The following is a 69,358-nucleotide window of genomic DNA, read 5'->3' as shown; positions in this document are numbered from 1 at the left end:
CTCTGGGATTTATCAAGGCATCACTCTGGACAAACAAACAAAATCTCATGCCATACTCAAGGTTCCATGTACTTACGGTGTTCAATTAAGCTGTCTACATAAGTTATATTAGGAAATGCACTAGTCAAAATATAAATTTTGTACCAAATAAACATTTTTTGCTTTAGTCTCACACATAAGTTGAAATTGTAAAATATTAATTACCACCTATTTTCAACACCCTGCAGTACTGACATTCCTTAGTTCTTCCTCATGCAAAAACATTTTTTTAGTTTGTATATTCAGTCACTATCATTATACACTCTAGGCATTCCTAGATTATACCATCTCAATTTTTATCATCTATCTTTCTTTCTGATTTCATTTGTGCCCCCAGCCCTCCTCTCTCTATCATTCTCACATTCAGCTTCATCCAGTGTTTTAACATAATTGTATTACAGTTAGGTAGTATTGTGCTATCCATTTCTCAGTTTTTACAATCAGTCCTATTGCACAATCTGTATCCCTTCAGCTCCAATTATCCAATACCTTATCGTATTTTTATCTCCTGATGAACTCTGTTACCCATGAAATTCTCCAAGTTTATTCATTAATGTCAGTTCATATCAGTGAGACCATACAATATTTGTCCTTTTGTTTCTAGCTAATCTCACTCAGCATAATGTCCTTAAGTTCCGTCCATGTTGTTACATATTTCATAACTTTATTCTGTCTTACAACTGCATAATATTCCATCGTATGTACAGTTTCTTTAGCCACTCATCTGTTGATGGACATTTGGCTGTTACCATCTCTTTGCAATTGTAAATAATGCTGCTATAAACATTGGTGTGCAAATGTCCGTTTCTGTCCTTGCCATCATGTCCTCTGAGTAGATACCTAACAATGGTATTGCTGGGTTATATGGCAATTCTATATTTAGCTTCCTGAGGAACCGCCAAACTACCTTCCACAGTGGTTGTACCATTTGACATTCCCACCAACAGTGGATAAGTGTGCCTCTTTCTCCACATCCTCTCCAGCACTTGTTGTTTTCTGTTTTATTGATAATGGCCATTCTGGTGGGTGTGAGATGATATCTCATTGTGGTTTTGATTTGCATTTCTCTAATGGCCAGGGACATTGAGCATCTCTTCATGTGCCTTTTGGCCATTTGTATTTCCTCTTCTGAGAAGTGTCTGTTAAAGTCTTTTTCCCAGTTTGTAATTGGGTTGGCTGTCTTTTTGCTGTTGAGTTGAACAATCTCTTTATAAATTCTGGATACTAGACCTTTATCTGATGTGTCATTTCCAGATATTGTCTCCCATTGTGTAGGCTGTCTTTTTACTTTCTTGACAAAGTTCTTTGATGCGCAAAAGTGTTTAATTCTGAGGAGTTCCCATTTCTTTCTTTCTTTCTTCAATGCTCTTGCTTTGGGTGTAAGGTCTAGAAAACCACCTCCAAGTATAAGATTTATAGGATAATTCCCTACATTTTCTTCTCACAGTTTTTATGGTCTTAGATCTAATGTTTAGGTCTTTGATCCATTTTTAGTTAATTTTTGTATAGTGTGTGAGATATGAATCCTCTTTCATTCTTTTGCATATGGATATCCAGTTCTCTAGGCACCATTTTATTGAAGAGACTGTTCTGTCCCAGGTGAGTTGGCTTGACTGCCTTATCAAAGATCTATTGTCCACAGATGAGATGGTCTATATCTGATCACTCTATTTGATTTCAATGGTCAGTATATCTATCTTTGTGACAGTACCATGCTGTTTTGACCACTATAGCTTCATAATATGCCTTAAAGTCAGGTAGCGTGAGACCTCTGATTTTATTTTTCTAACTCAGGATACTTTTAGCTATTCGGGGCACCCTCCCCTTCCGGATAAATTTGGTTATTGTTTTTTCTATTTCTGAAAAGTAAGTTTTTTTGGAGTTTTAATTGGTATTGCATTGAATCTGTAAATCAATTTGGATGGAATTGACATCTTAACTATATTTAGTCTTCCAATCCATGAACATGGTATGCCCTTCCATCTATTTAGGTCTTCTGTGAATTCTTTTAACAATTTCTTGTAGTTTTCTTTGTATAGGTCTTTTGTCTCTTCAGTTAAATTTATTCCTAAATATTTTATTCTTTTGGTTGCAGTTGTAAATGGAATTCTTTCTTGATTTCCCCCTCAGATTGTTCATTACTAGTGTATAGAAACACTACAGATTTTTGAGTGTTGATCTTGCATCCTGCCACTTTGCTGTACTCATTTATTAGCTCTAGTAGTTTTGCTGTGGATTTTTCAGGGGTTTTGACATATAGTATCACATCATCTGCAAACAGTAAGAGTTTTACTTCTTCCTTTCCAATTTTGCTGCCTTGTATTTCTTTTTCTTGTCTAATTGCTCTGGCTAGAACTTCCAACACAATGTTGAATAACAGTGGTGATAGTAGACATCCTTGTCTTGTTCCTGATCTTAGGGGGAAAGTTTTCAGTTTTTCCCCATTGAGGATGATGTTAGCTGTTGGTTTTTCATATATTCCCTTTATCATGTTGAGGAAATTCCCTTCTATTCCTACCCTTTGAAGTGTTTTCAACAGGAAAGGATGTTGAATTTTGTCAAATGCCTTTTCTGCATCAATCGAGATGATCATGTGGTTCTTCTGCTTTGATTTGTTGATATGGTGTATTAGATTAACTGATTTTCTTATGTTGAACTATCCATGCATACCTGGGATGAATCCTACTTGGTCATGGTGTATAATTCTTTTAACGTGCTGCTGGGTTTGATTTGCAAGAATTTTGTTGAGGATTTTTGCATCTATATTCATTAGAGAGATTGGTCTGTAGATTTTTTTTGTAATATCTTTGTCTGGCTTTGGTATGAGGGTGATGTTGGCTTCGTAGAATGAGTTAGGTAGCTTTCCCTCCTCTTCAAATTTTTTTAAGAGTTTGAGCAGGATTGGTACTTATTCTTTCTGGAATGTTTGGTAGAATTCACATATGAAGCCTTCTGGTCCTGGACTTTTATTTTTGGGGAGCTTCTTTTTTTTTTTTTTTTTCACATGGGCAGGCACCGGGTTCGAACCCGGGTCCTCCGGCATGGCTGGCAAGCATTCTTGCCTGCTGAGCCACCGTGGCCCGCCCTTGGGGAGGTTCTTAATGACTGATTCAATTTCTTTACTTGTGGTTGGTTGGTTAAGTTCGTCTATTTCTTCTTGAGTCAATGTTTGTTGTTTATGTCTTCCTAGAAAGTTGTCCATTTCATCTACATTGTCAAATTTATTAGCATAAAGTTGTTCATAGTATCCTCTCATTACTTCCTTCATTTCTGCGGGGTTGGTGGTTCTGTCTTCTCTTCTATTTCTGATTTTATTTATTTGAATCCTCTCTCTTCTTCTTTTTGTCAACCTCACTAACGGTCCATCAATCTTATTGATTGTCTCATAGAACCAACTTCTGGTTTTGTTGATTTTCTCAATTGTTTTCATGCTCTCAATTTCATTTATTTCTACTCTAATATTCATTATTTCTTTCCTTTTGCTTGCTTTGGGGTTAGTTTGCTGTTCTTTCTCTACTTCTTCCAAGTGGACAGTTAATTCCTCGATTTTTGCCCTTTCTTCTTTTTTGACATAGGCATTTAGAGCAATAAATTTACCTCTTAGGAAGATGGCAGCTTAGTAAGGTACATGCGTCTTAGTTCCTCCTCCAGAGCAACTACTAGGTGAACAGAAACAGTGCAGAACAGCTCCCGGGGCCACAGCAGGGAATGGACACACAGCGTACCCCAGTCTGGACTGGCTAGAATGACTGCAAGTCTCTGCTGCAGTGAGATCCCCGAGCAGCGTGCGATTCCCCGAGCAGCGGCAGCTGGCGGCCAGAGCACCTCCCTCCCTCCTTCCCGGGCCGGCTGAGAGTCTCGGAGAGGCAAGTTTCCCAAACCGCAGCGGCCAGCGCCCCTCTTTTGCGGGCGGCTTCCTGGACCGGCTACGAGTCTCGGATCAGAGGGCTACCCAAGCCGCGGTGGCTGGCAACCAGCGCCCCTCCACCGCGGGCGGCTTCCTGGTCCGGTGGCGAGTTCCCCAGGCCACGGCGGCAAGCGACCGGTGCCCCTCCCCCACGGGCGGCTTCCTGGTCCGGTGGCGAATTCCCCAGGCTGCTGCGGCCGGCGACTGACACCCCTCCAGGGAGAGGAGGGAATTTCTGACAGTGGCAGGGACTGGGTCCAACCAAACACCAATAGGGGAATTAATAAAGGAGCCACAGGGTCCCCTCAAGCCACGGCGGCTGAGGCCCCCGCCACGCGTGGCCCCCCGGACCAACTGAGAGAATTGGATTGGAAATCTCCAGGCCGTGGAGAACAGTGACTGGGGGGATCCCTTCCAAACACGTGAGACAAACGTGTGCCACGAGCGCCACCGGGCAGGATAAGAAAAACAGAACCCAGAGATTTCACAGAAAAATCTTACAACCTTGTTGGGTCCGACACCCAGGGAAATCTGACTAAATGCCCAGATGCCAGCAGAAGATAACGGTCCATGCTCAGAATATTGAGAATATGGCCCAGTCAAAGGAACAAACCAATAGTTCAAATGAGATACAGGAGCTGAGACAACTAATGCTGAATATACGAACAGAAATGGAAAACCTCTTCAAAAATGAAATCGATAAATTGAGGGAGGACATGAAGAAGACATGGGCTGAACAAAAAGAAGAAATAGAAAAACTGAAAAAACAAATCACAGAACTTATGGAAGTGAAGGATAAAGTAGAAAAGATGGAAAAAACAATGGATACATACAATGATAGATTTAAAGAGACAGAAGATAGAATTAGTGATTTGGAGGATGGAACATCTGAATTCCAAAAAGAAACAGAAACTATAGGGAAAAGAATGGAAAAACTTGAGCAGGGGATCAGGGAACTGAATGACAATATGAAGTGCACAAATATACGTGTTGTGGGTGTCCCAGAAGGAGAAGAGAAGGGAAAAGGAGGAGAAAAACTAATGGAAGAAATTATCACTGAAAATTTCCCAACTCTTATGAAAGTCCTAAAATTACAGATCCAAGAAGTGCAGCGCACCCCAAAGAGATTAGACCCAAATAGGCGTTCTCCAAGACACTTACTAGTTAGAATGTCAGAGGTCAAAGAGAAAGAGAGGATCTTGAAAGCAGCAAGAGAAAAACAATCCATCACATACAAGGGAAACCCAATAAGACTATGTGTAGATTTCTCAGCAGAAACCATGGAAGCTAGGAGACAGTGGGATGATATATTTAAATTACTAAAAGAGAAAAACTGCCAACTAAGACTCCTATATCCAGCAAAATTGTCCTTCAAAAATGAGGGAGAAATTAAAACATTCTCAGACAAAAAGTCACTGAGAGAATTTGTGACCAAGAGACCAGCTCTGCAAGAAATACTAAAGGGAGCACTAGAGTCAGATACAAAAAGACAGAAGAGAGAGGTATGGAGAAGAGTGTAGAAAGAAGGAAAATCAGATATGATATATATAATACAAAAGCCAAAATGTTAGAGGAAAATATTATCCAAACAGTAATAACTCTAAATGTCAATGGACTGAATTCCCCAATTAAAAGACATAGACTGGCAGAATGGATTAAAAAACAGGATCCTTCTATATGCTGTCTACAGGAAACACATCTTAGACCCAAAGATAAACATAGGTTGAAAGTGAAAGGTTGGGAAAAGATATTTCATGCAAATAACAACCAGAAAAGAGCAGGAGTGGCTATACTAATATCCAACAAATTAGACTTCAAATGTAAAACAGTTAAAAGAGACAAAGAATGACACTATATACTAATAAAAGGAACAATTAAACAAGAAGACATAACAATCATAAATATTTATGCACCAAACCAGAATGCCCCAAAATAGGTGAGGAATACACTGCAAACACTGAAAATGGAAATAGACTCATATACCATAATAGTTGGAGACTTCAATTCACCACTCTCATCAATGGACAGAACATCTAGACAGAGGATCAATAAAGAAATAGAGAATCTGAATATTACTATAAATGAGCTAGACTTAACAGACATTTATAGGACATTACATCCCACAACAGCAGGATACACCTTTTTCTCAAGTGCTCATGGATCATTCTCAAAGATAGACCATATGCTGGGTCACAAAGCAAGTCTTAACAAATTTAAAAAGATTGAAATCATACACAACACTTTCTCGGATCATAAAGGAATGAAGTTGGAAATCAATAATAGGTGGAGTGCCAGAAAATTCACAAATACATGGAGGCTCAACAACACACTCTTAAACAACGAGTGGGTCAAAGAAGAAATTGCAAGAGAAATTAGCAAATACCTCGAGGCAAATGAAAATGAAAACACAACATATCAAAACTTATGGGACGCAGCAAAGGCAGTGCTAAGAGGGAAATTTATTACCCTAAATGCCTATATCAGAAAAGAAGAAAAGGCAAAAATGCAGGAATTAACTGTCCACTTGGAAGAACTGGAGAAAGAACAGCAAACTAACCCCAAAGCAAGCAAAAGGAAAGAAATAACAAAGATTAGAGCAGAAATAAATGAAATTGAAAACAATAGAGAAAATCAATAAGACCAGAAGTTGGTTCTATGAGAAAATCAATGAGATTGATGGGCCCTTAGCAAGATTGACAAAAAGAAGAAGAGAGAGGATGCAAATAAATAAGATCAGAAATGGAAGAGGAGACATAACTACTGACCTCACAGAAATAAAGGAGGTAATAACAGGATACTATGAACAACTTTACGCTAATAAATACAACAACTTAGATGAAATGGACAGGTTCCTGGAAAGACATGAACAACCAACTTTGACTCAAGAAGACATAGATGACCTCAACAAACCAATCAGAAGTAAAGAAATTGAATTAGTCATTCAAAAGCTTCCTAAAAAGAAAAGTCCAGGACCAGACGGCTTCACATCTGAATTCTATCAAACATTCCAGAAAGAATTAGTACCAACTCTCCTCAAACTCTTCAAAAAAATCGAAGCGGAGGGAAAACTACCTAATTCATTCTATGAAGCCAACATCACCCTCATACCAAAACCAGGCAAAGATATTACAAAAAAAGAAAACTACAGGCCAATCTCTCTAATGAATATAGATGCAAAAATCCTCAATAAAATTCTAGCAAATCGTATCCAACAACACATTAAAAGAATTATACATCATGACCAAGTAGGATTCATCCCAGGTATGCAAGGATGGTTCAACATAAGAAAATCAATTAATGTAATACACCACATCAACAAATCAAAGCAGAAAATCACATGATCATTTCAATTGATGCAGAGAAGGCATTTGACAAGATTCAACATCCTTTCCTGTTGAAAACACTTCAAAAGATAGGAATACAAGGGAACTTCCTTAAAATGATAGAGGGAATATATGAAAAACCCACAGCTAATATCATCCTCAATGGGGAAAAATTGAAAACTTTCCCCCTAAGATCAGGAACAAGACAAGGATGTCCACTGTCACCACTATTATTCAACATTGTGTTGGAGGTTCTAGCCAGAGCAATTAGACAAGAAAAAGAAATACAAGGCATCAAAATTGGAAAGGAAGAAGCAAAACTATCACTGTTTGCAGACGATATGATACTATACGTCGAAAACCCGGAAAAATCCACAACAAAACTACTAGAGCTAATAAATGAGTACAGCAAAGTAGCAGGTTACAAGATCAACATTCAAAAATCTGTAGCATTTCTATACACTAGTAATGAACAAGCTGAGGGGGAAATCAAGAAACGAATCCCATTTACAGTTGCAACTAAAAGAATGAAATACCTAGGAATAAATTTAACTAAAGAGACAAAAAACCTATATAAAGAAAACTACAAAAAACTGTTAAAAGAAATCACAGAAGACCTAAATAGATGGAAGGGCATACCGTGTTCATGGATTGGAAGACTAAATATAGTTAAGATGTGAATCCTACCTAAATTGATTTACAGATTCAATGCAATACCATTCAAAATCCCAACAACTTATTTTTCAGAAATAGAAAAACCAATAAGCAAATTTATCTGGAAGGGCAGGGTGCCCCGAATTGCTAAAAACATCTTGAGGGAAAAAAACGAAGCTGGAGGTCTTGCACTGCCTGACTTTAAGGCATATTATGAAGCCACAGTGGTCAAAACAGCATGGTATTGGCATAAAGATAGATATATCGACCAATGGAATTGAATAGAGTGCTCAGATATAGACCCTCTCATCTATGGACATTTGATCTTTGATAAGGCAGTCAAGCCAACTCACCTGGGACAGAACAGTCTCTTCAATAAATGGTGCCTAGAGAACTGGATATCCATATGCAAAAGAATGAAAGAAGACCCATATCTCACGCCCTGTACAAAAGTTAACTCAAAATGGATCAAAGATCTAAACATTAGGTCTAAGACCATAAAACAGTTAGAGGAAAATGTAGGGAGATATCTTATGAATCTTACAATTGGAGGCGGTTTTATGGACCTTAAACCTAAAGCAAGAGCACTGAAGAAGGAAATAAATAAATGGGAACTCCTCAAAATTAAACACTTTTGTGCATCAAAGAACTTCATCAAGAAAGTAGAAAGACAGCCTACACAATGGGAGACAATATTTGGAAATGACATATCAGATAAAGGTCTAGTATCCAGAATTTATAAAGAGATTATTCAACTCAACAACAAAAAGACAACCAACCCAATTACAAAATGGGAAAAAGACTTGAACAGACACCTCTCAGAAGAGGAAATACAAATGGCCAAAAGGCACATGAAGAGATGCTCAATGTCCCTGGCCATTAGAGAAATGCAAATCAAAACCACAATGAGATATCATCTCACACCCACCAGAATGGCCATTATCAACAGAACAGAAAATGACAAGTGCTGGAAAGGATGCGGTGAAAGAGGCACACTTATCCACTGTTGGTGGGAATGTCAAATGGTGCAACCACTGTGGAAGGCAGTTTGGCGGTTCCTCAAAAAGCTGAATATAGAATTGCCATACGACCCAGCAATACCATTGCTGGGAATCTACTCAAAGGACTTAAGGGCAAAGACACAAACGGACATTTGCACACCAATGTTTATAGCAGCGTTATTTACAATTGCAAAGAGATGGAAACAGCCAAAATGTCCATCAACAGACGAGTGGCTAAACAAACTGTGGTATATACATACGATGGAATATTATGCAGCTTTAAGACAGGATAAACTTATGAAGCATGTAATAACATGGATGGACCTAGAGAACATTATGCTGAGTGAGTCTAGCCAAAAACTAAAAGACAAATACTGTATGGTCCCAATGATGTGAATCGACATTCAAGAATAAACTTGGAATATGTCATTGGTAACAGAGTCCAGCAGGAGTTAGAAACGGTAAGATAATGGGTAATTGGAGCTGAAAGGATACAGACTGTGCAACAGGACTAGATACAAAAACTCAAAAATGGACAGCACAATAATACATAATTGTAAAGTAATCATGTTAAAACACTGAATGAAGCTGCATCCGAGCTATAGGTTTTTGTTTTGTTTTATTTTGTTTTGTTTTGTTTTTACTATTATTACTTTTATTTTTTCTCTGTATTAACATTCTATATCTTTTTCGGTTGTGTTGCTAGTTCTTCTAAATCGATGCAAATGTACTAAGAAACGATGATCATGCATCTATGTGATGATGTTAAGAATTACTGATTGCAAAAAAAAAAAAAAAATTCCCTCTTAGCACTGCCTTTGCTGCATCCCATAAATTTTCATATGTTGTGTTTTCATTTTCTTTTGCCTTGAGATATGTACTGATTTCTCTTGTAATTTCTTCCTTGACCCACTGGTTGTTGTTTAAAAGTGTGTTGTTGAACCTTCACATATTTGTGAATTTTCTAGCACTCTGCCTATTATTGATTTCCAACCTCATTCCTTTATGATCTGAGAAAGTGTTTTGTATGATTTCAGTCTTTTTAAATTGAGACTTGCTTTGTGACCCAGCATATGGTCTATCCTTGAGCATGATCCATGAGCACTTGAGAAAAAGGTGTATCCTGCTGTTGTGGGATGTAATGTTCTATAAATGCCTGTTAAGTCTAGCTCATTTATTGTACTATTCAGATTCTATGTTTCTTTATTGATCCTCTGTCTAGATGTTCTGTCTATTGATGAGAGTGGGGAATTGAAGTCTCCAACTATTACGGTAGATTTTTCAGTTCTAATTTTCTTGTTTCTTGCCCTGCCTGTATGGGCCTTCCTCCCCGCCCTTAGGAGGGTCTACTTAGGTATTATAGACCCCTGCCGGATTTTCCCAGACAAAACTGGCCTCCTGTAGGAGGAAAGAGTCACCTGCGTCATTTTTCCCTGAGGGTGAGACCCAGAAGGTTGAAGACTTTCCTGTGAAGCCTCTACGCTCTGTGTTTTTCCTATCCTGCCCAGTATGTGGCACTTGTCTGCCTGTGGGTCCCACCAGCATAAGGTGATGTGGTACCTTTAACTTTGGCAGACTCTTCCTGCTGGGGGCATGGTGGAGCAGAGGAGAGGTTGTAGGCTGGCTGTAATCACTTCAATTTTCCAAACCGTGGGGTCTGAATTCCTTGAGGGAGGGAATCCACCTGAGCTGGGCCCCACCTGTCCCTGGGGAAGGCACAGGCTCCAGACAAGCCCTCAAAGAAGCTTGTTTCTGCCTATACCTGGGGCAGTTGCAGCCTGAGAAGCCCTGCTGCTGTATCCAAAGGCAGTCGGGCCTTTGTAGAAACACAGCCACAAAAAAGAAAGAGAAAAATCCTTCTCAGAGCAGGACCTCCATTCCTCAGGTTTGCCAATCAAGAACATAAATTGGTGGGTTGCTTTATGAACCTTCAGATCCTATATGCCCTCTCCTTTCCTTCAGGGCCCAGACTCTTTCAAGTTTTATGTGCTATCTGATCCAAAAAACCTCTGTTTCTTTTTTTTCTTTTTTCTTCTTCCATCAGCCCTGCCCTCTCGGCCCTGGGGCAAAAATCAGCAACCTCTGCTTTGACCAGGTTCAGCTGAGCCCTGGGCCTATTTTTAGTAGTCAGAATTTTATGAATTAATCCCACAATTGAAGCTTAGTTGCACTCAGCCTTTGCTGCAGGAAAAGTCCCTTTCCTTTCCCCTCTGGGAAGGAGCCTGTGGGAGAGGGGCGCCGACCATCACAGCTTAGGGCACTCTCAGTTCTGGGGGTGCTCACAGCCAGTCCAGCTGGTCCAGACTGGGGCACACTGTGTGTCCGGTCACCGATGTGGCCCCAGCAGTCGCTCTGAACTATTCTGGGCCATCTAGTAACTGCTCTGGAGGATGAACCAAATCCCACACCTCGTTAAGCCACCATCTTGGCCCCAACACCGCAAGAGAGACTCCTTGAAAGCTACTACAGAGCAGAAATGTTTCACATACAATATTATCAAATATTGTATTCTCATCAAAATCAGGATGGCAAGAAAGCAGTGGGATGAAATTTCTTTAAAGTGCAGAAAGCAAAAAGAAAATGCCACCCAAAAACTTTACATCTGGCAAAATTGTCTTTAAGAAATGAAAAGATTAAGCCATTTCCATATTTTAAAAGAAGCTGAAGGAATTTGTCACACTAGACCTGCCCTACAAGCAATGTTATTAAAAGGAGTTCCTCAGAGTGAAAGAAAGGGGCACTAGACAGTGGTTGAACTGGCATAAAGAAATAAACATGTCTACTGAAGGTAACTTTAAATGCCAGTACTATTGTACTTTTGATATGCAACTACACTTTTTACTTCTTACAGGATTTAAAATGAAAATGCATGGAAGGTAATTTAAAATGCAGGATGTAATATTTTTTTACAGTAATGGATAGTGCTCCCTTTGGCAGCACATATACTAAAATTGAACAATACAGAGAAGCTTAAAATGGGCTCTGTGCAAGGATGACACGCAAATTTGTAAAGCGTTGCATATTTTTAAGATTGTGCAACTTCCTCTCTGTGTGCCCCGCCCCGCCCCCTTCCAGAATTTGCACTACAGACAAAAGCCACTTAAAACAATGAAAACAGTGTAAAGAACAGTTGAGGCAGGCAGGCTAGGCAAAAGCTTACCTGCTTTAAGTCCTACAGTGGAACAGGAGAGGGAGACACATACAACTATGCTTGTATATTCCTGGAGAGTAGAAGGGGCTGTCAAACTCCTGTAAGCAGGGGAACTCCTAAGACCACTAGCAAGCACAAGCCCAAGACAAGACATAGGTTCAGAAAAAAACAAGGAGGTCCCTGTAATTTGCATTTGCCTTGGGCTGACCTTTCTGAAAGGAGGCCAGCCTCTGAAGGAGACAGCCAGCAACCAAAGTCAATTTGCAAAGATGGCAAAAGGTGTTTTAGGCTTAGGTTTGCTTGGTTTTATTAGCTCCTGACACTCTAGAAAATCACTGTCCTATCACTAGCTGAATACAAACTGAAGAAACAGACATCTCAGGGAATAAATCCCAGAGCTAACATTAAAATATTAAAATGTATAGCAGGGTGGGCCATGGTGGCTCAGCAGGCAGAGTTCTCACTTGCCATACCTGAGACCCAGGTTCGATTCCCAGTGCCTGCCCGTGCAAAAAAAAAAAAAAAAATACAGTATGCAACAAAAGATGATGGGACATATGAAGAAACAGGAATGACAGCCCATCCAGAGGAAGAGGATGACAACCCAGGAAACATCAGCGCACACGCCCAGGCTGTAGGCACACTGGACAAAGACTTCTAAAAGTGATGAGGAGGGTTTCCACAGCAGATAGGAACTGGAAGAAGAAAAAATCAGTGACCTCAAAGAGGAGGCAGTTGAAATATAAAGGCTGAGGAGCATAAAGATAAAAGAATTAGAAAAAGCAAAAATAGCCTGAGAGAACGGCAGGCACCATCAAGCTCCCCATATATGCATATGGGGTTCCCAGAGAAGGGGGAGGAAGGGAAAAAACAGAGGTACAGGCAAAGGAATAATGACAGGAAACCTCCCCAGGGCTGCTAGAGGACAGCAATATGCACATCTAGGAAACCCAGTGTGCTGATTTGAAGGGAAGTGTGACCCCTAAGAAAAGCCATGTTTTAATATAAGTCCCATTTCATAAGGGTAGAATAATCCCTATTCAATACTGTATGTTTGAAACTGTAATCAGATCATCTCCCTGGATGATGTGATTTAGTCAAGAGTAGTTGTTAAACTGGATTAAGGGACGATATGTCTCCACCCATTTGGGTGGGTCTTGATTGGTTTATTGGAGTCCTATAAAAGAGGAAGTATTTTGGAGAATGAGAGATTCAGAGATAGCAGAGAATGCTGCAGCACCACAAAGCAGAGAGTCCACCAGCCAGTGACCTTTGGAGATGAAGAAGGAAAATGCCTCCTGGGGAGCTTCATGAAACCGGAAGCCAGAAGAGAAAGCTAGCAGATGATGCCGTGTTTGCCATGTGCCCTTCCAGCTGAGAGAGAATCCCTGACTGTGTTCGCCATGTGCCTTCTCACTTGAGAAACCCTGAACTTCATCTGCCTTCTTGAACCAAGGTGTCTTTCCCTGGATGCCTTTGATTGGACATTTCTATAGACTTGTTTTAATTGGGACATTTTCTCGGCCTTAGAACTGTAAACTAGCAACTCATTAAATTCCCCTATTTTAAAAGCCATTCTGTTTCTGGTAGATTGCATTCCAGCAGCTAGCACACTAGAACACCCAGTGAATACCAAACAGAATAAACTTGAAGGGAAATATGCCCAGATACATGTGGATCAAACTGTCGAGTGCCAAGGACAAGGAGAGAGATCTAAAAGCTTCAAGAGAAAAGCAGCATGTAATGTACAAGGGACTCCAACTAGACTGAATCTGATTTCTCATCAGAAACCATGAAGGCAAGAAGGTAGTGGGCTGAAAACTTTAAGTGCTAAAAGAAAAAACTTCCAGTTGAGAATTTTGTATCTGGCAAGACTGTTTTTCAAAAATGAGGGGGATGAGGGGGAGGCCACGGTAGCTCAGCAGGCAGAGTTCTCACCTGCCATGCTGGAGACCCAGGTTTGTTTCCTGGTGTCTGCCCATGCAAAAAAAAAAAAATGAGGGGGATGGGAATGACCCTGGCCCTGCACATGGGATCAACAAGGCCTTCCTGATAAAAGAGGAGGAAAAGAAGTATAATAATAAAGGCTTTAGTGGCCAAGAGAGATTAAATGGAATTGAGAGGCTGTTCTAGAGGCTGCTTTTATGCAAGCTTCAGCTAGACAGTGCTGATTGCCATGGTTTGCTTAACCCCAACCAGCATCATTCCTGCTGATTCTTGAGAACACCTAGGGCTTGAACTGAGACTCTATAAAGCTTTCATGCACTAGGTCTGCCTTCCTGGAACATATAATTCCCAGAGGGTTCATAGGTCAGATAAGTCCTGAAACTCAAAGGGACCAGCATCTCCAGGATTATCAATTAATCACATCCCCCTATCCTTTAGTGTGGACACCTCTTCTCAACATGAAAAAGTCAGAACGGGCATTGCCTAAAGATCCCTATAGATTGGGAGAAGGATCAAAGAAGAAGGAGAAGATATAACAGAGAAAATGGAATTTAATAAACAAGTATGGGTGCTGAATCACTACAGTGTTTTGGAGCAGCTAGAAGGAAAATCTGAGAATGGTACAAATCTAGGATCTGTTCTTTAACTACTTGTTGAAGTGTGCTTTGAAAATTATTGCCTTTTTCTTTCTTTGCTTTGTATATATGTAATATTATACAATTAAAAAAACATTTTTTAAAATAAGGGAGAAATTAAGACAGTCAAGCTAAACCAATGCTGAGGTAGTTCATAACCATGAGTTCTACCCTATATGAGCAATGCTAAAAGGATTTCTTCAGATTGAATGGAAAGGATCCTAGATAGTGTTTCAAAAAGCATAAAGAAACAAAGATCTCCAATAAAGGTAACCATATGGGTAATTATGAATGCCAGTACTATTGTATGGTATTTTTTGGTATGTAACTCCATGTGGTAGTTAGATTCAGTTGTCAGCTTGGCCAGGTGAAGGCACCTAGTTTGTTGCTGCGGACATGAGCCAATAGTACGTAAACCTCATCTGTTGCTAATTACATCTGCAGTCGGCTAGAAGGTGTGCCTGCTGCAATAAATGACGTTTGACTTCATTGGCTGGTGCTTAAGTGAGAGAGTGCAACATAGCACAGCCCAAGCAGCTCAGCATACCTCATCTCAGCACTCGCAGCTCAGCCCAGGCCTTTGGAGACACAGAAAGGAATCACCCCAGGGAAAGTTGTTGGAACACAGAGGCCTGGAGGGAAGGCCAGCAAAGATTACCCTGAGCCTTCCCACGTAAGAAAGAACCTCGGATGAACATTAACTGCCTTTCCTCTGAAGAACTAACAAAATAAATCCCCTTTTATTAAAAGCTAATCCATCTCTGATGTGTTGCATTCCGGCAACTAGCAAACTATAACAGATTTGGTACCGGAGAGTGGTGTGCTGCTGCAGTTTGCAAATACCAGGTATGTTGGAACAGTGTTTTGGATGGCTAAGGGTAAGATTTTTGAGGAACTGTGAAGAGAATGATGAAGAAGTCCTGGAGTGCTTGAAGAGACTGTTGGTGTAAATGGAACCACTGCCAGTCTGGACAAAGGGGGACACAAAAGGGACAAATTGGAGTTTGCAGAGTAAGAACCATGGAAGCTCAGGTCTGAAGCCAAGAAAACTTGGCCAGGAGAGTGGACCCACCCATATACATGGAGAGGGTGAGTTTACCCTGAAGGGTGAGGATGAGTCTCCCACCTTGTTGCAGTGGAAGAGTCATGCAGCCTCAGGCCTTGGAGGCATGCTCCTTGGGGGACTGGGGAGAGCCTGGCTGCCACCACATGGAGGGGTTGAGCGTGTGGCCCTGATGCCTGGAGAGAGTGGAGCCGAGAAAAAGGTGGCCTCCTCAGTGTTCCCCGAGGTTGATTTGGAAAGAGGCGGGCCACTGCATAGGCCCTTGGAAAAGGTGGGACTGCCACTTTCTAAAGCCGAAGGATGAATGACTTTCAGACTTTGAAATCCAATGGTGTTTGCCCTGCAGGTTTTACATCCGTGTTTCTTCCAATTTCTCCCTATGAAAATGAAAACCTGTATCCTGTGACTGTCCCTCCTTTGCATATTGGCACCAGACAACTTGTTTTGAGATTCACAGGTCCACAGCCAGAGAGAACTTTTTTTGTACCTTAATATTGTTTAAGGTGATGCAAGTAGTTGCCAAGTTGACAAGGGGTGGACATGGTAGTTAGATTCAGTTGTCAACTTGGCCAGGTGAAGGCACCTAGTTCTGTTGCTGTGGACATGAGCCAATGGTACGTGAACCTCATCGGTTGCTAATTACATCTGCAGTAGGCTAGGAGGTGTGCCTGCTGCAATGAATGACATTTGACTTCATTGGCTGGTGCTTAAATGAGAGAGCGCAACGTAGCACAGCCCAAGCAGCTCAGCATATCTCATCTCAGCACTTGCAGCTCAGCCCAGGCCTTTGGAGATGCAGAAAGGAATCAATCACCCCAGAGAAAGTTGTTGGAACCCAGAGGCCTGGAGAGAAGGCCAGCAGAGACCACCCTGTGCCTTCCCACGTAAGAAAGAACCTCAGTTGAAAGTTAGCTGCCTTTCCTCTGAAGAACTAATGAAATAAATCCCCTTTTATTAAAAATCAATCCGTCTCTGGTGTGTTGCATTCTGGCAGCTAGCAAACTAGAACATTCCACTTCCTACAGGTGCTAAAATGAACATGCATAAAATTAATGATATCTATAGTTTTAGACATACAATGTACAAAGATTTAATTTTTAACAAATACCAAAAAAAAGAGAGAAAGGATGAAGAGATACAGGAACAGTGCATATGTAACTACTGAAGTCAAGTTGCTATCAGATCAATTATGATTGTTATATATTTAGGATGGTACATTTACCCCAATGATAACCATAAGGAACATATATGAAAAACAGATCCAGAAAGAAATGAGAAGGAAATCAATATTGTATAATCCAAAAAATAAGTATGAAAGTGGCATTAATGGAAGAAATGAGAGACAAAAACAGTATATGATTTACAAAGATTAAATAGCAAAATTGCAAAAGAAAGTACTGCATTATCAGTAGTTACTTTAAATGTACATGGATTAAACTATCCAATAAAAGGCATATATTGGCACAATGATAAAAAAGCATTTTTTATATGCTGTTTATGAGATAAATAGATTGAAAGTGAAAGGATGGAAAAATGTATGCCATGCAAGTAGTAACCAAAGAGATCTGGGGTAGCTATACTAATATCAGTTAAAATAGACTTTAAGTTGAAAAAAACTGTTCCAAGGGACAAAGATGGTCATTATATACTGATAAAGAGGTCAATTCAATAAGAAGACATAACAATTATAAATATATATACACTTAAGAACAGAGCCCTAAAATACATGAAGCAAATACTGACATATTTCAAGGGAGAAACAGATAGTTCTACACTAAAAGTAGGAGATTTAATATACCACTGTCAATAATGGATAGAATAACTAGACGAAAGATAAATAAGGAAACAGAAGACTTGAATAATATGGTAAGCTAACTAGAAGTAACAGACATATATAGAATACTTCACCCAACAAGAGCACAATACATTCTCCTCTAGTGCAATAGATTGTTCTCTAGGATAGACCACATATTAGATCACAAAGTAATTCTCAATAAATTTAAAGATACTTAAATCATATAATGTACCTTCTCCAGCCATAATGGAATGAAGTTGGAAATCAATAACAGACAGAGAACAGAAAAAAATCACAAATATGTGGACATTAAACAATACAGCCTATAGAATGAAATCCTTACATTAAAAAAGAAGAAAAATCTCAAATCAATGAGTTGACCTTACACCTGGAGGGACTAAAAAAAAGTAGAGCAAACTAAACCCAAAATGAACAAAAGAAAGAAAATCACAAATATTAGAGCACAGATAAATGAAACTGACACTTAAAAAAAAAATAGAATCAGTGAAACTGAAATTTCTTTAAAGAGATAAAAAAATGAAAAGCTTTTAGCTAGACTGAAAAGGAAAAAAAGAGAGGAGGCAAATAACTAAAAGTCAAAAATGAAGGGGGGCATTATTACTGACCCCACTGAAATAAAAAGAATTACAGGCATACCTCATTTTACTGTGTTTCACTTTATTGTGCTTTGTTTATATTGCATTTTTTACAAATTGAAGGTTTAGCAACCGTTTTAGTTTCCTAGGCTACTTAAACACATGGGACAGCTTAAACAATGGGAATGTATTAGCTCACGGTTTAAGGCTGGAAAAAAGTCCAAGTCCAGGCAATTCTTTCTTCCTGAAGACTGTTCTTCTGGGGTTTGGTTGGCTGCTGGTAATCTTTGATCCTTGCCTTCTCTGTCATATGGCAAGGCACATGGCAGACTCTCCTGGCCTCTCTGTTCTCTTCTGTTTCTGTTGAATCTTAGCTTCTTGCTTCCATGGTTTTCTCTCTCTCTCTTTGTCTGAATTTCATTCCACTTATAAAAGACTCCAATAATAAAATTAAGACTGATACTGATTAGGTTAGACCACATAATGACTGCAGTAACATCATCAAAGTTCTCACTTACAATGGGTTCATACCCAAAGGAATGGATTAATTTTTTAACATATTTTTATTGACAAAACTTCACACACGTAAAGCCTGTACATAGTGTATAATCAATAGCTCACAATGTCTCACATAGTTGTGTATTCATCACCATAATCATTTTTAGAACATTTGCATCACTCCAGAAAAGGAGATAAAAAGAAAAAACGCATACATCCCATACTCCTTACCCCTCCGTCTCATTAACCACTAGTATTTCCATCAACCCAATTTACTTTCCCCTTATTCCCTTATTATTTATTTATTTTTTATCCATATTTTTTACTCAATGGATGAAATTTAAGAATGTTTATTCTGGGGTACATACAGCTTCAAGCCACCACAGCAACCCTGGGTTGAACAAGTCTATCAGCAATGTTTTTCCAACAGCATGTGCTTACTTCATGTCTCTGTGTCACATTTTAGTAAATCTCATAATATTTCAAACTTTTTCACCATTATTACATCTGTCATGGTGGTCTGTGATCAGAGACCTTTGATGTAATGGGGAGAATGTTTTGGGACACCATGAACCACATCCATATAAGATGGTGAACTTAATAAATGTGTGTGTATGGCTGCCCTGCCAGCCAGTATTTCCCCATCTCTCTCCCTCTCCTCGGCCTCCTTATTCCTTCAGACACAAAAATATTGAATTAGGCCAATTAATAACCCTACAATGCCCTCTAAGTGTTCAAGTGAAAGGAAGAGTCATACTTTAAATCAAGAGCTAGAAGTGATTAAAATTCATGAAGAAGGCATGTCAGAAGCCAAGATAAGCTAAAAGTTAGGCCTCTTGCACCAAACAGCCACATTGTGAATGTAAAGGGAAACTTCTTGAAAGAAATTATAAGTGCTACTCCAGTGAAAACATGAATGATAAGAACATGAAACAGCCTTATTACTGACATGGAGAAAGTTTTAGTGGTCTGAACAGAAGATCAAACCAGCCCAAACATTTCCTTATGCAAAAAGCTTATCCAGGGGAAGATCCTAACTCCCTTCAATTCTCTGAGGGCTGAGAGAGGTGAGGAAGCTGCAGAAGAAAAGTTTGAAGCTATCAGCGATTACTTCATGAGGTTTAAAAAAAGAAGCCATCTTCATAACATAAACATGCATAGTAAAGCAGTAAGTACTGATATAGAAGCTGCAACAGATTATACAGAAGATCTAGTTAAGATAATTGATGAAGATAGCTGCACTAAAGAACAGATGATTTCCAGTGTAGCTAGAACAGCCTTCTATTGGAAAAAGATGTCATCTAGGACTTTCATGGTGAGAGAGAGAGGTCAGTGCCTGCTGCAAAGCTTCAAAGGACAGGCTGACTCTTGTTAGGGACTAATGTAGCTGGTGACTTTAAGTTGAAATCAGTGCGGATTTTCCATTCCCTATATCCTAGGGCCCTTTAGGATTATGCTAAATCTGCTCTACCTATGCTTTGTAAATGGAACAACAAAGCCAGATGAAAACACCTGCTTACAACATGTACTGAATATTCTAGTCCCCCTGTTGATACCTACTGCCAAAAACAAAGATACCCTTCAAAATACAACTGCTCATTGACAAAGCACCTGGTCACCCAAGAGGTCTGATGGAGATGTACAACGAGGTCAGTGGGGTTTTCATGCCTGCTAAACAACATCCAGGGGTCAAGGGGTATTTTCAACTTTCAAGTCTTATTACTTAAGAAAAGACATTTCATAAGGCTGTAGCTGCCATAGATAGTGAGTCCTCTGATGAATCTAAGCAAAGTAAGTTGAAAATCTTCTGGAAAGGATTCACCATTCCAGATGCCATTAAGAACATTCATAATTCATGGGAGGAGGTCAAGATATCAACCTTAATAGGAGTTCGGAAGAAGTGGATTCCAACTCTCATGGATCCTTTGAGGGGTTCAAGACTTCCGTGGAGGAAGTAACTTCGGATGTGGTGGAAATAGCAAGAGAACTAGAATTAGATGGAGCCTGAAGATGTAACTCAGTTGCTGCAATCTCATAATAAAACTTTAATGGATGAGGAGTTGCTTCTTATGGATAAGTAAAGAAAGTGGTTTCTTGATATGGAATCTGCTTCTGGCAAAGATTCTGTGTACATTGCTGAAAGGACAACAAAAGGTTTCAAATATTACATCAACTTAGTTGATAAAGCAGCGGCAACGTTTGAGAGGATTGACTCCAGTTTTGAAAGAAGTTCTGCTGTGGATAAAATGCTATCAAACAGCATCACATGCTACAGAGGAATCTTTCATGAAAGGAAGAGTCAATTGATGCAGCAAATTACATTATTTTCTATTTGTAAAAAATGCCACCCCATCCTTCAGCAACCACCATGCTGATCAGTCAGCATCCATCCATATCAAAGCAGGACCCTCCACCAGCTAACAGATTATGACTCACTTAAGTCCTAGATGATGGTTAACATTTTTTAGCAATAAATTATTTTTAATTAAGGTATGTACAGTGTTTTTTTTAAACAATACTATTGCACAAAATAGACTACAGTACAGTATAAGCATAACTTTTATATTCACTGGGAAACCAAAAAATTTATATCACTTGTTTTATTGCCATATCCACTGTGGTGGTCTGGAACTCAGCATGCAGTATCTCTGATGTACACCAGTATTGCATCTAATTTGTATATTGCTATAGGAAGAACTGACGTCATAACAATATTAAGTCAGGATATTAATATGAGTATGTGATGTCTTTCCATCTAGGAAAGACATTTAGGTCTTCCTTGATTTCTTTCAGAGACATTTTGTAGTTTTCAGTGTAAAATTCTTTCACCTCCTTGGTTAAATTATTCCTAGGTATTTTATTATTTTAGATGCTATCATAAATGGAATTGGTTACTTAATTTTCTTTTCAGATTGTTTATTACTGGTGTATTTTTGGAACCCAACTGACTTCTATTCCTAGTTTTCTGCATGTTTTTTATCATGAAAGGATGTTGGATTTTGTCATATGCCTCTTCTGCTTCAATTAAGATGATCATGTGTTTTTTCTCCTTCATTCTATTATTGATTTTTCCCCCTTTAAGAGGATATTTCTCACATCTTTATTTGTTGTAATAGAGAGTTGGGGTCAACCTAAGTAACTGTCATTTAGCTGTATAGTGAAATATGGTGAGTGTCAGGGCTCTGAAATATTGTAGAATATTATGTTCAGTTAAAAGCAATGCTCAGATGCACATACAAGAATATAAATTATATAAAGATAGCTTTGGATAAAAAAAAACAAAACAGGAAAACGCCTCCTGGGGAGCTTCATGAAACAGGGAGCCAGGAGAGAAAGCTAGCAGATGATGCCCTGTTCACCACATGCCTTTCCAGATGAGAGAGATGCTCTGACCATGTTTGCCATGTGCCTTCTTACTTTAGAGAGAAACCCGGAACATCATTGTCCTTCTTGAACCAAGGTATCTTTCTCTGGATGCCTTTGATTGGACATTTCTATAGACTTGTTTTAATTGGAACATTTTCTCCGCCTTAGAACTGCAAACTATCAACTTATTAAATTCCCCTTTTAAAAGCCATTCCGTTTCTGGTATATTACATTCTGGCAGCTAGCAAACTAGAACAGCTTTCTTAAAAAACCAGCACACACCACAGCCCATCACCATTTCAGCAGTTGTTTTATTTTAAATGTAGTAAGCCTAAGACTACATAATGCCAATTGCATGTAGATTGAATCTGGTAAGAAAAACTTTAATGCTTCTGTATCTTTCTGATAATAAAAACCTTTGTGTTAAACTTAAAAAAAAAAAAAACAGAAGGAGTTCTAAAACACAATGATATTCAAGGAAAGGACAAACACCAACATCCAATTCCGAAGTATATAAGTTTACAAATAGGTACATTGGTAAGGATATAATGCATTGGAGTACTCCCTGGGAAGAGAAGAGGGGAAGTGGTGATCACGGAAAATTGAGAAAAAAAGGGAAAGACAGTCATTATTGGACATCATTTGAATTATATTAATTCTATTCTTTTTGAAAAAAGAAAAAATTATGATGGAAATAAGATAGTATTTAAAACCAAACGATAATGAAGGCATTATATCCTAAAATTTTCTGGGTTTAACTATTGAAAAGTTAAAAAAAAAAAAAGAAAAGAAAAATAATATCTGTATATATATGCAATATTCATATGCAAAAATTATTTAAATAATTTTACTATAATTAATTCAAAGTCCCAAAAAGTAAATATATAATCTGATAGGCACACTTCAAATTTTACTAAAAATAATTAAAACCTCACTAATATCATTAAGTCTCATTTTATGCATCCTCAGACCCATTTCCAAATTTTCTTTCCTACCTCAAGACCATTACTATCTTGGAGCAGGCATTTATTCTTTTAGCCCATCATAAATGAATACATCCATTATTATGACTGGGTGTTTTTTTTCTAAATTTATATGTGTATTATATTGTATGTATCTTTTTAAAAGTTGCTTTTCTGGCTCAATATCATCTTTAGATATTTCCTCATGCTGATGAAGTATCTCTGGTTCTTTATTATAAATGGGTTATAATATTTCATTATGTTAATTTTAATTAATCATCAATTTTATTCTATTCCCAGTTAATTAATGTTAAATGAAATAATTTCTGCTGAAACACTGCTATAATGGATATTCATATTCTTTTCTCTTTGGGCATATATGTGGGAATTTCACTAAGATAGATATTTTGAATAGGAATTGCTTAGGGTGTGCCTATCTTCACCTTTACTATAGCCTCGCAAAGTACTTGCCAAAGTGGTTGGGCAAAGGGATAGCGATCCTTAACCTGCTGTGGTGACTGAATAAAGTTTCTCTTCATAAAGTTAAATTGTCCTAAGATGAAAGACCACAATTTGGAAAAAGTTAAATTGTCCTAAGATGAAAAACCACAACTTGGAAAGAATTGTATGTTATTGTATTGTTTATGGATTTATTTTATATATTTGTATTAACAGAATAACAATAACCGGGTTTAACCCAATTGTACTCAGCTTATATCTTTGGTATATGCCTGAGATAATCTCCATTCCAGCAAATGATGGGTAAAAGCATAGGAACCTGAATTATATTCCTTTCAAACTTGGCATCATATCTCTAGTCTAACAAAAAACATCTATGTGATTGGATGGACTATTAGGTTTGAGGATGGCACTCCGTTTAAAGGAACATTTAGCTATGTGCTATCTTACCATTGAAAATGTCCCAGCACCTACCCCACAGCCCCACCACTCCTCTGTTCCATTGACTGTAGATGGGGGTTGAGCGTGGGGGTCTCCATGGTGCCAAGCACAGCTGTAACCTGCTCTTGCTCAGGTGGTGGGAAGAGCTGGGCACCATGGAACTGAAGATGGCCTGACCAAGATAGAGACCCACCATAGGAGGAAGAGGCAGGTGGGGGCCCTGTGCATCCCCTTGCAGAGTTCATCCCAAGGACAGCCAGGAAAATGAGGCATAGCAGGTGAGGATAAGAATACAGGGACCAGGGCATAAATGAAATCGGAAAGAAAGATAGACGATAAAGATTGAGATGGTATAATCTAGGAATGCCTAGAGGGTATAATGATAGTGACTAAATGTACAAATTTTTAAAATGTTTTTGCATGAGGAAGAACAAAGGAATGTCATTACTGAAGGGTGCTGAAAATAGATGGTAATTAATATTTTAAAATTTCAACTTATGTGTGAGACTAAAGCAAAAAATGTTTATTTGGTACAAAATTTATATTTTGACTAGTGCATTTCACTAGTAGACAGCTTAATTGAACACCAAAAGTACATGGAACCTTGGGTAGGACATGAGATTCTGTGGGTTTGTCCAGAGTGATGCCCCTATGAATCCCAGAGTGATTTGAACAGTGAATAAAAAAGTATTTGCAAAGACCCATTCGGGGAATGGTGAGAACAGGGGAAAATTCGACTTCCCCAAGTCGAATTCTTGATATTCTCACAAGCAGTGTGGACAACCATGCTATAGGCTGAGTCCCCAGTCTTGAGGTTTGTTCATATGAAACTTAACCCCACAGAGGATAGGTGAAGCCTACTTAAAATTAGGCCTAAGAGTCACCCCCCAGAAGAGCCTCTTTTTTTGCTCAGATGGGGCCTCTCTGTCCAGCCAACACAGCAAGCAAACTCACCACTCTCCCCCTGTCTACGTGGGACATGACTCCCAGGGATGTGGACCTTCCTGGCAACGTGGGACAGAAATCCTAGAATGAGCTGAGACTCAGCATTAAGGAATTGAGAAAACCTTCTCTACCAAAAGGGGGAAGAGTGAAATGAGACAAAGTGTCAACGGCTGAGAGATTCCAAACAGAAACGAGAGGTTATCCTGGAGGTTATTCTTGTGCATTAAGTAGATATCACCTTCTTATTCAAGATGTAATGGAGAGGCTGGAGGGAACTGCCTAAAAATGTAGAGCTGTGTTCCAGTAGCCATGTTTCTTGATGATGATTGTATAATGATATAGCTTTCACAGTGTGACTGTGTGGTTGTGAAAACCTTGTGTCTGATGCTCCTTTTATCTACCTTGTCAACAGACGAGTAGAACATATGGAATAAAAATAAATAATAGGGGGAACAAATGTTAAAATAAATTTAGTTAGAAATGCTAGTGATCAATGAAAGGGAGGGGTAAGGGGTATGGTATGTATAATCTTTTTTTTCTGTTTTTGTTTTATTTCTTTTTCTGTTGTCTTTTTATTCCTTTTTCTGAATTGATGCAAATGTTCTAAGAAATGATCATGATGATGAATATGCAACTATGTGATGATATTGTGAATTACTGTTTACATATGTAGAATGGAATGATCATATGTTAAGAATGTTTTTGTTCGTTTGTTGTTAAATTTTTTTTAATTAATAAAAAAAAAAAGAATACAGGGACCAGGGGGAACACAACCGTTGTCATAAATTCCACCATCTCCTCGGTGGATGTATCCTTGCAAGACAGTGTCATGATGGCAGTGCCTCACAAAAGGAATGGTTGATCTCCCTGGAGCCACAGACAGGGCTCTCCCAGTCCAGGCTGCAGCGACCATCTAGAGACAGACTGGGGCCCAAGAGGTCCCTCAGTGGGTTAATGACAGCCACAAAGCAGCTGTAAGCTGTGATGGGTAGCAGGACACATTTAGCAATTCCAGGTGTAAAAAAGAAGAGCAGCTGAGCTGCACATGTCAAATAGGAAATATCCTTTTCCCCACAAGGTAGTTGGTTACTGTCTTGGGGACTGTGCTGGCAATGTAGGCCTGGCCAATGAGGGAGCACAGATGCATGGGGCATGGAGGCAAAAGTCCGGCTGGGTGAAGAGCGTGAGGAGAGCTTCCAGTGAAGGCGATGGTGTGGATGAGAAGGACAATGAGGAAGTGGGGTTGTCTTAGCTCATCCTTCATCAGGAGGATGAAGTCGGTTGTGATTTCATTCTTCGGGTCCATGTTTTCATTAATATTCTACTTGAACTGAAAATCGTTTTTGCTTCTGGCTATTACCAAGCTTCAAGTTGCATATACCAACTAGACGGAAGATGGTAAACTATCCTCTCTTGCTTGACATAGGATCTTTTGGCCATCTCTTCAGGCCCTCCCCAGCTAGATTCCACAAGTGTAAGAAGCAGGCTTTATAGTCATGAATAGCAAGTCACAAGCTTGCTATTCAGCGGTTTCTGCTTCACCCTGTGGTTGAGGCATTTTGTTGAGTTTTACATTTGCTTTCCTTAGGCAGCCAGATACCAGCAGATCTTTGCAACCATCTGTCAGAACTCCAAGCAGGCTAGTGGAGAAATTGGGACAGGAGGCAGCCCTGACCTGGGCTTCTGTTCCCCTTATTCACTCTGCAGGAACAGCTAAAAGCCATAGTCATAGTTGCCCTGGCCCGGCAACCCTGGTCTGATCGAATTTCCCTGAATTTCTGGAAAAAATTCCACTTGGTCATGGTATATAATTCCTTAATAAGCTTTTAGATTTTGTTTGCTGGTATTTTATTGAGGATTTTTGCATCTGTATTCGTGGTTTAGAGCTGTACATATCCCCCAAAAAACATGTTCTTAAACTCTATCCATTCCTGTGGGTGTGAACCCATTATAAGCAGGAATTTCTGATGAGGTGACTTTCAGTTAAAGTGTGGCCCATTTCAATCAGGATGGATCTGAATCCTATTATTGGAGTCCTTTATCAGCAGAGTGAAATTCAGATAGAGAGCAGCAAGTAGCCAAACTTCAACAGGACCTGGAGAGAATGGAGAGACAAAGAAAGGCCGCCATATGTATTGCCATGTCACAGAGGAACCAAACACCAAGGGTTGTCAGCAGCCAGCCCCAGAATGTCAGTCCTTGGGAAGAAAGTATCACCTTGTCAGTGTCTTGAATTGTACTTTAACTTAGCCTTGAAGCCATGAGCTAATCAATTCCCATTGTTTAAGCCAACCCATTGCATGTTATTTGCTTGAGCAGCCAAGGAAACTAAAACATAAAATATAAAAATATTCTTAAGGATATTGGTCTGTAATTTTCTTTTCTTGTGCTGTATTTACAGAACTTTGCTATCAGGGTTCTTGGCTTCATAAAATTCATTAGGAAGTAATCCCTCCTCTTCTAATTTTTGTTAAATCTTCTTTAATTGTTAAGCAGTGAAATGATCCAGTCCTGGACTTTTCTTGCTGGGAAGTTTTTTATTTCTGCTTTAATCTCTTTACATTTTGCAACCATTGAGATTTTCTATTTCCTCTTACATCAGATTAGATTATTTGTATGTTTCTAAGACTTTGTCCACTTCATCTGAGTTTTTTAATTTTTGATATATGTGTTCTTAGTATCCTCCTATAAACCTTTTAGTATCTGTGAAATCAGTAATGATGTCCCCACTTTTATTCTTGATATTTTGTTATTTTTGTTTTCTCCCTCCTTCCCCTTCTCTCTATGGCTACAGATTTGTCAATTTTATGGATCTATTTTTTTAAAAAAACTTTTGATTTTATTCTCTTTACTGTTCTTCCATTCTCGATATCATTTATCTGTACTCTAATCTTTATTATTTCCTTCTACTACTAACTTTGGGTTTAATTTGCTCTTCTTCTAGTTTCTTTAGGTGTGATGTTCAAGTATTGATTTTCAATCTTCTTTTTTAATGTATGCATTTAGAGCTATATCTTTCCCTCTAAGTGTTGCCTTGACTGCATCCCATAAGTTTTAGTACATTGTGTTTTTGTTTACATGTGTCACAAGATATTTCCTAATTTCTCTTTTGATTTCTTCTTTGATCCACTGATTGTTTGATAGTGCATTGTTAAATTTCCACATATTTGTAACTTTTTCATTTTTCCTGCTATTTTTGATTTCTAGCTTTATTCCACTGTAGTTGAGAAGATACTTTTGTATGATTTCAATCTTTTAAAATTCATGAAAATTTTATTTGTGGCCCAAGACATAGACTATCCTGGAAAATATTCCATGTACACTTGAGAAGAATGTCTACTCTGCTGTTGTGGGGTGGGGTGTTCTAATCAGTAACCATGTTGTTCAATTCCTTTCTTTCCTCATTGATCAGTTAGATGTTTTATCAGATATTGAAAGTGATGTATTGACATCTCCAACTATTATTGTAATACTATTGATTTCTCCCTTCGGTTCTGTAAATGTTTGCTTCATATATGGGACTCTGTTGTGAAGTGCATATATGTATATAATCAATATATATAATCTTACTAGATTAAACCTTCTGTCAATGTATAATATCCTTCTTTGTCTCTTGTAATATTTTTTGACAATGTCAATTTTGTCTGACAATAACATAGTCACCCTGGCTTTCTTTTGATTACTATTTGTATGGAATAGCTTTTTCCACCCTATCACTTTCAACATCTTTGTATTGCACCTAAAGTGAGCTCTTGTAGACAGCATACATATGGATCATACTTTTCACCCAGTCTGCCAATCTCTGCCTTTTAATAGGGGAGTTAAATCTATTAACAATTAAGGTAATAACTGAGAAGAAATAATTTTCTTCTATCATTTAGTTATTTGTTTTTTGTATGTCTTGTATATTGTGTCTTTTTGGGGAGGGGGCGGGGGGGTGCATGATTCAGGAATCAAGCCCAGGTCTCCCGCATGAAAGGCGAGTGTCTTGTATGTTTTTTATTCCTCAATTACCCTATTACTGCCTTTTAAAATATTTAACTCCCTTTTTGTAGTGTACTATTTTCATTCCCTTCTTTCCTTTTCTCTATATTTTTTAATTATATATTTGTGTGTACATGTATATATAAAGCCTCTTTAAGATTCCTCTGCCAGAAGAGGCTAGAGGGAACTGCCTGAAAATGTAGAGCTGTGTCTAGTAGCCATGTTTCTTGAAGATGATTATAGATGATATAGCTTTCACAATGTGACTGTGATTGTGAAAACCTTGTGTCTGATGCTCCTTAAAAGATCTACCTTGTCAACGGGTGAGTAGAACATATGGAATAAAAATAAATAATGGGGGAACAAATGTTAAAATAAATTTAGTTTGAAATGCTAGTGATCAATGAAAGGGAGGGGTAAGGGGTATGGTATGTATAATCTTTTTTCTGTTTTCGTTTTATTTCTTTTTCTGAATAGATGCAAATGTTCCAAGAAATGATCATGATGATGAATATGCAACTACATGATGATATTGTGAATTACTGATTATATATGGAGAATGGAATGATCAAAATAAGAATGTTTGCGTTTGTTTGGTGTTTTTTCGTATTTAAAAAAATTTTAATTAATAATAAAAAAGTTATATAAAACCATGGGGAAAAAAAAAGAGATTCCTCTGCCAACTTTTGCCTTAGGGTTTGTGGTAGTTAGGTTCAGGTGTCAGCTTGGCCAGGTAAGGGTACCCAGTTCTGTTGCTGTGGCTTTGAATCATTAGCTTGTGAAGCTCACCTATGGCTGATTGCATCTGCAGTCTCTAAAGGGAGTGCCTTCCTCAATGAGTGATGTTTAATTTAATTTATGGGACGCTTAAAAGAGAGAGCTCAATACAGCACAGCCAAAGCAGCTTACCCCAGACCTTTGGAGATGCAGAAAAGAATCACCCCAGGGAAAGCTGTGAGAACCCAGAAGCTGGGAGAGAAGCCAGCAGACATTACTCTGTGCCTTCCTGTGTAAGAAATGACAATGTTTTATCAAATATTGAAAGTGATGTATTGACATCTCCAACTATTATTGTAATACTATTGATTTCTCCCTTCAGTTCTGTAAATGTTTGCTTCATATATGGGACTCTGTTGTGAACTGCATATATGTATATAATCAATATATATCATCTTACTAGATTAAACAGTCACATGAAATTTAGCTACCTTTCCTCTGAAGAACTATATGTTTTTAACTAAATCCCCTTTTATTAAAAGCCAATCCATCTCTGGTGTTGCGCATTCTGGGAGCTTTGGCAGCCTAGAACAGGGGCATTGGAACAACTACAGCTCTCAGAGCCAGCCCCCAGAGATCTGAAGTAGCTGATCAAAGGCAGTGATGAGCAGTCAGGCCACCCTGCCCTGGACCTTGGAGGACCCGGTGCTCACAGCTCGCCCTGGCCTAGGGAGCTGCACCAGGAGCCATGTGCTGGGGTAGGGGAGGGAAGCCCGGCCACAGGGTAAAGCTCACTGGTATTGACCATGCTGCACCAGCCCCTTCCTCCTACTCCTTCCTGGATACCATACTGGGTTGCACTAGACTCCTCAGTTCCACAGTACTTGCTTCAGACAGCCCCTACCAGTTCAGCAGTTGCCCTGGTGAAAGAGGACTGATTCCTGGAGCTTCTACTCCGCCGTCTTCCCACAGTCCTCTCCATAGTGACATTTTTAATGGTAATTTTAAATCCCTTTCTAATCTCTTGCATGGTATGGTAGAAAGAAATCACTAGTTACCTACATTGCTTCTCTCTCCTTCCTGATTAACAATACTCCAGTTTTGTTGGGTAAGTGATAATGCCTGCTGGAAAGTCTCTTGCTAGCTCTGTACAAGGCCCTGTGCCACTGTCCCAGCCAGTGTGAGACCAATGGCAGGAAGTTCTTTACTAAAGGATGCATCTGACTGGCAGTTATCTTTGCTCTTTTCTACTATTCTTTTTTCTGGAAAATGCAGGAGACTGGAAGGGGAGCATTCAGTTTGTAACCATGAGAATGTCTGAAGAAAAACTGAAAGCCTGGCCCCTACTGCCTTCTGGAGCTGGGCGCCCACCCTAAACCCTGGCTATTCACTCCTCGTCTTCTTCACCTGGGGTGGGGGTGGGGGCCCAAGGATTTAAACAATTGGTTATTGCTGTTGGCAGGTTGCTATTACTCATTGCCAAATGTAATTCCTAACTGATACATATAGAAAACTGTCTCAAACTATTCTACTTCTTCAGTTAATTTTGCAATAAATGTTTTTCTAGGAAATCACCCATTTCTTCTAGGTTTTCAAATTTGTTGTTACAGAGTTGTACAATGAAATATTTCAAATATTTTACTTTCTCTTTTATTGCTATTTAATTTTCTTATTTTTAGTTTTGTGTTTTTTTTTTTTTTTCTTTCTTGATCAAGTTGGTTTATCTACTTGTATTTTTTGCATGGGCAGGCACCAAGTCTCTGGCATGGCAGGCGAGAATCACACTGCCCTGTCTTTTTTATTTTTATTTTTTTTAAAGCTTGCCCTGTCTTTTTTTTAAAAAGCTATTTATTTATTCCTTTTTTGTCTGTATTGTTTATATTAGTTCCTGCTTCTTTCTACCCTTTAGTTTATTTGATATGTTTTCCTAGTGTCTGTAGGAGAAACACTGTTTATTTTCCATTTTTCTTCATTAATGATGAAATCATTTAAGGTTACAAAATTTCCTCTCAACACAGCTTTAACTGCATCCTGCAAGCATGAAAGTATCCACCTTTACAATGTTTTATAGTCTGTAACTTCTAATTGGAGTTTTTTTTTTCTTGCTCATTCAAAGATCCATTTTATTCTTTCTTGCCTCCCCCGTCTCCCAGCTTTTTCTTCTATATGGGTTGGAACCCACATGGACTGTTAGCTCTACCCAAATAGAAAAGCTGCTTGCATCCTAGCCTGGCTCTCAGTGGTATTCAGAAGCACCCTGGGCTGCATGTGACTGAGCACTCACAGCACCTGCTTTTTCCCAAGAGCCATTTTTATCCCCCAATTCATGTTATAGTTGAAATAGCCCAATTTTTATTTGTTTTAGTACTAAACACATTTTGCAGTGTTTAGAAAAGGAAGAAAAGAAAATCAAACCCACGGGCCAGAATAACAAATTACTTTTCATCCCTTTCCATTGGTTCACAGGGCTGGGTCTCGGGGATGCACAGTCTCTACACCTGACTTTTAGCAGCATAGCACCAGAGTGAGCTCCCCACACAGCCTCCAGAATCACTCATTCGCTGATTTTTAAAAAGGATTAAACAATGTATTCCTTCCAGCAAGGTGGCACTGGATCCTCTCATCTGTGATTACGATGCATGTCATAAGTGTCTGCTAATGCCTTAGTAGATTCAATTTAAGATCAAGTGACACTCTGTAAATGTAATGTATTGTGACATTCAGGGTTCCATTCTTCTCTCTTCTCCAACTCCATCCTTCGTTAAGGGTTGAAGGCACGTTTTGTTATATACACCCACATCTGACCACTGTTGCCCATTTTCTTCAGATTTAGGACATCTCTATGCATGGTTTATTCTTTACTGGCGTTTAGAATATGGTACTCAAAAGCCAGCTTTTGAGAAACCTCCACAGAATGACGGTACCGTTTATCTTCAATATAAACACAAGTCACTTTGAGTTTGTTCTGACAGGATACTTCCTAATGATAGCAGATGCCAGCTCTGACAGTAAAGTTTAGAGAATTTTAAGCAATATATATGAATCCCCAAAGTTTTGTTTTGTTTCAGAAAATTGTCCCAAAAATAAAGGTATGTGTGCATCACAATACGTTACATTTACAGAGTGTCACTTGATCTTAAATTGAATCTACTAAGGCATTAGCAGACACTTATGACATGCATCATAATCACAGATGAGAGTCAACCTGTCACCTGACAGCTCTCAGAAGTTTCTGTATAGAAGCTAGATGATAATTTTGATAGGAGAATAGTTACCACTCAACAGTTTCCTGTATGCACAAAAGCTATAAGCAGGGTGGGTGAAATAACGACCAACCATGCTCCTACTCAAAAGTTTACCATAACTAGGTAAATGTTTCTGTGCAGCCCCTACTCTCAATGCTTGATTATGAGGACACCGCAGGAACGGAGGTGGCTGGGGGGCACCGCTTTGGGCCTTGCGCCATGCTCTGCACCCCTGAGTCCGCGTCAGGGATTAGCCCCTGCCCCGCCCACCAGACCTGGACCCCAGTGCAAACCCTGACCCTGAGGGCTGCCGGCCTCCTCCGCGGCCCCCTCTGCTCCTGCCCTGCGTGGCGCCCCTTCGCGCCTACTCCACACACAGCACCCCTTCCGTCAACTGATACACGTCCCCCACTCAGATCATGGGGTGAGGCGGAGTTAAAAAAGGATTTGTTTTTTAACGTCTAAGTGTTAAGGATTTGTGTGGCTTTCCTTTTTTTTCACATTCTGTTTAGAACTGTAATAAAATCGCATGTTCTATTATGACTCTTTATTCAACTTGTATGGATCTGTGTGTGAATCGATACCTGATTACTTTTTGCAAATATTCCACGGGCTTGAAGAGGTGCAAATTTCCTTCCCAGCACGCATCAATTAAACTTGCTGGTTGTATTATTTGATTCCTTTTTCCCCCACACTTGTTTTGTTGTCTACAGATCTGTCCAATTCCGGACAGATGGACGTGCGGACACTTAGGGAAATGGGAGGTCAGCGTCCTGGCCTGTCCAGGGAACCGCAGGGGAGATAGAGAAGCGCAGGCGGCCGGGCGGAGCCCGTGGCTGGCGGGGGCCGCGGTCCGGTTGCCAGGAGGCACAATGGGGCTGCGAGCCGCCTGCGCCCCCTTGCTCAGTTCACTTTGGGGTGGGGGAGAGCGCTCTGGAGCTGCTGCCCCGCCGCGCGCGCCTGGCGCGGTGGAAGCTACTGGGGTTTGTTTCCCCGGCGCCTGGGATACCGCGCGGCCCCGCCCCGGAGTCGGGCTACCAGCGAACTCCGGGTGGAGGGGCCGGGCTGCCGTCCTCTGTCCACAGGTGTCGCAGGCCAGACGCGCCCACCACCGCGCTATGGGCTCGGATGTCTGGGTCGGCCCGTGGCGGCCACACCGGCCCCGCGGGCCCATCGCGGCCCTCTACAGAGGCCCGGGGCCAAAGTACAAGCTGCCCACTAACACTGGTACCTGGGGTGCGCCTAGTCGGGGAGTATGGGGGGGGGGGCGGACAGCGTGCCCCTCGGGGGAGGGGGAATGTGCCCGAGGTAGGTGGAAGAGGCCGTGTTCAGGCGGGGCTCTGCGCCCGGGAATGGGGGTCTATGCCTGGAAGGGGGCTGGGGTCGGTCAGTGCCCGCTGGGGCCCGTTCCTGGGGCCGGGGGAGTTTCTGCCAGAGGCCGGGAACGGCCAGGTTCGGCGGGTGACGCTGGGACGTGCCGCAGGCTACATCCTCCACGACCCGTCGCGCCCCCGTGCCCCCGCCTACACCTTCGGCGCCCGCCTCCCCACGCAGCGTCTGTCATGCAGCCCCGGGCCAGGCCTCCTGGTGCCCGCCGGCCTGACCGAGCGCGGCCCCGACGGCGCCCCAGCCTACTCCATCTACGGCCGCCCCCGCGACGCCGCGCACTTCCTCACGCCCGGACCGGGTCAGGCGCCCGGGACCCCCGCCTCCCCAACACCAGCCAACCGAGGACCCGCACCCGAACCCCTCCGGGACCCTAACACCCCAGATTCGGGAACCCTAATCTGTAATCTCAAAACTCAGAACCCGAGCCCCCTAGTGTCAGCGCCGTGTCACCAGCAACCCGGTCCCGGCCCACACCCCGGTCCCCTCCACAGGCAGGTACTTCCCAGAGCGAGCAGGAAACCTGGCGTACCCCAGCGCGCCTCGCCACACCATAGCTCCCCGAAACTGGGGGGTCCAAACAGAACAGCAAACTCCAGGTGAGGCCAGGGCCGGGGGCCAACCCCGCCTGTTCCCCCAGACGCCTAAACCCACCCGCGATCCGGTCCTCACCTGCCTCTCCCCAGGCCCCGGGGCCTACACGGTGCCCTCGCTTTTGGGCTCCCGCGTCGTCGGCAAAGTCTCTGCTCCAACCTACTCCATCTACGGCCGTAGCGCAATGGGCAGCTTCTTCGAGGACCTGAGCAAGGTGGGCTGGGAAGGGGGTGCCTCAGCGCAGTGGGAGTCGAGGGAGCCGACGCGAGGGGTCGGCCAGGGGCCGGGACCCAGCGCCACCTGCCCTCCACAGAGCCCGGGCCCCTGCGCCTACCACGTGGTGAGCCCCGGGGTCTACAAGTCCCGGGCCCCCCAGTTCACGATGCAGGCGCGAACTGCGCTCCCCCAAGACAACACCCTGAAGCCAGGACCCGCAGCCTACGACGTGGACCAGGTGTTCTAGAGGCCAGGGTCTGGGACGGGGGCAGGGGGCGAAGGCCGGGAGCGCAGCCCAGGCTCTGAGGCCCGAGGCACAGGGACCGGGGCCCCGGGCAGGGTCAAAGGCCCGCGAGGTCAGCAGAATCTCCCGGGCCCGCAGCACCGGAAGCCTCGCGGCTGGAGCTTCGGGATCCGGCATTCGGAGTTCCTGGCCCCGATGGTGACCCCCGCGGACTACTGATCCGCGGAGCCGGCGCAGCTCAAGACTACTTAAAGCGTTCTGTGCAACTGCGTGTCCGCTTCTCTGTGCGCGCCCGTCTCTGTGCGTGCGCGCTCGCGGGGCCGCCGACCCGGAGCGCGGCCCTGGACCCGGCTTGAGGGAGGCGGGACTGCTGGGATCCAGGACTTGCGAGTAGGTGGGGGGGGGGGGGGGGCGGCCCCACCCGCCGGAAGGCCTGCCCCGCTTCCGGCGATTGGCCACCCCGCCCACCTGACGCGGTGATTGGCCCAGTGCTGGCCGGGGCACGTCGGGTCCGGGGAGCCGGAGACACGGCGGCGCTGACGCAGGACCGAGGCACGGCCCCGACCCGGCGTGCAAGGGCGCGACCAGCCAAGGGGCACGAGTCCAGAGCGAGCGCGCGGCCACAGGTGGCTGTCGCCCCCGTAGACCCGCAGCGATGGCAGCCCCGGGACCTCCGACCCCGCCCGACGTCCCGATGCCCCTACCGGAGCCGAACCCGCTCCCAGAGCTGATTCGTCTGAAGCGCGACGGAGGCCGCCTGGACGAAGCGGACGTGAGGGGCTTCGTGCGCGCTGTAGTGGACGGGAGGGCACAGGGCGCGCAGATAGGTGCGTGGGGAGAGCAGGACAAGGCGATCCTGACCCGCCCAGAGGTCAGCCCCAGGGAATGCCTGTCCCCGGGCCTTCGCGCTGCCCACAGCCTGTTCCCCACGCACAGGGGCCATGCTCATGGCAATCCGACTGCGGGGCATGGACACGGAGGAGACGGCGGCGCTGACCCGGGCCTTGGCCGAGTCTGGGCAGCAGCTTGAGTGGCCAGAGGCCTGGCAGGGGCAGATCGTGGACAAACACTCCACGGGGGGCGTGGGTGACAAGGTCAGCCTGGTCCTGGCGCCTGCTCTGGCCGCCTGTGGCTGCAAGGTGAGAGGCCCACCTCTTCTCCAGGCCACAACCACTGACCCCAGAAAGCAGCCTTCAGCGACCCCGCCCAGGCAGAACCCCAAAGGCAGGACCTGGACTCTCCCCTACTCCGGCCCTCAAACTAGACCCCCAAGGCAGAACCGGGCCCACTCCTCCTTGAGGTCATGGGCCAAGTTCCCTGAACCTCTACCTGCATCCAAGGCCCCCGCCTCGCTGGTAGTCCCCCAGGTTACTAGGCTTTTACCCCACTGACCACCCCATCCCCATCCAGGACAATTTCTTTCCCATTCCTTCTCCACCGCCAGGTACCCACCCTAACTGCTTAATAAATTCCAGATGGAGTCCTAACCAGGGAAAGTGAGGGCCAGGGTGTGGAGACACGGCCGGGGGGGGGGGGGGGGGGGGGGACCCTGTGCGGTGGCTCAGCATCTCTGCCTGCCAGGTGCCAATGATTAGTGGACGTGGCCTGGGGCACACAGGGGGCACCTTGGATAAGCTGGAGTCTATCCCTGGATTCACTGCCATCCAGAGCCCAGAGCAGGTACAGGGGGCCGCTGATCCGTCACTAATTGGGGATTAATCAGGGTTACTAATGAGGACAGCTACCAAAGTTTTCATGGGCCACTGATGGTAACTGGATTTTGGTCAGGGTTATCAGTGGACCTTTGATCTGGGTCATTAATGGGCTGTAAGACATTGAGGGGGTTTATTGATGGCTTGAAAATCAAAGTAATTGATGAGAACTGATCAGAATTATTCATGGGTCACTGACAATCACTGGTCATGTTTTTGGCCATTTGTCCAGGTTGCTGGTAAGTGTTGATGGGGTGTGTAACAGGCTCCCTGGCCAGTGGCCACTCGGGGCTGGAGGTCCTGATGTGGGGTGGGATGGGGTCCTGACCAGATGAGAAGATTGCTGGAGCAAGTGGGCTGCTGTATTGTGGGCCAAAGCAAGAAGCTGGTTCCTGCGGACGGAATCCTGTATGCAGCCAGAGATGTGACCGCCACCGTAGACAGCCTTCCCCTCATCACAGGTGACCTGACCCCTGCCCAGGGCCAGTTTCCCCTCAACCCAGGCACATGACTCCCAACATCCAGGGCCAGCCAACAACATACCAGAGTTAGGGTGGCCTTTCACAGGTGATCTGGCCCAGACCGGCTTCCCCAACACAAGTGACCTGCATCCCCTCCTGGGGTCAGCACCAATACATCACACAAGGCCTGACCACCACCTCCACAATGCAAGGGCCCCAATATGGGCCCCTTCAGAGCCTGTGACTCCTCTCATGACTGACCGCTGACCTTGGTACATCCTCTGCAAACCGGAGGCTCTGGCCTGCCCCCAACCCCGTGCCCCCTCCCCAGCCTCCATTCTCAGTAAGAAGTCAGTGGAGAGACTCTCGGCTCTGGTGGTGGACGTGAAGTTTGGAGAGGCTGCGGTCCTCCCCAGCCAGGCACAGGCCCGAGAGCTGGCAGCCGCGCTGGTAAGCACATGGATTGCAAGGCCTATGGTCTGTGGAGGGGGCTCTCCTTCCACCTCTGCTCCCGCAGCCTGCGCCGCACCGGCTCCTTCCCACTACCCCCCACATTCTCCTATCCAGCTGACAGCCCGACCAGCCCCTTCTTTCAGGAGCGGCAGGGGAATCTTGACCCTGCAACACTGACCCCACCTTGGGCCTGGTAATCGCTCCCATAACCGCCAACAGCACCCCATCTCAGAGACTCAGGAAAACTCCAAGGGGCACCCCACCCTACACCAGATCAGCCAGCCGCCGCTTCAGATCTTCCCTTACCCGAGCCCACGGGGGGGTCTACCTCAGTGAGCTGGCTGCGCGGCCGGACTGCGGGGAACCCGCGAGGCACCAGGCTGAGTCTGCACTGCCCACTGTCTCCGCAGGTAGGGGTTGGGACAGGCCTCGGGCTTCGGGTCGCGGCCGCCCTGACCGCCATGGACAACCCCCTGGGCCGCAGCGTGGGCCACACGCTGGAGGTGGAGGAGGCGCTGCTTTGTCTGGACGGCGCGGGTCCCCCAGACCTGAGAGACCTGGTCACCAGGCTCGGTGAGGGTGCGCGGGAAAGTAAGGGACCAGGCCACGGCCTCCCCCGCCAGGAGCCCCTGACCGTCGCCCTAAGCCTTGCCCCGCGCCAGGGGGCGCCTTGCTCTGGCTCAACCGACAGGTGGAGACCCAGGCCAAGGGCGCCGCCTGGGTGGCCGCGACGCTGGACGACGGCTCCGCCCGGGGCCGCTTCGAACAGATGCTTGAGGCGCAGGGCGTGGATCCGGGCCTCGCTCGAGCCCTATGCTCCGGGACCCCCGCACGACGTCGGGAGCTGCTGCCACGCGCCCGGCAGCAAGAGGAGCTTTGCGCGCCAGCCGACGGTGAGCGCCGAAGGGGCGGGTCTCCCTCACCCCTTCTCCCGCCCCGCCTAGTCCCAGCCGGCCCCCACCCCGCGTCTCGCGCCCTCTCCCCGCAGGCACTGTGGAGCTCCTCCGGGCGCTGCCGTTGGCGCAGGTGTTGCGCGACCTCGGGGCCGGGCGCAACCGCGCGGGGCAGTCGATCCGGCCAGGTGTGGGCGCGGAACTGCTGGTGGGCGTGGGCCAGAGGCTGCGCCGCGGTGAGATCCCACCCTGCACCCTCCCCCCACTCATTCTCTCCTTCCCCTGTAACCTCCCCGCCTTCCCTCCTCTCCCCGCACTCGTTCCCCTTTCTGTCCTCCCCCTGCACACGCCCCGCCCCCTCCCCTCCCTCCACCCCGCCTCCTCCCCTCCCTCCACCCCGCCTCCTCTCCTTCCAGCCCCGGGCCCTGACCCTGCCCCTCCCCTCTTCTGCCCACAGGTGCGCCCTGGGTCCGCGTGCACCTGGACGGCCCGGCGCTCAGCATCCCTCAGCGCCGCATCCTGCAGGGGGCGCTCGTGCTCTCCGACCGCGCGCCTTTCGCCGCCCCCTCACCCTTCGCGGAGCTTGTCCTGCCGCCCACGGGCGGACCGACGGACACACAAAAATAAAGCCAGAAAGGTGGAAGCTGTGTCCGTGGTGTTGCGCTGGGGAGTTCCCGGCACCGTGCCCGGCGTGGAGGTGGGGGCGGGAGCAGTATAAGGAGCACCGGAAGGAGGGGCGGAGGCAACTGCGAGAAAGTCGCTCAACCCCATCACGCGCAATATTCTGCGCACGCGCATCGCAGGGCCCCACGCCCATCTATCTTTGCGCGTGCGTGGTGCCACTAGCGCATGCGCATTGGCGCCGAGCGTGGCTGCGGCGCGGGTCGCATCCCGTGCTGGGCAGGGAATCCCGCGCTCGGACTGCTGGGTTTACGCTTCCTGCCGCGTCCTGTGAGCCGCAGTGCCGACGTCCGGCCCGTGCTGGGTCCGAGAACCGGCAAGAGTGTTGGGGATCGGCGCTGCGGGACACGCGCCGGAAAGCAGGTGCGGCCAGCCAGGTGGGCTCCCCAGGGTGGGGCCGCTGTGAATCCGGGAGGCGCCCCTCTCCCTCCCGCCCTGCCTCCTGACCCTTGGTTTTCTTCCAGAGTGTCGGGCCATGCCGCTGCCGACCCGGGCGCCGAGAGCATGGCAGGCGCTAGCCGCGCTCAGGGTGTCCCCGCGGACTCAACTCTGGTCCGGACCGGCAGGGGAAGGTGCGCAGGGCCCCGGGCTGCGCACCCGGGTGCTCGTGACCGCGCTGTGCGGGACAGCGCTCGGCGGGGCCTGGTTGGCCGCGCGGGCGGAGAAGGAGCAACGGCGGCGGCAGCAGCGGAGTGAGGCCCTGCGCCAGGCGGCCGTAGGTCAGGGCGACTTCAGCCTGATGGACCATCACGGCCAGGCTCGCTGCAAGGCGGACTTCCGGGGCCAGTGGGTGCTGATGTATTTTGGCTTCACTCACTGCCCCGACATCTGCCCTGACGAGCTGGAGAAGCTGGTGCAGGTGATCCGAAAGCTGGAGGCCGAGCCAGGCCTGCCCCCCGTGCAGCCCCTGTTTGTTACCGTGGACCCTGAGCGGGATGACCCAGCGGCTCTGGCCCGCTATGTGCAGGACTTCCACCCGCGGCTGCTGGGACTGACCGGCTCTGCTGAACAAGTTGCCCAGGCCAGCCGCAGCTACCGCGTGTACTACAGCGCCGGCCCCAAGGACGAGGACCAGGACTACATCGTGGACCACTCCATCGCAATTTACCTGCTCAACCCCGATGGCCTTTTCACCGACTACTACGGCCGCAGCAGGTCGGCCGAGCACATCGCGGACAGCGTGCGGCGTCACATGGCCGCCTTCCGTAGCGTCCTGAGTTGAGCCATTAAACTGGGTCACCAAACTGAGTTATGTGTACGGCGCAGCCTGTTAGCTGGGGGTCGGTCCCCCCCCACAGAGCGGGTTCAGGCACCTTAGGCTGGGTAGGATGGCAGTGCTACTTTATTGGGCTGGAACCAGCAGGCACACGGCTTTTCAGCATGTGTGGGGGCAGGGGCCCCGAGTCTCAGCGCCATTAGTCAGCGCTGGGCCATGGAGGGGGCTGCGTAGGTCTGGAAGCGTGCATGGGCTCGCTGGTGTGTGAGCAATCTCAGGGACATGGTATCCACGGCCACCTCCAGCCCTGGCTGCTGGGCAATCTCCACCGTGTAGTCATTGGCCTGGGGAGAAGGGGGTCAGGTGGTGTCCTGGGACCCCACCCCCTCTCACACCCCCGTATCACTCACCAGCTGTAGGGAGGCCAGCATGGAACGGCACACCTCAAAGGCAGGCTGCCCAGCCACCAGCTTGGCAAAAGGACACCACTCATTTAGCTGGCTGAATCGTGAGACCACCTGGTCCCCATAGCTGTGGATGTCAAAGGGCACGTGCTGCTCCTGTGCCAGGGAGGGCACGGTCAGGCAGGGCCTGGGACAACCATCCCACCCCTAGCCCAGCCCAAGCAGGTGGCCAGAGGCCCTGAACCAGGAGCTACGTGCTACGCAGAGTGTTGCGCCTTAGGAGGGCATCACCTGCTCCTGGAGCAGCGGCCGGATGGCATCCTCCCAGTCTCGGATGCGCTGGCTCAGCTCTGTCTCCTGGGCGAACTTCTGGGAGGAAGCTATGAAGAGTTCCTGGGACAGGACAGCAGGGGCTGCTGCTTGAATAGAGGCCCAGGACCCCCACCACACCCCACCTCCACCCATCCTAACCAAACACTTACCACATTCCTTCGAACCAACTCCTCGTAGCTCAATGATGGTGGCCCGGCCTCTGTAGCTCAGAAGGAGGCTGCTGTGAGCCGCTATGGCTGTGATATCTATCCCCCTGCCAGCTGCCCAGCCCCTGACCCACCCCCAGGCCTACCCAGGCCAGCTGCTTCCAGGGGGCTTGCCATCTCAGGCTCCACATATCCCTCAGGTTCCAGAAAGTCATCTGCAGAGAGAAGGAAAAGGCCCGGTCAGCAGCCAAAAGTGCCAAGCTCCTGCCTGGCCCACCAAGCAAGTGCCTACCTGCAGCCCCAAGGTCTTCCAGGGACTCTTCCAGGTGCTCTTCCCCTGCAGGCCACAGCCCCTCCTCAGCCCTCGGCAGCCACCGTTCAGCTACCTATGCAGTGAGAGCATCAGTAAGGAGCTCCCACTTCCCCCAGGAGCTCCCAGCCAGGGGCCCAGTCTGAACAGTACTCACCTCCCTTCTCTGCAGCTTCCGGAGCGTCTCCAGCTGCTCCCTCACATGCTTCCAGTACAGGACCTCCATGTCTGTGGACAGAGACCTCAGGAGGGGGTACCTGCTGCTGCTGCTATAGGCCCACCCCAAGTCCCCAGGGCAGAACAGGGCTGCTGTCATGCTCAGAACCCAGCCTCACCTGCAAAGGACGGGCCTTTTCTCCGTGCCTTCCTGCTGTCAGCATCTGCAGGGCAACAAGTCAGTGGGAGCCAGGCTCCTAGTCCCAGGGCCACTGGCCACCCTGCCCCTCACCACTCACAGGCAGCCAGGTACCACTGATGGAAGTCCTGCAGCTTGGTGGCACACTTCCTCTTGCGCTTCTGTCCCGGGGCCTCCTCCATACAGGGAGGCACGGAGTACGGCCGGCCTGGGGCAATAGAGACTTGGTTCTAGGTCTGACCATAGGGCCTAGGCCACATGGGGCCCTCACTTGTGCCCCACCTCCCCCAGAAGGGAACAAAGGGACAGACACCTGCCCCAACCACCTCATGCCACAAGAAACCAGCTGGGCCCCTGGGGGAGGATGTCCCCACCATCACCTTTTATGAAGGGCTTGGAGTCCAGGGAGTCGAAGGGGTCCAGGCTCTGCCATGGGTCTGGGGTCTCCTGAACACAGAGAAGACCTGGGGGGTGGGTGCCCCCTTGGCAAAGCCCAGGGCACAAACATAAGCAAGGATGGACAGTGTCCCTGCTGGGGACAAGGAGCCCCAGAGCTGCAGAGAGGGGTCCTTTATTTCTGGGGGGAGAATATTCCTTGCAAAAAATTTAAAAAGAGCAAGTGCAAAGGATAAGGTGCGCAAGACGAACAGGGAGGGGGTGGGGTCAGGTGCACAGCAACTATAGGCCAGGGCCTGGCCCCTCACCTTAGGTAGGGACATGGGCTCAGGGGCTCCCTCGCGTTCTCGCAGCATGTACCTCTTGGGCGGGGTGGCGCTCTACAAGAAATGCCCCATGAATTCCCTTCCTGCCCCTGCTCTGCTGAGGCCCAGCCCCCCAGGCCCTCTGGGAACCCCAGCAGCATGGCTGACACCACGAGCCGACCCACCAGGACGAACACAGCCATCAGCCCTGGGGGTTGAGGGAGGCAGCAAACGCCTGGGGGGGGGGGGGCCTTCTGGCCTGATCAGCTGCCATCTCAAGTGGCCATGAGCTCCACAGTGCTCTGACGTCTGGACACCAACCCCCAAGAGGCAGCAGGTGCTCTGCCTCAAAAAGGGCACAGTAGATGGAATCAGCTGCCAGGCCCAAATGCAGGACAAAGAGCACGGGTAGGCAGGAGTGGGAAAAAGGAGTGGAGAGAGCAGGAGTACTGCAACTCGCCTTCCCTGTGTGAATTCAAGGCTGTCCCAGACCCAAGACAAAGGTGTGGGGTTGCCCTGACTGCACCAGCACTCCTCAACCCTGTAGGCCCCAGCGCAAGCCCACCTGCTGTGGGCTCCCAGGCCCCTTGGGCTCCAGAGGGGACACGGGGGCCATGGCCTCAGGGAGTTCAGCCGCCTCCACTGCCTCCTCGTCCTCATCCCCGCCTCCGAGCATCAGACCTTCTGCAGAGGTGTATCGCAGGCAGCAAGACAGCGGTCAGCCTGAGAGCCTGGAGGCCGGACCGTGGGTGGGAGGCTGCCCTTGGCCAGATACCAAGCCCCAGGCAATTCCCTCTTCTCAGGTTCACTGGTTAGAACCAGAGACGCCAGGAGGGTGCTCCACAGGGTCTGCCCGCCATGCTCATGTGTGTGCTTTGTTTGGTTTCCTGTGTGCCATCTATACTTGGGTGGGGCAGAGCCAGAGAGGACCACGAAGACTGAGCAGCCAGGGCCGAGGGGCTGCCACCCAGCGCAAGAACAACTGGGACACGACCTCCGGCGGTTGGGGATCGGCAGTGGAAGGAGGCACCAGTCTTGGGGGAGCCAAATACAGCACCATTAAGGCCCCTCCCCCCCCATCAGGGCGCTCTCACCTGGCTCCCAGGGGGAGCTGAGCACGGGGGCAGGACTCAGGCACCTAGAGACTTCCATCGGCTGCTCCTCAGCCCTCCCGGCGTCTGGAGAGGGACAATGCTTACTTGGGCCAGCCTAACCCTCCCAGCAGGCCCTAACCAAGGTCAAAGCACACTGGGCAGCGAAGCAGGGATCGGGGTAGAAGGGCCAGGCTCCAGCAGCGGCACTGAGGCCGAGGGGAGTGGGCACCACAGCCAGGGGCATTGGAGAAGGCTGCTCATCCCTCCCCCGTTTCCCACCCCAGGCCCGGCCCTCACCCTTCTGGCTCCTTGGCAACAGGGTCTCCATGGGGGATGCTCCCACGGGCTCTAGCATGAAGGCCCCTCGGGGGTGTGGCGTGCACGTGTTCATCCTAAAATCCTTCCGGCTGGCCAGGACCTCCCCCTGAAGACTGTGCTGGCAGAACACACCCGCTGCAGGGACCCCTCCCCAAGAGTTCCCCGCCAGGCACCCTCCCTGGCACAAGCCTGTACCTGTAGAGGGGGCTGCTGCTCTTCTCCGCCTCGTCAGGGGCCACCAGGGCCATGGGCATGAGGGGGGCGACCAGCACCTCCTGCAGGGCCCCACAGGGTGAGCTATGCGCCCTTAGGCCCCCAGCAGGGGACCCTGGCCGAGCCACAGCCCCTCCACCCCCACCAGACACCCAGAGCCAGGCAAACTCCTGACTCCCCAAGGGAAGGGCAGCTGCTCACGGTGGGCACCAGGTCACTCTTCAGGTCCACGTTAGCCCGGGAATCGGGGAAGTCTTCCAGTGACAGGAACTGCAAGGGCACAGCGGGCTCAGAGTGCCAGGGCTGAGAGCCTTGCCAGGGCAGGGGCAGGGGGCATGCCCTGAGCTATTCACCTCGTCCTCCAGCTCCCGTGGGCCTCTGGAGCTGATGTCCCCTTTGGTCCCATCTTCCTGCACCGAAGAGAGCTGCTTAGCCCGCCTACACAAAGAGGTCCATGTGAGGCTCCACAGGAGGGCCTCTGCAGGGAGGGCCGCCTGCCCAGCACCTGGTCGGCAGTACTTACTTCTTGCCAGAGATGAAATCGAGAGCCTGGTAGACCAGCGAGTAGAGGTACTCCACCTGCTGACCAGAAGCAGGAGGTGAGGACTCGGCCTGAGCTGTGGGGCCTCCAGAACAAGACACCTGTGCACCAAGAAGCCGCCATCACCTCCAAAAGCTCAAGCACCAGTCCCGTCAATCCTGCCTCTGGAAACACACCTCACGTCAATTAGGTCAGCTTGAGAGTCTCATGTGAGCCTCACAGTCTGTCCCCATGCTCCACAGGCAGCAAGCAAGGCCTTCTTGACATGTGAGCAGAGCGAGCCTTGCCTGGCTCTCCCTGGATCCCTGCAGACCAAGCCCAGCTTCGCCTCCTCCTTCCACCCCAAATCTGGGGTGTGCTCTAGCCACCCCTAGGCTCCCACTCTCCTGCCCAGAACCTTCTGTCTTTGCCTCCAAAGCCATCACGCCTCCATTGCCCCAAGGTCCTCTGCTAACCCCATCAGCTCCAGCCACAGCTGGGGCTCATGTGACAAAGCCTTTCTCCCCATCCTTTCTGTGTGCTCCACTGGAACATGAGGTCTTGTGAGTCAGGTGTAGGGTCTTTGAGATGCCGACAACCAACCCCTACCAGTGAGTGGCAGAGTCCAGGGCAGGTGCAGAGGGACCTCTGTGTCACCAAGCATCTGCTACAGTATCAGTCCTTATGTGACAGTTGCCAAACAGCACACACCACCCTTTCCCCTAGATCATTCAACACCATTATGAATCCAGGCTTGCTCTCTAGCAAGTGGGGAACACAACAGTGCTAGTGAGGCCAGGCTAAGTACTGGGGCAGAGCACACCGCGGGGCCCGCACCTTCTTACTGTACACACAGGCAGACCCCTGGATCAGCAGTGCAGCTGCAGTGAAGTTCATGGTGGTTTTGCCTTCATCAAAAGAAATGCAGATCTGGTCCAGCTGCAAGACATGGCAGGGTAACACTGAGTCCTCTCTCCTGTGGCCGCTGTGCACGCCCCCCGCCCCCTGCCAGGAGCCCTCACCCCCTTCTCCCCCAACTACCCAGACAGTGCTCTTGGAGCAGCCCCACCCTCTGCTACTTGGTAGCTCTGCCCCTCCTTTGAGCTCTTTCTCAGAGAGGGGGCAGGTCTATGTGGATTTCCCCACTTCCCATAGTGTCTAGGACCCAGTGTGATGGGCGAGAGAGACTCCAGGAGCCACGCATGGGACAGCATTGCACGCTGTGGCCACCCAAGCCACATGCTGACTGCCTTCCAGTGGAAGAGTAGGCCCAGGGGTGACATAAAAACTGGCTGGGTCTCCCCGGCTGCCCTGCAGTATCTGCCTCCCAAATTCTACCCTCAACCCACTCTCAAGACACCTTTACTGTACAGGCTCATCTACCAATGCTGCACTCCAGCCCATGCCCACAGTGCCTGCCTTTGCCTCTAGCTAGCTCTCCCACACAGCACAGGGTCCTCTTTCACAACCATCCACTAGGAATCTTGACCCAGACATCAAATGTTCCCCCAACATTTCATCTCACCCTTAACCCGCTATCTCATCTGTAAAACAGGTTACTGCTCCCTTACTCCTCCCAGTAAATAGCACTATGAAGGCCACCCTACATGTTTTCCCAAGCCTTTTTGCCCTTGCTTTTTCCACTGCCAGGAATGCCCTCTCCCAAGCCACCCCCTGCTGAGGACTTGGCCCCAGTAAACTCTTGCTGGCTGACTCCAGTCAGCTCCAGGTCTGCTGGTTAGGGCTATCTCATCCCACTGGGACGGAGTGCATGGGTCTCCTCGTGGCACTGCCAGCTGCCCTGAGTTCAGTGCCTGATGTAAGTCAACAAACAGATGATGAACAATGAAGTGGCAATGTCAGAGCTGAACCTGAAAAATGGACAGAGGCTCACCAAGCAGCTGAAAGGAAATGGCATTTTAGGAAGACTGGCCACTCGGAAAAGGCAGTTAGATGAGAATGGATATGACTGGTAGGGAAATGAGTATCATTTAAGCCTGGCCAGAGTGTGGGTATGTGGGTATGTGGCTAGCTGTCGGGTACTACAGCTGCAGAGAGGTGAGCCTCTGGAAGGACATGCTAAAGGGACATAGAAGAGCCTCTTGGCCAGTGTGTGTGTGTGTGGGGGGGGGGGGGGGGAGGAAGCCCAGAGAGGCCTTAGAAGGCAAACAGCATGGCAGCCCAGGACTGGAAGACTTGCCTGAGAGGAGGAGTTGAGCAAGGACGGCATCTGGACCCCCACCCCCACTCACTCCCCTCCGCACAGCAGAGTCAGACTGCTCCTGGTTTGGAACTCTGAAGACTTTGCCCCAGGCCTCCCCAGCCAGCCCCACCCACACAGGCCACTTTCAAGTCCTCTGCCCACCTCATGGTCCTCCAATGTCAGCCCCGCTGCTTGGGACATTCTTCAGCTTCCTAGATAAGACAATGCCTATTCAGCTCCAACAAAGCAAGTCCCAGCCAAACTCTTCAGAGCACTCGAAGCTTTTCTTTCCAAACTCTCAGTTTATGATTACAGAAAAATACTATATAATTTTAGGTACCAGACTCTGTTATGCCACGTACTAGTGATGCCTTTGGTGCACTAATTAACACTGCGTGCTTCATCTTCCTAATCTATGAAAAGGGAGCCTTGTCAGGACTGAGTCTCCATGTGTAAAGAACACAGCTCAAGTAAACACCAATACAAGATATTTATCACATCTCCACATGGTTCCTTCTCCAAGGGCCATCCTCCCATAAGCCTCCATATAACAAAGCAGGGACTAGTGTGTGTCCTGCTCACCATCGTTTTCTCAGGGTTTAACATGGTTCTCTTGGTACTTACTAGGTACTTGCCAACTCTGAATCAACAGATATACAGTGTAAGAAGGATAGTAACAAGATGTATTAGAAAAAAGCAGCATTCTGGCAGCTGTGTGGAAGATGAAAGGAGAAAGACAAAATTAGAGGCAGGGAGATCGGGACTTCGGGGTGGGGGCACAGAAAGAGGTTGGAAGGGCAACAGAGGAAGCAGGAGGGGAGCCAGCCATGTAGAAGTAGATTCTCCAGATGTTGCCAAAGACTCGGCTTAATGCGGAACCAGAACCCACGGTCCCTACACACCTGGCATGAATTCTGCATCTTAGCAGCACACCATCTGTCAGAGCAGAGGAAGACAGATCAGAGACAGGGTTCATGCAACACATACATATTTTGCACCTGCTTTGTGCCAAGGCAGAGCGAAGATGGCATAGATCCAATCTCTGCCCCTCACAGAATTTACATTCTAGATCAAGAGATCATAGACAAGCAGGGAAGTTAAAGAACAGATTGTAACAAATATTCTAAAATACTCAAGGTACAGAAGAACTACTTTAGATATGGTGGCGAGCTGACATTTAAGCTGAGACCTAAAAGACGAAAGGAACTAGTCATAAAAAGAACTGGGGAATATGTCAGTATAACCTATTGATGGAATATTGTGAAAGTACTTTAATAGGGGAGATGATATAATGCAAAATAATAACTCAATTGTATCTCTGCTTGAAATAAACTTCCAACATTATATTTCCAAGGATTGCTTGGGAACATGAACAAATTAGAATTTTGCATTTTGGAAGCAAAAAAAAAATTTTTAAGTTCTTTCTTTTTTTAGACTTCCATAAATGTTACTTGTTTTAAAAGTTCTCTAAAACAGTGGTAGCAAAGTGTCTTGTCCTCATAATATGCAATTATGGATTTTGGTGTTATCCTATGACTATTGCATTATAGATATGGGTTATGCCTTAAATGTGTTCACTGACTAAAAGGAGGAAATACAAAAATAACGTCAAATTGTAAAATAAAATAAAATAAAAAAAGAACTGGGGAAGAACGTTCCTCAGTGGGAACATAAAGTATAAAAACCCTCAGACAGGTAAAAGGTTGGGTTTTGTAGGTTAACTGCTAGGAAAAATAAGGTGGAGAATGACACTAGATGAGGCTAAAAAGGTGAGCTGGGCCAGATCCAGAGGGCCCTGGATGCCAGTGAACAGCCTGGATTTTACTCTGAATGCATTGGAAAGCCACAGATGTGATGTGGCCTGATTTTAATTTTTAGCTACACTTGCTAAAATTTTTAGCTACACTTGAAGCATAAATTGGAGCCACAAACAGCAGTCAAGCCCAGGTAGAAACTTTTCCCATGAACCAGAGAAGACAATGGGCTGGGGCAGTGAAAAACACAGCAATGAATTCTAGCAATGCTCTGATAGAACTGACAGAATTCATGGATGAACTGGGTGTGCAGCATGAGACTTCAATGAATAGCTCATAGCTTCCACCATTAGTAGCTGATTGAATGACAGTGCCACTCCAAGACAGAGTCGAGCAGAAAAATAAAGGGTTCCACTTAAATACCTTAAATCTGAGATATTTATATGACATCCAAGATTAGTGTCCAGTGGGCAGTTGGATGCACAAAAATAGATTGAGAAAAGATCTGGATGGACATACACATTTGGGAGTTGTCTTCATATGCGTATTATATAAAACCATCGAAATGAGTGAGATTGTTCAGGCAGGGAAATGTGGCAAGTGGCCTAGCCCCCGCTGAGAAGTTCAACCCTTAAGAGATCAGATAGGAGAGAAAAAGTAGGCAGCGGGGTGGGGAAAAAACAAGCCTGTACCAGGAACCCAAAAAAGATAGTTTCAAAAAGGAAGGAGTGGTTGATTCCAACAAAGGCACCTGAGTTGAACACACTTTGTGTCTCTTGGATTGAGAAATCATTGCTGACCGGGACAAAGCAGTTTAAGCGGAAGGTGCGGGATGGCTAAGGAGTGCAAAGGAGGGGCGTTAAGTGCAGCCGAAAGCCCTTAACAGAGGTCTAGCCTGCCTATCATATACATACATTAAATGTTGAGATAGAACATGGCAGTAGCTTGAAAACCTTTTATGCCGTGATCCAGATCTCTCACGCACACAAATATACACGCAATAACTAACGGGAAAACGAACCCTAAGATTTCTTAGTGTATTCTATTTAACTACAGAAATATGCCGGTCACAATCCACTAAACGTATTTCACGGTTCACTGACGGGCAGCGGACGGCTCCAGACTAATCTAACAACCAAAGATTTCGGGCTGCCGTGATGGAGCTGGGAGAAGAGACCCCGCTCCGGCCCCCAGGTTCGGCCCCGCCAGCCCGTCCGGCCCGCTCCACAGCTCCGCGATCCTCACCTCCTCCAGATACTCGCCCAGCTGGGCCGCCACGTCCACCTCCCAGTTCTTGGTAAGGTCACGGATGGGCTGCAGGAGGTGGGCGAAGCGCGCCTCCACGTCCTCCATGTCCGGGGGTCGCTGGGCGCGTGGCAAAGGCGGCCCAGGGGCTACACGGCCAGCTTCCGAGCAGGCCACTGCGCTCAGCCCGCCACTGGTTCTGGCGCCATTTTGCTGTTCCCGCCCAGAAAAATACGCAGCGTGCGGCGCCACGCGCACCTCGATGACGTACCGGAGCAGAGCCGGCAAAGGGCTAGACCCGGCCCCACTGATGGCGCGCTCTGGAAAGCCGCGGCGTGCTGGGAGCTGGGCCACACTGCCAGGGGGCGGGGGGTTATGGGCGGGGCCTGACAGGCCCGGGGCGGTGCCCGCGGCTGGTGGGGCCTGGCGGGCCGAGGCGGGGTCAGGGGCTGGGCCAGGCGACTGGCGGGGCCGGGGCGGGGCCGGAGCGTGGCTGACCGAGGGCGGGGCGGGAGCTGGGCCAGGCTCGGCGGGCTCTTTTCCACCCCGCCTCGTCGCCGACATGGCAGGCTCCAGGGTCCCGCGGCAGCTCTTCCTCCAGGGTGTGGCCGCCGTCTTCATGTTCGCCTTCGTCTCCCTCTATACGCAGATCCCGGGTGAGGGGCCGCGCTCTGGGCCCGTGTCCTCCCGCCTCCCACCCGACACTCCCGCGGGAAGGGGCGGGAGTGAGGAGGCCCAGGCCTCGAAGCGTGCTGAGGGGCGGCGGGGAGGGTCCTGCTGGCCGTAGGGGCGCGGTTTCCGCGGTCCAGGGGTCCGTTTCCCGTAGGGCTCCGTGTTCTGATCTGGCGGGAGCGGGACAGAGCCCCGACGGGGTGGCAAGAGGCCATCCCGCCTGCACACGGCGGGGCCACAGGAAAGGTGGGCACTAGCCCGGAGAGGTGCTGTGGGGGCCATAGGCTGAGGGCGTCTGCGCCCTGACCGGGGCCCGAGCCCACCCTGACTTGCCTCCCGCCTCCAGGCCTGTACGGCCCTGAGGGGATCCTGCCTGCGCGGAGAACGCTGCGGCCCCAGGGCAAGGGGCGCTGGCGGCAGCTGTGGGAGGCACCGACGCTGCTGTGGGAGGCGCCGGTCCTGGGGCTGGACACCGCGCAGGGCCTGGAGCTGCTGAGCCTGGTGGGCGTGCTGCTGGGCTTGGGTGCGCTGCTGTTGCCCGCGCTGCGCCACCTGCTTGTCTACCTGCTGCTCTGGGCCGGCTACTTGTCAGCCTGCCAGGCAAGTGGGGCTGCCTCCTGCCCGCCACGGGGACCCTGGCATCCCCCAGCCCCGTTTCTGCCTTCCCGGCTCCCCACACGCTCCTCCTGCTCCTGACCGCCCCTGTCCCTTTTTCTGCAGGTGGGCCAGGTGTTTCTTTATTTCCAGTGGTGAGTGAGGGGCCAGGGGCTGCAGAGGGGGGGTGGGGGGGTGGGATGGGGGATCTCGGTGCCATGCTCTCTCCCTGCAGGGATTCCCTGCTGCTGGAGACAGGCTTCCTGGCCGTGCTTGTGGCCCCACTGAGACCGAGGCCACCCTCCAACCGCAAGCAGGTCCCAACTTCCCCCCATGAAGGTCTCCCCTTCTGGCTGGTGCGCTGGCTGCTGTTCCGCCTCATGTTCTCCTCCGGGGTGGTGAAACTGACCAGCCGCTGCCCTACGTGGTGGGGGCTCACAGGTGAGATTCTGGGCCTGGGGAGGGTGTTCTCTGTGCTCTGCCCGGTCTGATCCTGCCCCCGCCCCCGCAGCCCTCACCTACCACTATGAGACGCAGTGCCTGCCCACGCCTGCCGCCTGGCTGGCCCACTGGCTGCCCACCTGGCTGCACAGGCTCAGCGTGGTGGCCACCTTCCTCATTGAGATTGCCGTGCCGCCCCTGTTCTTCGCCCCCATCCGCCGCCTGCGCCTGGCCGCTTTCTACTCCCAGGTGGGGGCCTCAGCCACAAAGGCACAGGCAAAGGGTGGGCCTGTTGGACAGGGAGGGCTACACAGGGCAGTAAGGGGGGTTCTGTCCAAGAAGCAGGAGCCACAGAAGGCCCAGCAGTTCCAGGGGGTGGGAGGCAGATGGGCTGTGGGACAGAGAGGAGGGGCCAAGTTCTCAAGTTGCAGGTGGGAGGCTAGTCTGCAATGGAGATCAAAAGGTGGGTGGCTAGGGACAGTGGGGGATAACACTCCAGAGGATCCCAGAGATGGGGGTCCTCAGGAGAGCCTGGATGTGGGAGTCCTTGAGAGGGTCCTCAGAAAGGTTCTGGAGGTGGGGGTCCTCAGAAGCCCTGAGTATAGCCCCTTGCCCAGGTCTTGCTGCAAGTCCTGATCATCATCACTGGCAACTACAACTTCTTTAACCTGCTGACCCTGGTGCTTACCACCACCCTCTTGGATGACCGGCACCTGGCCACTGAGTCCAGCTGGGGCCACCACAAGAGGACACCTACCTGTGAGTGTCATTGTGTCCTGGAAGGCAAGCCATCCTCATCCCTCAGCCTGCCCAGGGGTCTCCTTCTTTCCAGCCCCCGTCCCCAAATGTCCTCTGCTCCAGACCCCCAACGCTGCTGACCCTCGGACCCAGGGACTTGCACCTGTAGCCCCCAGCCCCAGCTGCAGTCAGCGGTGACTGTCCTGTCCCTCAGCCTGGCCCCGGGCCCTGCTGGCTGCCTTGTCCTTGCTGGTGGAGCTGGCTGTCTACGGGCTGCTGGCCTGTGGCACCATCCACTACTTTGGTTTGGAGGTCGATTTGGCACAGCATTCCATCCACTCCAAAACCAGTAAGTGTGGAGGGCAGTGGGGGGCTGGCAGGCAGCCCTGGACCGCACTCATGCCATCCCCTTCCACAGCATTCACCTTCCACCAGTTCTCCCAGTGGCTGAAGATGGTGATGCTGCCCACCATGTGGATGGGTGCAGCTTCCCTCACCTGGGAGCTGCTGGCTGCCCTCTGGAGGTATCCAGGCTGTCCAGGGGTGGGTGGGCACTGTAGGCACCACAGACCTGACCACCCTCGGGTCCCCCCAGGTGGACACAGGTGCACGGGTGTCTGCAGAAGCTCCAGGCTGCAGTCCAGTTGTGCATCTTCGGCACTGCCACGGTGGCCTTATTCACAGCCAGCCTGGTGGGTCACCCTGGGGCATGGGCGGGAGGTGTGGAGGGCCTCGCTGAGCCTCTGCCCCTGCTGCAGGTGCCATACTCCTACATGGAGCCGGGGACCCATGGGCGCCTCTGGACGGGTGCCCACCGCCTGTTTGGCGCCGTGGAGCATCTGCAGCTGGCTAATTCCTACGGCCTCTTCCGTCGGATGACTGGCCTGGGCGGGCGGCCCGAGGTGGTGCTGGAGGGCAGCTATGATGGCAGCCACTGGACGGTGAGCTCTCCCAGTCCAGCCCCAGCCCCACCCCCTCGCAGGCTACACGATGGGCAGAACAGGGAGCTGACCTCTGCTGATTGCGGCCCTGTCTGGCAGGAGATTGAGTTCATGTACAAGCCAGGAAATGTGAGCCGGCCACCACCACTCGTGGTCCCCCACCAGCCACGCCTCGACTGGCAGATGTGGTTCGCAGCCCTGGGGCCGCATACGCACAGCCCCTGGTTCACAAGCCTTGTCCTCCGCCTGCTGCAGGGCAAGGAGCCAGGTGAGGCTGGGTCACAGGGAGGGGGCTGGGACCAGCAGAACCAGTACCAGGACGGGCCAGGCAGTGCTGAAGGCCCCCTACCCCACAGTGATCCGCCTCCTGCAGAACGATCCGGTCAGGTACCCCTTCTATGAGCAGCCACCTACCTACATCCGGGCCCAGCGCTACAAGTACTGGTTCTCGCAGCCAGGGGAGCCGGGGTAAGGCGGGGCACAGGGTGGGGTGCTGGGGCCTGGTCTGGGCCGACCAGGCTGACCGCTGCTCCTGCTATAGCCGTTGGTGGCGCCGCCAGTGGGTGGAGGAGTTCTTCCCACCCGTGTCTCTGGGGGACCCGACGCTGGAGTTGCTGCTCAGGCAGTTCGGGCTTGAGGTAGGAGATGATGGCGGGGGGGAGGTGGTGGGGCCACCCCATGGACTGTCCTCTCTCCTGCCCACAGGACAAGAGCCCAGCCCGGCCCCGCGGCTCCAGCGGCATGCTGCCCCAGTCCTTACTCTGGGTACGGGCACAGCTGGCTGCTCTGGAGGCACCCACCCTGCTCTGGGGGCTCCTGGGGGCCGCCGTCGCCGTCAGGGTGCTGCCAGCCCTTTTGGGCCCCAGGAAGGGCAAGCCAGCTGCCCCAGTGCTGGAAGGCAGCAGCAGCAGCAGTGCCCAAGCCTCCCACCGGAGGAAGTAACCAGGGTCCATCAGCACAGCTCCAGCCCCTGGCCAGGCCCCAGCCGCGAGTGCCTTCCCCACTGGCCATGCAGGCAAGGCCCAGGTGCCATGCAGGCTCACGGGGACAGGCAGGGCTGCCAGCTGCACAAGGAGCCCCGCGTCCCCTTGCCCTCCACACTCCTCCACATGGCTGACATGGCCAGTGGCTCAGGACATGTCCGGGATGGGCACACCCCTTCCTGGGACAGTGTCTGGCAGTGGAGGCCCTACCCGCTGGCCAGCTCCACCCAGCCCCTCTTGGCAGGATGTACGAGGCCAACTTGCTGGGGACAAGGTGGAGAAGAGGGGCCGGGATGCCCAGATCACTGCAGGCCGTGTGCACCCCCACAGGCTGCCTGGACCATGAACAAATAAAATCATTCTCTGCTTTGCCATGTGTGCCTGGGTCTCCTCCCTGGGGGGGCACACAGGCCCAAGTGCTTCCCTGCTGGCCACCAGCCTGGCCTCTGCAGGGGTGCATCCAGGCCATAAGTCAGTGGTTTTTAGGGTATTCAGAATTGGGCACCTGTCCCCATGGTCAGCCAGAGAGCACATTCACCACACAGGAGAAAACCCTGCACCCTTCAGCGCTCACCCTCCAGTCTCGGCTCTGGACACCAACTCATCCACCATTCATTCGGCCTTTTGGATTTGTCAGACATTTCATGAAAACAGAATCATGTAGGGGGGTTACAGGAATACAGCAGAGTGGGGAGCTACAGAAATCAGTACCTGTATGTGAACAACTGTTAACAAGCAGAATCTGAGTCAACTCTAGAAACTAGAATCTAGTAGACCCCTGTATAGCATCCAGGGAAGAGCAGGAGGAATAGGCTAAGTTGCAGTAAATACTGGTGAATTTCCCTCTCCCTGCAACAGCGACCATCCCCCATCCCCTAATATCATGGCAGGCAGTGGTGGAGTCTCAACCTGATGCAGCGTGCTGGTGCCAGGGTGGGATGTAATGGCTTCCCTCCCCAGGATCCAGGGCTGTGTGGACTGATTGCGGATCATACTTCTAATCAACTCCTTCAGGGTGCTGGGCCCAGTTCTCAGGGCAGCTGTTGTTCCAGCCTGGGCTGGGCAGAAGGGCAGAGGTGCCTTAAAGACAGTGCCCTTCCTCAAAACTATGGAAAACAGTCAGAGGGCTGTATTTACTGGGCAAATGCAGAATCAAGAAAACATAGCTTCAGATAACCAGAGTAGAAGCTCCCGGCAACCTGGCTGGCTCTGTCCTCAGCCCTTCTCCAGGGCAGGGTGGCCTGGGAGACTCTTCTCCTATGTGCCCCCTCCCAGAATTCTCCTTCCAGGCAAAAGTAAATTAGGATAACAAATACCCTGCAAGAAAGAATTGAGTTGGGTGGCCAGGGGCAAAGGCTGAGCTGCTTTAAGTCCTGCAGGGAGGACCTGGCGGAAGGGGCAGGCCTGCTTCCTGGGGAATTGAAGGAGCATTCAAGCTCCTATAGATAGGAAACTCCCAAGGCCACTAACAAGCACAAGCCCAGGATAAGACTCAGGCCTAGTAAAAACAGGAGGTCCCTGCACTCTTGATTCCTGTTGATACGAGGGTTGAAGCTGAAGGTGAGCACAGGTGCCTGCAAGGCCAATTTGCAAAGGCTGTGAAGGCTGTGTTCTAAATTCATTTGGTTTTGTTACCTTTGACACTCTAAAAAATCTCTGTCCTTCCACTAGCTGAATACAAACTCAAGAAAAAGACATCTTAGGGAATAAATGCCAGAGGTGACATTAAAATGTTGAAATGTACAGTGTGCAACAAAAGATGATGGGACATACAAAGAAACAGGAATGACAGCCCATCCAGAGGAAGAGGATGACAACCCAGGAAACATCAGCATACACACCTAGGCAAAGACTTCTAAAAGTGATGAGGAGGGTTTCCCCAGCAGATGGGATCTAGGAGAAGAATCAGCAAACGCAAGACAATTGAAATGGGTCAGGTTGAGGAACATAAAGATAAGAGAATTAGAGAAAAGTAGCCTAAGAGACCTGTGGGCACATCAAGTTCACCGTATGTGCAATGGGGGAATCCTAGAGGAGGAGGAGGAGGGAAAGGAGCAGAGGCACAGCCAAAGAAATAATGACAGGAAACTTCCCCAGGCTGCCTGAAGACAGCAATATGCTCATCCAGGAAGCCCACTGAATACCAAATAGGATAAACTTGAAAGGAAATATGCCCAGATACATGTGGGTCAAACTGTCAAGGGATAAGGACAAGGAAAGAGATCCAAAACCTGCAAGAGAAAAACAACATGTAATGTACAAGGGAGTCCAACTAGACTGAATTCTGATTTCTCATCAGAAACCACAGAAGCAAGAAGGCAGTTGGTTGAAATACTTCAAGTGCTGAAAGAAAACAACTGCCAGCCAAGAATTTTATATCTGGCAAGACTGTCTTTCAAAAATGAGGGAGATGGGAGAGACTCCCAGGGATGAATGCAGACCTGGCACCATGGGATCAACAATTCCATCCTGACCAAATGGAGGAAAAGAAGTGTAATTAATAAAATATCAGTGGCAAAGAGAGTTCAAATAGAGTCGAGAGGCTACTCTGGAGGTTGCTCTTACGCAAGCCTCAGGTAGACCTTGCTACATATCATAATCTGCTAACCCCTAACCAGGACCATTCCAGCCAATCCTAAAGAAAACCTAGGGCAATTTTTAAGATTGCACAAGAGTTCCGGGCCCTAGAGTAACTTTTCAGAAACCTACAAACTCCAGATGGGTCCCTGGTTCAGATAAGTCCTGAAACCTAGTCCAACCTCTCCAGAACATCAGATAGTTCCATCTCCCTACCCCATATAAGTAACAGACCCTTCCAATATCAAAAATTTACACTCGCCATAGCCGAAGCAAGCCCAATGAGAAGTATGGAAAGATCAAAGGTGATGGAATTATACAACAAATGAATATGAATGCTGAATCATTAAATTGATACCTCTTTTAGTCTCCAGTGTTTTAGAGCAACTAGAAGTAAAACCCTAAAATTGTGAAATTATAACTCATGTCAAAGTCTGAAATATGTTCTACAACTAATTGTGGTGCTGCACTTGGAAATTTATACTTTTTTTGTATATATGTTGTTGTTCACACACGCACAAAACAGAGGTCAATTGTGATGATAAAAAAGTATTTAAGGGAAAACCAAGGCCAAGATGGTGGCTTAGCAAGGCGCGTGATTTACTTCGTCCTCCAGAACAGCAACTAAATAACCAGGAACAGTACAGAACAGCCGCTGGGGCCACGTCAGTGACCAGACACACAGCGTACCCCAGTCTAGACAAGTTGGACTGGCTGCAAGCACCACCCCGCTTAACTGTGAGTTCCCCAAGCTGCAATGGCCAGCACCCCTCCCCCCCCAGGCTGCTTCCCAGAGGGAAGAGGAAAGGGACTTTACCAGCAGCAGGGACCGAGCACAATCAAATGCCAATTGTGGATTTAATTAACAAATTCTGACAACTAAAAATAGCTCCCCAGCTCACATGAACCTGGTCAAGGTGGAGGTCACTGGTTTTTGCCCCAGGACCAAGGGGGACAGGGCTGACGGAAAAAGAAACAGAAGTTTTTGTGGCTGTGTTTCTACAAAGGCTTGACTGCCTTTGGATACAGTGCAGGGCTTCTCAGGCTGCAACTGCCCCAGGTATAGGCAGAAACAAGCTTGTTTGAGGGCTTGTCTGGAGCCTGTGCCTTCCCCAGGGCAGGGATGAGGCCCAACTCAGGTGGAATCCCTCCCTCAAGGAATTCAGACACCAGGGCTTGGTCATTTGAAGCCATTAAAACCAGCCTACAACCTCTCCTCCGTCTCCACCACACCCTCAGCAGGAAGAGTCTGCCAAAGTAAAAGGTACCACATCATCTTATGCTGGTGGGACCTGCAGGCAGAAAAGTGTCACATACTGGGCAGGATAGGACAAACAGAGTCTAGAGACTTAACAGGAAAGTCTTTCAACCTTCTGGGTCTCACTGTCAGAGAAAACTGATGCAGGTGACTCTTTCCTCCTGACAGGAGGCCAGTTTTCTCTGGGAAAATCCGGCTGGGGTCTATAATACCTAAGTAGACCCTCCTAAGGGTGGGAAGGAAAAGGCACCATACAGGCAGGGCAAGAAATAAGAAAACAAGAACAGAAAAATTCTCCTCTGTTAAGCAAAATCTAAGCTACTGGTCCAGAAAAAGCTGAACTGAATGTCAAAGAACAGACAGACAAATTTATCCAGCAAGAAAACCCTATGTAAAAGAAGTGAAAACAATCTCCAGATAAGCTAATTAAGGTAATTAAATGCCTAGACACCAGTAAAAAATAACAAATCACACTAGGAAAATTGAAGATATGGCCCAGTCAAAGGAACAAACCAACAATTCAAATAGATACAAGAGTTGAAACAACTAATTCAGAATATATGAAAAGACATGGAAAACCTCATCAAAAATCAAATCAATGAATTAAGGGAGGATATAAAGAAGGCAAGGAATAAACAAAAAGAAGAAATTGAAAATCTGAAAAAACAAATCACAGAACTTATGGGAATGAAAGACACAGTAGAATAAATCAAAAAAACAATGGAAACTACAATGTTAGATTTCAAGAGGCAGAAGACAGGATTAGTGAACTGGAGGGTGGAACATCTGAAATCCGACAACCAAAAGAAAATATAGGGAAAAGAATGAAAAAATGTGAGCAGGGACTCAGGGAATTGAATGACAATATGAAGTGCATGAATATACATGTTGTGGGTGTCCCAGAAGGAGAAGAGAAGGGAAAAGGAGGAGAAAAACTAATGGAGAAGATTACGACTGAAAATTCCCCAACTCTTAGGAAAGACTTAAAATTACAGATCCAAGAAGTATAGCATACCCCAAAGAGAATAGATCCAAATAGACATACTCCAAGACACTTACTAATCAGAATGTCAGAGGTCAAAGAGAAAGAGAGAATCTTGAATGCAGCAAGAGAAAAGCAATCCACCACATACAAGGCAAGGCCAATAAGACTATGCATAGATTTCTCAGCAGAAACCACGGAGGCGAGAAGATAGTGGGATGATATATTTAAATTACTAAAAGAGAAAAACTGACAACCAAGAATTCTATATCCAGCAAAACTGTCCTTCAAAAATGAGGGAGAAATTAAAACATTTTCAGACAAAAGAATCACTGAGACAGTTTGTGACCAAGAGACCAGTTCTGCACAAAAAGGGAATCACTACAGACAGATATGAACAGACAGAAGAGAGAGGTGTGCAGAAGAGTGTAAAAATGAAGAATATGACTAAAGGTCATATTCATAAAAAAAAGGAAAATTAGATATGACATACAAAATCCAAAAGGCAAAATGGTAGAAGAAAGTACTACCCGTACAGTAGTTACACTAAATGTTAATGGATTAAACTTCCCAATCAAAAGACACAGACTGGCAGAATGGATTTAAAAAGAGGACCCATCTATATGCTGCCTATAGGAAACACATCTTAGACCCAAGGGTAAACATAGGATGAAAGTAAAAGGTAAGGAAAAGATATTTCATGCAAATAACAATCAGAAAAGAGCAGGAGTAGCTATACTAATAGCCAACAAAATTAGACTTCAAATGTAAAACAATTAAAAGAGACAAAGAAGGAAACTATGTATTAATAAAAGGAACAATTCAGTTAGAAGACATAACAATCATAAATATTTATGCACCAAACCAGAATGCTCAAAAATACATGTAGTAAACACTGAAAAGAGAAATAGACACATCTACCGTAATTGTTGGAGACTTCGTTACCACACTCTCATCAATGGACAGAACATCTAGACAGAGGATCAATAAAGAAACAGAGAATTTGAATAATACAATAAATGAGCTAGACTTAACAGACATATATAAAACATTACACCCCACAACAGCAGGATACACCTTTTTCTCAAGTGCTCATGGATCATTCTCAAGGATAGACCATATGCTGGGTCACAAAGCAAGTCTCAATAAACTTAAAAAGATTGAAATCATACCAAACACTTTCTCAGATCATAAAAGAATGAAGGTGGAAATCAATAATAGGAAGAGTGCCAGAAAATTCACAAATATGTGGAGGCTCAACAATACACTCTTAACCAGTGGGTCAAGGAAGAAATCACAAGAGAAATCAGTAAATATCTCGAGGAAAATGAAAATGAAAACACAATGGATCACAACTTCTGGGATGCAGCAAAGGCAGTGCTAAGAGGGAAATTTATTGCCCCAAATGCCTATATCAAAACAGAAGAATGGGCAAAAATCAAAGAATTAACTGTCCATTTGGAAGAAGTGGAGAAAGAAGAGGAAACTAACACCAAAGCAAGCAAAAGGAAAGAAATAATGAAGATGAGAGCAGAAATAAATGGAATTGAGAACATGAAAACAATTGAGAAAAATCAACAAAACCAGAAACTGGTTTGATGAGAAAATCAATAAGATGGATGGACCATTAGCGAGGTTGACAAAAAGAAGAAAAGAGAGGATGTAAATAAATAAGATCAGAAATGGAAGAGGAGACATAACAACTGATCAACAGAAATAGAGGAAGTAATGACAGGATACTATGAATAATTTTATGCTAAAAAATACAACAATGTAGATGAAATGGACAACTTTTTAGAAATGTATGAACAACCAACTTGGGCTTGAGAAGAAATAGATGACCTCAACAAACCAATCACAAGTAAAGAAATTGAATCAGTCATTAGGAAGCTCCCCAAAAAGAAAAGTTCAGGACCAGATGGCTTCACATGTCAATTCTACCAAACATTCAAGAAAGAATTAGTACCAATTCAGCTCAAACTCTTCAAAGAAGTTGAAGAGGAGGGAAAGCTACCTAACTCATCCTACGAACCCAACATCACCCTCATACCAAAGCCAGACAAAGATATTACACAAAAAGAAAACTACAGACCAATCTCTCTAATGAATATAGATGCAAAAATCCTCGACAAAATTCTAGCAAATCGAATCCAGCAACGCATTAAAAGAATTATACATCATGACCAAGTAGGATTCATCCCAGGTATGCAAGGATACTTCAACATAAGAAAATAAATTAATGTAATACACCACATCAACATATCAAAACAGAAAAACTACATGATCATCTTGATTGATTCAGAAAAGGCATTTGACAAAATTCAACATCCTCTTCTGTTGAAAACACTGCAAAGGATAGGAATAGAAGGGAACTTCCTCAAAATGATAAAGGAAATACATGAAAAACCCACAGCTAACACCATCATTCTCAATGGGGAAAAACGGAAAACTTTCCCCCTAAGATCAGGAATAAGACAAGGATGTCCACTATCACCACTGTTATTCAACATTGTGTTGGAAGTTCTAGTCAGAGCAATTAGACAAGAAAAAGAAATACAAGGCATCAAAATTGTAAAGGAAGAAGTAAAACTTTCACTGCTTGCAGATGAAATGATACTATATGTTGAAAACCCTGAAAAATCCACAGCAAAACTACTAGAGCTAATAAATGAGTACAGCAAAGTGGCAGGATACAAGATCAACACTCAAAAATCTGTAGTGTTTCTATACACTAGTAATGCGCAATCTGAGGGGGAAATCAAGAAAAGAATTCCATTTATAATTGCAACCAAAAGAATAAAATATTTAAGAATAAATTTAATTAAAGAGACAAAAGACATATACAAAGAAAACTACAAGAAATTGTTAAAAGAAATCACAGAAGACCTAAATAGATGGAAGGGCATACCATGTTCATGGATTGGAAGACTAAATAGAGTTAAGATGTCAATTCCATCTAAGTTGATTTACAGATTCAATGCAAAACCAATTAAAACACCAAAAATTTACTTTTCAGAAATAGAAAAACGAATAACCAAATTTATCTGGAAGGGCAAGTTGCCCTGAATAGCTAAAAGTATCTTGAGTTAGAAAAATAAAATCAGAGATCTCACGCTACCTGAGTTTAAGATGTATTATGAAGCTACAGTGGTCAAAATAGCATGGTACTGGCATAAAGATAGATATATTGACCAATGGAATCGAATAGAATGTTCAGATATAGACCATCTCATCTGTGGACAATAGATCTTTGATAAGGCAGTCAAGCCGAATCACCTGGGACAGAACAGTCTCTTCAATAAAATGGTGCCTAGAGAACTGGATATCCATATGCAAAAGAATGAAAGAGGATTCATATCTCACACACTATACAAAAATTAACTAAAAATGGATCAAAGACCTAAACATTAGATCTAAGACCATAAAAACTGTGAGAAGAAAATGTAGGGAAATAGCCTATAAATCCTATACTTGGAGGTGGTTTTCTAGACCTTACACCCAAAGCAAGAGCAATGAAGAAAGAAAGAAAGAAAGGGGAACTCCTCAAAATTAAACACTTTTGTGTATCAAGGAACTTCGTCAAGAAAGTAAAAAGACAGCCTACACAATGGGAAACAATATTTGGAAATGACACATCAGATAAAGTTCTAGTATCCAAAATTTACAAAGAGATTGTTCAACTCAACAACAAAAAGGCAGCCAACCCAGTTACAAAATGGGAAAAAGACTTGAACAGACACTTCTCAGAAGAGGAAATACAAGTGGCCAAAAGGCACATGAAGAGATGCTCAACTTCCCTGGCTATTAGAGAATTGCAAATCAAAACCACAATGAGATATCATCTCACACCCACCAGAATGGCCATTATCAATAAAACAGAAAACAACAAGTGCTGGAGAGGATGTGGAGAAAGAGGCACACTTATCCACTGTTGGTGGGAATGTCAAATGGCACAACCACTGTGGAAGACAGTTTGGCGGTTCCTCAAAAAGCTAAATAGAGAATTGCCATATGACCCGGCAATACCATTGCTAGGTATCTACTCAGAGGACATGAGGGCAAAGACAGAAACAGACATTTGCACACCAATGTTTATAGCAGCATTATGTACAATTCCAAAGAGATGGAAATAGCCAAAATATCCATCAACAGATGAGTGGCTAAAGAAACTGTGGTATATACATACAATGGAATATTATGCAGCTGTAAGACAGAATAAAGTTATAAAGCATGGAACAACATGGATGGATCTTAAGGACATTATGCTGAGTGAGATTAGCCAGAAACAAAAGCACAAATACCATATGGTCTCACTGATATGAACTGACATTAGTGAATAAACTGAGAATTTTGTTGGTAACAGAGACCATCAAGAGATAGAAATAGGGTAAGATATTGGGTAATTGGAGCTGAAGGGATACAGCTTGTGCAACAGGAGTGAATGTAAAAACTCAGAAATGGATAGCACAATACTACCTAACTGTAATACAATTATGTTAAAACACTGAATGAAGCTGAATGTGAGAATGATAGAAGGAGGAGGGTTAGGGGCACAAATGAAATCAGAAAGAAAGATAGAGGATAAAGACTGAGATGGTATAATCTAGGAATGCCTAGAGTGTATAATGATAGTGACCAAATGTACAAAATTTAAAAATGTTTTTGCATGAGGAAGAACAAAGAAATGTCATTAGTCAAGGGTATTGAAAATAGATGGTGATTAGTATTTTAAAATTTCAACTTATGCATGAGACTAAAGCAAAAAAATATTTATTTGGTACAAAATTTATATTTGACTAGTGCATTTCCTAATATAACTTATGTAGACAGCTTAATTGAACACCATAAGTACATGGAACCTTGAGTAGGACATGAGATTTTGTGGGTTTGTCCAGAGTGATGCCCTGATAAATCCCAGAGTGATTTGAACAGTGACTAAAAAAGTATTTGCAAAGTCCCCTTCTGGGAATGGTGAGAAACGGGGGAAATTCAACTTCCCCAAGTTGAATTCTTGATATTCTCGCAAGCAGTGTGGACAATCAAAGTTATAGGCTAAGTCCCCAGTCTTGGGGTTTGTTCTTATGAAACTTAACCCACAAAGGATAGGTCAAGGCTACTTAAAATTTAGGCCTAAGAGTCACCCCCAAGAGAGCCTCTTTTGTTTCTCAGATGTGGCCTCTCTCTCCAGCCAACAGAGCAGGCAAACTCACCACCCTCCCCCTGTCTACATGGGACATGACTCCCAGGGGTGTGAACCTTCCTGGCAACTTGGGACAGAAATCCTAGAATAAGCTGAGACTCAGCATCAAGGAATTGAGAAAAACCCTAGAATGAGCTGAGACTCAGCATAAAGGGATAGAGAAAACCTTCTCAGCCAAAAGGGGGAAGAGTGAAATGAGTCAAAGTGTCAATGGCTGAGAGATTCCAAACAGAGTCAAGAGGTTATCCTGGAGGTTATTCTTATACATTAAGTAGATATCACCTTGTTATTCAGGATGTAATGGAGATGCTGGAGGAAACTGCCTGAAAATGTAGAGCTGTGTTCCAGTAGCCATGTTTCTTGACAATGATTGAATAATGATATAGCTTTCACAATGTGACTGTGTGATTGTGAAAACCTTGTGTCTGATGCTCCTTTTATCTACCTTATCAACAGACAAGTAGAATATATGGAATAAAAATAAACAATAGGGGGAACAAATGTTAAAATAAATTTAATTTGAAATGCTAGCAATCAATGAAAGGGAGGGGTAAGTGGTATGGTATGTATGAATTTTTTTCTGTTTTCTTTTTATTTCTTTTTCTGAATAGACACAAATGTTCCAAAAAATTATCATGATGATGAATATGCAACTATGGGTTGATATTGAAAATAGATGGTGATTAGTATTTTAAAATTTCAACTTATACGTGAGACTAAAGCAAAAAAGTATTTATTTGGTACAAAATTTATATTTGACTAGTGCATTTCCTAATATAACTTATATATATAGAATGGAATGATCAAAAGTTAAGAATGTTTACGTTTGTTTGGTGTTTTTTGGTATTTTTTTTAATTTAAAAATTAAAAAAAAAGCAGCAAGAAAAAAAAAGTATCTAAGCCCTCTAGCCTCCTATATTCTGGAGCAGCTAGAAGGAAAAATGCGAGGATTATATGGTAGCTCATGACAAAGTCTGGAATCTATCCTGTAACAACTTTTTGAAGAGTGCTTTGGAAACTATGGCTTTTTTATTTATTTTCTTTGTATATATGTTATACTGTACTATAAAAAATGTTTTTAGAAAAATGATGGAAACATGAAAGTGGAAGCACCCTGAGTCCCTGCCACAGTCACTGCCAGAGTGTTGGGAACCCCTGATATCCCAGAAGCACCATTACAAAATTAGACCCTTAAGATTTGGTGAAATCACAGGGCTGGGAAAATGTTTAAATCAGCGATTCAACAAACATTTTTATCTCAGGAGCCCTTTATGCTCTTAAAAATTACCAAATGAGGACAGATAGGACTTCCGGAGAAGATGGCGGCTTAGTAAGACGCGCGGGTCTTAGTTCCTCCTCCAGAACAGCAACTAAAGAAACAGAAACAATATGAAACAGCTCCCGGAGCCACGACAGAGACCAAAAAGACAGTGTACCCCATTCTGGAATGGGTGAACGGGCAGGGAGAATCCGCTGCGGTGAGATACCCGAGGGGCGCGCGTTTTCCCAGCCGGGGCGGCTGGCGACTGGGGTCCCCTCCACGCACGTGGCTCCCTGGTCTGACTGGGAACATTGGATAGTGGGGCCCTCCCGCCACGCTTGGCGTCTCGGGCCAGCTGGGCAATTTGGACCGGCACTCCCCCAAGCCGCAGTGGCGGGCGACCCCCCCTCCATGCGCGGTTTCCCGGGCCGACTGCGATATTTGGATTGGCAAGTTAAAGGAGCCACAGCATCTTTTACTGGTGGGACCCGCAGACAGACGAGCACCACGAGCGCCACCTACTGGGAAGGAAAAGAAAAACAGAGCCCAGAGATTTCACAGAAAAACCTTTCAACCAGCCAGGTCCCACACCCAGGGAAATCTGATCAAATGCCCAGACACCAGCAGAAAATAATGGATGACGCTCGGAAAATTGAAGATATGGCCCAGTCAAAGGAACAAACCAATAGTTCAAATGAGATACAGGAGCTGAGACAACTAATGCTGAATATACGAACAGAAATGGAAAAACTCTTCAAAAACCAAATCAATAAATTGAGGGAGGACATGAAGAAGACATGGGCTGAACAAAAAGAAGAAATAGAAAATCTGAAAAAAAAAATCACAGAACTTATGGGAGTGAAGGACAAAGAAGAAAAAATGGAAAAAACAATGGATACCTACAATGGTAGATCTAAAGAGACAGAAGCTACAATTAGTGAACTGGAGGATGGAACATCTGAATTCCAAAAAGAAACAGAAACTATAGGGAAAAGAATGGAAAAACTTGAGCAGGGGATCAGGGAACTGAATGACAATATGAAGCGCACAAATATACGTGTTGTGGGTGTCCCAGAAGGAGAAGAGAAGGGAAAAGGAGGAGAAAAACTAATGGAAGAAATTATCACTGAAAATTTCCCAACTCTTATGAAAGACCTAAAATTACAGATCCAAGAAGTGCAGCGCACCCCAAAGAGATTAGACCCAAACAGGCATTCTCCAAGACACTTACTAGTTAGAATGTCAGAGGTCAAAGAGAAAGAGAGGATCTTGAAAGCAGCAAGAGAAAAACAATCCATCACATACAAGGGAAACCCAATAAGACTATGTGTAGATTTCTCAGCAGAAACCATGGAAGCTAGAAGACAGTGGGATGATATATTTAAGTTACTAAAAGAGAAAAACTGCCAACCAAGACTCCTATATCCAGCAAAATTGTCCTTCAAAAATGAGGGAGAAATTAAAACATTCTCAGAGAAAAAGTCACTGAGAGAATTTGTGACCAAGAGACCAGCTCTGCAAGAAATACTAAAGGGAGCACTAGAGTCAGATACGAAAAGACAGAAGAGAGAGGTATGGAGTAAAGTGTAGAAAGAAGGAAAATCAGATATGATATATATAATACAAAAGCCAAAATGGTAGAGGAAAATATTATCCAAACAGTAATAACACTAAAAGTTAATGGACTGAATTTCCCAATCAAAAGACATAGAATGGCAGAATGGATTATGACCCAGCAATACCACTGCTAGGTATCTACTCAAAGGACTTAAGGGCAAAGACACAGATGGACATCTGCACACCAGTGTTTATAGCAGCATTATCTACAATTGCAAAGAGATGGAAACAGCCAAAATGTCCATCAACAGATGAACGGCTAAACAAACTGTGGCGTATACCTACGATGGAATATTATGCAGCTTTAAGACAGACTAAACCTATGAAGCATGTAATAACATGGATGGACCTAGAGAACATTATGCTGAGTGAGTCTAGCCAAAAACTAAAGGACAAATACTGTATGGTCCCACTGATGTGAACCGACATTCGAGAATCAGCTTGTAATATATCATTGGTAACAGAGACCAGCAGGAGTTAGAAACAGGGTAAGATAATGGGTAATTGGAGCTGAAGGGATACAGACTGTGCAACAGGACTAGATACAAAAACTCAAAAATGGACAGCACAATAATACCTAAGTGTAATGTAACTATGTTGGAACACTGAATGAAGCTGCACCTGAAATACAGTTTTTTGTTTGTTTATTTGTTTGTATCTTTTGTTTTTGTTTTTTTCTTTTTCCTTTTTTATATATATATTTTTATTAGTATTATTATTTTAATTCTCTTCTCTATATTAACGTTCTATATCTTTTTCTGCTGTTTTGCTAGTTCTTTTCCTAAATCGATACAAATGTACTAAGAAATGATGATCATACATCTATGTGATGATACTAAGAATTACTGAGTGCATGTGTAGAATGGAATGATTTCTAAATGTTGTGTTAATTTCTTTTCTTTTTTTGATTAATAAAAAAAAATTAAAAAAAAAAAGAAAAAAAATTACCAAATGAGAACGGGGAGAAATGCAACTTCCCCAAGTTGAATTCTTGATATTCTCACAAGCAGTGTGGACAACCAAAGCTATAGGCTGAGTCCCAGTCTTGGAGTTTGTTCATATGAAACTTAACCCCACAAAGGATAGGTTAAGGCTACTTAAAATTTAGGCCTAAGAGTCACCCCCAAGAAAACCTCTTTTGTTGCTCAGATGTGGCCTCTCTCTCCAGCCAACACAACAAGCAATCTCACCACCCTCCCCCTGTCTACGTGGGACGTGACTCCCAGGGGTGTGGACCTTCCTGGCAACGTGGGACAGAAATCCTAGAATGAGCTGAGACTCAGCATCAAGGGATTGAGAAAACCTTCTCGACCAAAAGGGGAAGAGTGAAATGAGACAAAGTGTCAATGGCTGAGAGATTCCAAACACAGTCAAGAGATTACCCTGGAGGTTATTCTTATGCATTAAGTGGATATCATCTTGTTATTCAAGATGTAATGGAGAGGCTGGAAGGAACTGCCTGAAAATGTAGAGCTGTGTTCCAGTAGCCATGTTTCTTGATGATGATTGTATAATGATACAGCTGTCACAATGTGACTGTGTGATTGTGAAAACCTTGTGTCTGATGCTCCTTTTATCTACCTTGTCAAGAAATGAGTAGAACATATGGAATAAAAATAAACAATAGGGGGAACAAATGTTAAAATAAATTTAGTTTGAAATGCTAGTGATAGATGGGGGTGAGGGGTGAGGGGTATGGTATGTATAACCTTTTTTTTTCTATTATTGTTTTATTTCTTTTTCTGTTATCTTTTTATTTCTTTTTCTGGATTGATACAAACATTCTAAGAAATGATGAATATGCAATTATGTGATGATATTGAGAATTAATGAATATATATGTTGAACGGAATTATATGTTAATGCTTTTGTTTGTTCTTAATTTTTAAAATTAATACATAAATTAAAAAAAAA

The 69,358-nt window shown here is 46.2% G+C and overlaps 5 protein-coding genes and 1 non-coding gene across 11 annotated transcripts; 5 read left to right on the top strand and 1 right to left on the bottom strand.

Moving 5' to 3' along the window:
• The first annotated feature begins 11,845 nt into the window (after positions 1-11,845).
• On the top strand, positions 11,846-11,951 carry LOC143643002 (U6 spliceosomal RNA). Its single transcript, XR_013156058.1, has one exon. It is a non-coding gene; the product is annotated as a U6 spliceosomal RNA (small nuclear RNA).
• A 21,685-nt stretch (positions 11,952-33,636) lies between these two features.
• Positions 33,637-35,434, top strand: CIMAP1B (ciliary microtubule associated protein 1B). Of its 4 annotated transcripts, none has more exons than XM_077167866.1 (6): positions 33,637-33,955; positions 34,212-34,415; positions 34,609-34,713; positions 34,801-34,922; positions 35,022-35,162; positions 35,307-35,434. In XM_077167866.1, the coding sequence occupies exons 1-6, from the start codon at positions 33,847-33,849 to the stop codon at positions 35,385-35,387; spliced, it is 762 nt and encodes a 253-aa protein (XP_077023981.1). In that variant the 5' UTR covers positions 33,637-33,846; the 3' UTR covers positions 35,388-35,434. The 4 variants fall into 4 exon arrangements, with proteins under 4 accessions (XP_077023981.1, XP_077023980.1, XP_077023983.1 ...); XM_077167865.1 differs by having other exon boundaries at positions 33,637-33,964; XM_077167868.1 differs by lacking the exon at positions 34,212-34,415.
• Positions 35,435-35,662: 228 nt separating this feature from the next.
• TYMP (thymidine phosphorylase) lies at positions 35,663-39,330 on the top strand. Its single transcript, XM_077169299.1, has 9 exons — positions 35,663-35,995; positions 36,105-36,307; positions 36,750-36,848; positions 37,212-37,341; positions 37,673-37,791; positions 38,205-38,367; positions 38,457-38,687; positions 38,783-38,923; positions 39,145-39,330. Exons 1-9 carry the CDS (start codon positions 35,824-35,826, stop codon positions 39,312-39,314), a joined length of 1,428 nt encoding a protein of 475 aa, XP_077025414.1. The 5' UTR covers positions 35,663-35,823; the 3' UTR covers positions 39,315-39,330.
• A 206-nt stretch (positions 39,331-39,536) lies between these two features.
• Positions 39,537-40,590, top strand: SCO2 (synthesis of cytochrome C oxidase 2). The gene is made up of 2 exons (XM_077168194.1): positions 39,537-39,759; positions 39,833-40,590. Exons 1-2 carry the CDS (start codon positions 39,537-39,539, stop codon positions 40,588-40,590), a joined length of 981 nt encoding a protein of 326 aa, XP_077024309.1.
• A 102-nt stretch (positions 40,591-40,692) lies between these two features.
• On the bottom strand, positions 40,693-50,492 carry NCAPH2 (non-SMC condensin II complex subunit H2). 3 transcript variants are annotated; one of them, XM_077169297.1, is made up of 20 exons: positions 50,181-50,485; positions 45,816-45,917; positions 44,982-45,100; positions 44,812-44,896; positions 44,660-44,728; positions 44,441-44,520; positions 44,225-44,358; positions 43,928-44,011; positions 43,399-43,517; positions 42,837-42,908; positions 42,513-42,579; positions 42,233-42,340; positions 42,113-42,157; positions 41,935-42,005; positions 41,760-41,853; positions 41,614-41,682; positions 41,471-41,520; positions 41,280-41,381; positions 40,995-41,144; positions 40,693-40,928 (listed from the first exon to the last, which is right to left on the bottom strand). In XM_077169297.1, the coding sequence occupies exons 1-20, from the start codon at positions 50,286-50,288 to the stop codon at positions 40,788-40,790; spliced, it is 1,869 nt and encodes a 622-aa protein (XP_077025412.1). In that variant the 5' UTR covers positions 50,289-50,485; the 3' UTR covers positions 40,693-40,787. The 3 variants fall into 3 exon arrangements, 2 of the variants coding, with proteins under 2 accessions (XP_077025412.1, XP_077025413.1); XM_077169298.1 differs by having other exon boundaries at positions 44,982-45,037; positions 50,181-50,480; XR_013179387.1 differs by having other exon boundaries at positions 40,798-40,928; positions 40,995-41,115; positions 50,181-50,492.
• Positions 50,493-50,658: 166 nt separating this feature from the next.
• On the top strand, positions 50,659-54,919 carry LMF2 (lipase maturation factor 2). Its single transcript, XM_077169296.1, has 14 exons — positions 50,659-50,836; positions 51,199-51,452; positions 51,573-51,601; positions 51,682-51,887; positions 51,958-52,136; positions 52,505-52,646; positions 52,840-52,974; positions 53,044-53,149; positions 53,221-53,317; positions 53,384-53,566; positions 53,666-53,834; positions 53,923-54,034; positions 54,108-54,204; positions 54,272-54,919. Exons 1-14 carry the CDS (start codon positions 50,743-50,745, stop codon positions 54,506-54,508), a joined length of 2,040 nt encoding a protein of 679 aa, XP_077025411.1. The 5' UTR covers positions 50,659-50,742; the 3' UTR covers positions 54,509-54,919.
• Positions 54,920-69,358: the final 14,439 nt, after the last annotated feature.

This window comes from Tamandua tetradactyla, chromosome 7, assembly GCF_023851605.1.
Source record: "Tamandua tetradactyla isolate mTamTet1 chromosome 7, mTamTet1.pri, whole genome shotgun sequence".
Taxonomy (NCBI): domain Eukaryota; kingdom Metazoa; phylum Chordata; class Mammalia; order Pilosa; family Myrmecophagidae; genus Tamandua; species Tamandua tetradactyla.
The sequence above is the reverse complement of the archived record's forward strand: the minus strand, read 5'-3'. Positions and strand labels throughout refer to the sequence as shown.

Coding starts and splice junctions, on each gene's coding strand:
- NCAPH2 (XM_077169297.1), bottom strand. CDS start 50,288: ATGGAGGACGTGGAGGCGCGCTTCGCCCACCTCCTGCAGCCCATCCGT. Junction 45,918..50,180: donor TGGGCGAGTATCTGGAGGAG/GTGAGGATCGCG, acceptor CATGTCTTGCAG/CTGGACCAGATCTGCATTTC. Junction 42,341..42,512: donor CTCCAAGCCCTTCATAAAAG/GTGATGGTGGGG, acceptor CTATTGCCCCAG/GCCGGCCGTACTCCGTGCCT.
- CIMAP1B (XM_077167865.1), top strand. CDS start 33,847: ATGGGCTCGGATGTCTGGGTCGGCCCGTGGCGGCCACACCGGCCCCGC. Junction 33,965..34,211: donor CACTAACACTGGTACCTGGG/GTGCGCCTAGTC, acceptor GACGTGCCGCAG/GCTACATCCTCCACGACCCG. Junction 35,163..35,306: donor CAGCCTACGACGTGGACCAG/GTGTTCTAGAGG, acceptor CCGGGCCCGCAG/CACCGGAAGCCTCGCGGCTG.
- LMF2 (XM_077169296.1), top strand. CDS start 50,743: ATGGCAGGCTCCAGGGTCCCGCGGCAGCTCTTCCTCCAGGGTGTGGCC. Junction 51,453..51,572: donor GCTACTTGTCAGCCTGCCAG/GCAAGTGGGGCT, acceptor CTTTTTCTGCAG/GTGGGCCAGGTGTTTCTTTA. Junction 52,975..53,043: donor TTCCATCCACTCCAAAACCA/GTAAGTGTGGAG, acceptor CCCCTTCCACAG/CATTCACCTTCCACCAGTTC.
- SCO2 (XM_077168194.1), top strand. CDS start 39,537: ATGCGCATTGGCGCCGAGCGTGGCTGCGGCGCGGGTCGCATCCCGTGC. Junction 39,760..39,832: donor AGCCAGGTGGGCTCCCCAGG/GTGGGGCCGCTG, acceptor GTTTTCTTCCAG/AGTGTCGGGCCATGCCGCTG.
- TYMP (XM_077169299.1), top strand. CDS start 35,824: ATGGCAGCCCCGGGACCTCCGACCCCGCCCGACGTCCCGATGCCCCTA. Junction 37,342..37,672: donor CAGCCTTCCCCTCATCACAG/GTGACCTGACCC, acceptor CCCCCTCCCCAG/CCTCCATTCTCAGTAAGAAG. Junction 37,792..38,204: donor GAGAGCTGGCAGCCGCGCTG/GTAAGCACATGG, acceptor CTGTCTCCGCAG/GTAGGGGTTGGGACAGGCCT.